This window comes from Epinephelus moara, chromosome 12, assembly GCF_006386435.1.
Source record: "Epinephelus moara isolate mb chromosome 12, YSFRI_EMoa_1.0, whole genome shotgun sequence".
Classification (NCBI taxonomy): Eukaryota; Metazoa; Chordata; class Actinopteri; order Perciformes; family Serranidae; genus Epinephelus; species Epinephelus moara.
This window is the reverse complement of record NC_065517.1, coordinates 3,715,546-3,787,634: the sequence shown is the minus strand read 5'-3', so window position 1 is coordinate 3,787,634 and position 72,089 is coordinate 3,715,546. Positions and strand designations below refer to the sequence as shown.

Genomic DNA, 72,089 nt, shown 5'->3' with positions numbered 1-72,089 from the left:
ACCTTCGGCGAAGCCTTTTGGCACGAAACTGTCACTGCGCCAAGCTGGATCTGTCGACACCTCCCCCTGCTGCGCCGCCACACCCATCTCAGCGCACCTCGGTCTGCCAAACTACCAAACTGAGCGCGCCTCGTGTTGCGCTGCTCGAAACTAGCTCTGCACGGGGTTCGCCACCCTGCGCCACCCTGCGCTGTGCCGGGAAACTAGAGGCCATCATGTTCACTAGAATGAGAAAAATGCGGTCAAATAGACCTTGACCCTTGGCGAACAAAGTCTAATCGGTTTATCGTTGAGTCCAAGTGAACGTTTGTGCCAAATTTGAAGAAATTTCCTCAAGCTGTTCTTGAGATATCACATTTACGAGAATGAGATGGACGCAAGGTTGGCCTTTGACATTTGACCATCAAAAACTAATCAGTTCATAGTTGAGTCTAAGTGGACATTTGTGCCAAATTTGAAAAAAAATCCTTGATGCATTCTTGAGACATCGTGTTCACAAGGATGGGACGTACTGATGTACAGATGGTCAACCCAAAAACATAATGCCCTAGGCCATGGCTATACCCTGTGCAGAGGCATAAAAAATGCTGAGCACTTAACAAAGGATGCCTTATTATCGAGTGGTACTGAGGTTGTGTGTTGATGAGGTGAGACGGACCTGGTCCAGGATCTGTTTGTGGAAGGCTCTGGACTACAGGGCTGCAGGACAGACTGGTCAGAACCATGGCTGCCATGATCTCATCCATCTCCACTGACTCTGGGCTGCGGAAACTGGACCTAGAATACAAGAAATATCCTTAGACTCTAGCGTGACCAAGTCCACCCTCACACACTCATACACAGTTACCTATCTCTCACCTGTATGGTGCCTCTCCAGTTGCTGACACATTGCTGAGCTGCATTGTGGGTCCCACAGTTTGCAGGGGAGCAGCCAGGTTGCTCCAACCTCGCTCAGACTCTACCTGCAACGGCTGAACTGATGTCTTGTTGTTGTGATGTCCGCTCTCCATGAATGCTTTCTCAGCCTGGACCCACCTCTGTGTACACACCTTTAGAAAGAATGAAACAATGAGCTCTTAGTTCAAATCTGCAACAGTTATGGGTTTTGTACATTAATGGAAACCAACATGGGCAGAGTAACCCTGCCTCTGTTAAGGCCTTATGTGGGTTTATATGAGCCTTTCAAACCCTAAAACTGAGCTGTTGTTGCCATGAATAAAGCAGTTAAGAGAATATTTCCTGTCCATCTGTGGTGTCCTGCCTGCAGAAGGCACAATCTGCCAGTATTACAGTATGAAAAGGATGTGGGTGCCAGCCTCTGACCAGGCAGTACATTACCTCTAACATAGGGGGAGGAAATAATGATCCATTTGTGGGAGCTCTTCCTTTTTCACAGAACAGTAGGGCCGTAACGGTACATGTATTTGTGTCGAACCGTTTGGTACGCGACTTTCGGTTCGGCACGACCGAACCGTGACTTGTGTACCGAGGTACGTACCGAACCGAGATTTTTGTGTACCGTTACACCCCTACAGAACAGGGTAAACTTTAGGGGATGTAGCCTTTCTCTTACAGTAATGTATGTCCTGTCAAAATGCAAAGTAAAACCTGAACTGCCTTCTGGTCACTGCTGATGGCTAAATTTATATGTGTCCCATTTTGTGTACCCAAAATGTAAATGAATGAATAGATAGAGGATTAAATGACTGACAAAACAAAATAATGTGATACAAAAATTATAATGAGTGGGAGTCTCGTCCCTGCTCACCACAGTCTGCCGAGTGTCAGGCCCATTGCTGTTGTGCGTTGTCGTAGAGGTGCAGGCCTGTAGTCCCGACAGGCAGACTGCCGTCCCGCCATGCCCTGCTCCAGCTCCAGCTCCAGCTCCAGCTCCAGCTCCAGCTCCAGCTCCAGCTCTGTCCTTAGGTCCCATAGCTGCCATGGTGCTGCTGCACACAATGAGGGGACTCGGCACAGTGTCACACCTCTCTGCAGACAAGACACCAGAGACAATATGTGATTTAAACCAATCAAAATATCTGACTGCATTTTTAAATGTTTCTACAGCAATGCAATATTCATAAAGGGAAACTTAAGCAATCTAGTATCGTACTCACAAAAGAGAAATTTTGAAACAATATTCAAAATCAAAGCAGCAGGGGTTGAGATATCCCGACTTTCAGTCTCTAGTATGGGTCTAGCTTCAAAAACACTGGATCCTACATTTCCCACAACGCAACTCAATAGCAAATTTCATTTGAAACTCCCTGCTTCCTGAAGGCAGATGTAGAGTTGCATTATGCTTGAGCGTAGGGGTGGGAAAAAAATCGAGCATAGTATCATAATATTTTTGTGTGGCAATATTGTATTGTCCCATAGTGTCAAGCATTGATCTTTTATTATGTAAATTATTAATATTACAAATACAAATGAATCTTTAGGTAGCCTACTATAATCAATTGCTTTTTCAATCCACTAAATACATTTTGCTGCTGCAAAAAACAGCTGTAGTGAGATGAATGGACTGAAAAGTTTATATTATTAGATAAAACAGATTTTCTTTGGGGACATAACTTACAGAAAGAAGGTAATAAATTGCAATATATCCAATATATTTCATCGCAATACTCAGCATATTGCAACATATTTAAAATCACAATAATATTGTATCGCAATTTAAGTATCGTGATAATATCATATCATCCATCCTCTGGTGATTCCCGCCCCTACTTGTGCGTGGAGATCCTGCATTGCTCTGCAATTATACCTCAAAGAACTAGCTGGTGATGGGGTTATAATGCCACTGTATGAATTTCTGTGAATTGCAGTTAAGTTTGATTGATTCAGCGACCGCTACTGAAACACATGGGGAACATGACTCATTAGCATTAATATTAAATACAGTACAAAATGTGGCTCCATTATAACTCACAGGGTTCACAGACAAAACACATGCTAACATTATTAGCATAAACCTATGACATTTACATTGCATGTATAAGCCTAGCAACTAGCAGACCTCTCAATAATCCATACAAATCTGGAACAACAGCAACATTTAACAAAGGTTTTGTTACACAATGTGGTTCCATTATAACTCACAAGGCTGACTGATAAAACAATTATCTTTTACTCAATATGTTTTCCCCACATACACAACATGCTAACATTATTAGCATAAACCTATAACATTAAGGGTGCATTTGTAAATCTAATCTGATGCTCTACACTCATTTTTTTCAAAGAAACAGAGCATTCTCTTTTAATGTGAATTAACAAACCATTAAGTTAATCATATATTCATTCCACTTGGTGCCCTGCTGCTCTGACCCTCCAGAAGGAGTGCCCAGAGTATGCTCTGCTGCTCTGAGACGGTACATTCCAACAGCCCTCCGGATATGCAAATTGTCCAGTTGGTGCATTCGCAAATACTCACAGCAGGTGCGTTCCGGCACTCGCAGTGAGTGGTTATTAATGCACCCTTTGTTGCATAAATTTGCCTATCAGTTAGCAGACTTTTCTTCTACATATATAAAGCTATGAACTACAGCAACATTTAACAAAGGTAATGTTACAATATTTGGTTCCATTATAACTCACAAGGTTCACTGGCAATACAATTATCTTCTACTAAACACATTTTATCCACATATACAAGATGCTAACGCTAAAGCCTGAAGCAAAGATAAATCAAAGACAGGACTTCATATGCTGTTTTGTTGGGGCTTTATTGTCTTCACAATTCATTGTTACTTATCTTGAAATAAAAGTAAATAAAAAGCTCAGTTTTTACTTTGGGAAATGGTTTTTAGTTTACAAAAAATTAACAGGCGGTTGGCATCGCCGAAACGTGTTGGCCGAGCTACATTTTTTGTGACAAGCACGTCACAGCATAGGCTCAAGCTCAAGCCAAATATAACCCTGATGACATCATCAGCTACTCCTCCTGACGAGCTAACTAAAATTCATGTGTAAACACAGCGGAATGCCCCTTTAAACTGCTGGTTTAAATCACCTTTATATTAAATGACATTCCCCACAAATTTCTTTTAGAAAGTTTTGTTGCAATATTTGAACAGCTTCTTTCTTAAAGCATTGGGTGATGAGGTCTGATTTCCAACTGGGAAAATTATGCTCGAATTGAACCATGGCATTAAATGACAAATATTAGGCTTTATCTGATAAATAAATATGTTGATCTAAACAGAAAGCAGCTTTGCCGACTAGTGAATGTTGGCAAGCAGTCGTGCAGTCGTTCCATCTTGCATCTCTCTGCCTGACAGTGCAGAGCAAAAACACCACAAAGGATGCAAAAATGATTGCAGGAATTTGAAGTGAACACAGACTTGTGTGGATTTAGATAGTGGCAGAAACAAAATCTTTTTTTTAGTCTATTCTAATAAAGTATGTGGCTGAAAACACGTTCCGAAGATGTAATCTAATGTTTAAGTGCATTCACTGCGGCCTGTCACCCATGAGGTAAAAATGGGGCAATGTTGCATTCAGGGCATGTGGGAATAATGCTGCTGAAATGGTTGAATGGATCAAAGCAGTTATTTTGCAGCACTCAATATCCATGATCTACCAGATTTCATGTAGAATTTTCAGAAGAGACAGATTGATGGTCCTGACCAGCTGCTTCATACTCAAACCACATATTTCAAATCAAATGCACAAAATGACTGACTTCAGCTACATAAGCACATTTGAGCTCACATTACAGCAAAGAAAGAAAGAAAGAAAGAAAGAAAGAAAGAGAATAATAAAAGGAATAATAGAGTGAAAATGATAAATCCATTAGTGGCAAAAAATGTCTCCTACTCTAAGGTGTGAGGCCTTTCTCAGTTTTATATTACTATAAATTAAATATAAAACAAACAATTTTAAGATGTCGCTTTGAACTCTGAAAACTTGTGAAGACATTCCTCACTGCTTTGTGAAATTTTGCAGACTTACTGACAGAACTATTAGTTGAGTTGTAGCCCTTTACAATAATATTAACAATGTTTATTATCGTTATGATAATGAAAGTGATTATCTGTGTTTTTATTATTCAGGCCTTCAAATAGTAAATATTTGTTATTAATATCAACAATGTTGTCAAAATAACCAACATAAAACTAACAAAAGTCAATACAACAGTATAACAAAATATAACCACAAACTGTCAAACAACTCAGTACAGGAACACAACTGTGCTCTGAAATAGACCTTATACCCGTGGACGGATTACTTCATCTGCAAAATGGTACTTAAATTACAGACCAGGAAGAGACTCAAACTACCACAAAGAGACAGACAGACCACAAAGAAATGAAAAATAACTACATAAACAGGCAAAATACTGACAGAAAACACAATATCACTACACAAGCCCCTTTGACGCTGCCTCTTCAAGGAGGGAATTTCATACTGTTATGCCACCTTACCATATTGTATAAAAGGTTCAATCACAAAATGAGGGGGCAGAGTTTTCAGTCAGCATCAGAGACAGTAACAGTGCCAAAATTATGTCTGTATTAATGGGATAGTTCGCAGGATGGGATCATGGGCGGTACGGGTGTGAAGTTTTGATGATGTGTAATGAACCACCACCTGGGGATTTAAAAAGTAGCTGATAGCAGTTAGCAGCTAACTTAAAGAAGAACAGTAGTCGAAAATGTCCGCAAATTTGGCAGACAATGAGGTTTGGGAGCTCCTTACCCTCCAAGCAAAGATCAGCTGTCATATAACAGGGATGGTAAATGATTGCTATTACCATGTTATGCCGTTATTATTATTTAAAAAGCACTGCCTACGTGTATTTTATAGGTCACATTAGAGACAGACACTGCTGAGTTACATGTCACACCCCTCATGCCTCTTTTGATTCCATGATGCCGGCATGCTGTCTAAAAATCACACAATGGAGCGACATGATGCCACGGTTGTTTGGTTCTGTGTAAAAATGCAAAGCTGGCATAAAGAGGGGACTTCATAATGGCTTGATAGTGCAACCTCTTTGTAAAAAGGGCTAAAGAGACACAGAGCGACCAAAAAAGACACCAAATAACTCAAAGACACACAAAACAACAAAAGATGCACTTGCACATGCAAATGATTTTGTCATAAACCTTTGTTAATGTTAATGTGTATCTTTGTTAATTAAAGCCTGTCACAGGTTACAATGTGATGATTAGAGGAGAAATGGCAGAGCATAAAGGTCCAGGTAGAAAAAAGCCCTCAGTCATTTAGGATTTTGCTAAAAGAGAAGGAAATCACCTGTTGATTTATATATACAGATCCCAGGGTACATTTTTTGTATTTGGGAGCTGTTTAAATTTGTAATTTGCTTTAGACTTTATTTTGTTGTACTATTAATATTGTATACAGAATCTGAGTCTTCCTCTGAGTTATTGTTGTTGTTTACAAACTATAGAAATGAAAGATCATTTTTGTCTAGTTTTAATATTTGAAGGCAAACTGTTAGGTTGACACGTACAATTAAATTGCTTATTTTTTCTTACTAATTTGTCATATCGTCAGGAATATCGTTAATCGCAAAAAATCCCTGGAATATGGTAGTATTAATTTAGAGCCATATCGCCCACCCCTCTGCGAAACCACCACAAAGTTTGTGTGTCTTGCTCCTGTGTAGCAGCGGTGGTGGGGCCTTTTGCATGTGTATGCATACAGGCCCATTGTCTAACAGTCTGCACATAATAATAACAACAATAACAACAACAATAATAATAATGCATTTTATTCTGTGGTGCCTTTCATGGCACCAGTGTTATATTGTGTAAAAGATGGCTGTATCATAAAGTGAACAGCTTCCAAAAAATACCTGCAGTTAACTCTGATAAACCTCTATGACAAGAACCCTCGTCTGACAGCTCAACTCTCCCACTCTCTCTCATGCACCCAAACACAGCATAAAGCCTGATTTTCCCCACCTTTGCACCAATCAGCGTCCGGCTCCAGTAGTAAACAAGTGGCACAGTAAGGGCGGGGAGCCGCCGCTCATTGGCTTAGCTCTGGTTTTCAGGTACACACCTCCTTTCTGACAACGTGTTCAGACACGAGTTTCGCCGGGGGACTGAACGGACTGAGGGAATACTGCTGCGAATCAGCTCATTCTCTACGATAAAATCCAATCAAACATATTAAAGCGATAGGCCTACTACACATATGACCCATCATGCAACAGAAAAACGAGATGAACACGAGGATGAAAATGTAGTCGTGCTACAAAAACATAACGTCATCCCTCTCACTGATGGAGTAGAACCAAGGCAATTAAACTCGTGTTTATGGACGCATAGTGAGAGGTTGGACGCATTTTAATACAAGGCAGTAAAATCCCCGTGAGTCCTTCAAAGTCGGTGACTGCAGTGTAGCTGCAAGTTATGCACGATTATAGAGGTTTAAATGAAACAATCGGCACTTCTCCAAACAAACGTTACATTCAGCTTGTTTATAGTGGAGGTTATGATGTGCTTTATAATAATATTAACGGACTAGAAGTCATAGTTCATCATCCTGCAACTACAACACTGATCTCCACCCGGCAACGCAGATTGAGATCAGGAGAAACACCCCCTCCCTCCCTTCCTCCCTCCCCCAGCTCACCCCGCCGAAAGAAAACAAGATTTTTCAGTGCTCGCTGCAACACAAAAACATATTCGCTTACAAATGTACTATATATTTTCTCGTACTCACTCGTTCGGTGGAGACCTCTGTCCTGTCCGGGGCTGCAGCAGCGGGTCGTCGCTGCCTGGCTGTCCCGCCGCTCGCCGGCTCTCCAGTCGGCCAGGGGGGAAAAAGGGGGTTGGTCGGTCGGATACGCGCCTACGTGTGTCTGTATGGTGAACCAATGCCGGCGGTGGCAGCTGGGCAGAGCGAAGAGACGGCAACCTCCAGCGCGCCGTGCACAAAAGGATGATCTAGGTGAGGGGTTACCAGAGCAGCAGCATCCTCACTCTGTCTGCCTGTCTGCCTGTCTGTCTGAAGCACATACAAATATCTCAATCACGAGCATTAGAAATGGCGTTGATGGGTTGGATTCTGTCCTTAGTAAATAAAGAAATAAAAAAGAAACGTGCAAAGTTTGATTTTTCTGCATGAAGTGCATTGAAGTGAAATTACACAGAAGGTTTGAGTATATTTTTTTCCACACAATTTCCCTACATTTTTCAAGATGCAAATAGCAATGCAAGTAAGCATGTATGGAAATGTATGTATAGAGTGGTGTAGTGGAGGGTATACCAGGTATATGGGGTATACCCAGTGCACATTATTAGAATGGGCCCTAGTGCACACTGTCATGCCAGTATGGTCTTCTTGACACAAATAGAGACTTGGCATTGGACAACATAAACATACTTACTACCCAGCAATCTTCATTGCATATATGAAAAAAAATCAAAATATCAAAGAAAGTAATTAATCATTTAGTTGAATAGTTTTATGGTATATGTATAGATTTTATAGCTTATATAGAAAAAGCATATACTTTTCTTATAGATAGCTACTGACTCTTTTAAAAAATAAAAATAAAACCATGATGCAGATGGATTTGTCTTTTTGAGGACATAGCAAATGACACTGCTTTTAAATTAATAATATTAACCACCACTAAACCACTGACTGTATAGTTCATATACATAAACATTATCATGAGGTAACTCACACTACTCACTACTAAAAGCGCCAGTATAGTATCATAATAGTGATCTTTATTGGGGGATATTGCTGGTATGTGCAATGCAGTGCTGCTATTAATCTGATTCGGAGAGAACTGTTGTTTGAGTTGTATTTGAAAACACACAGATCAGTGATCAAACCTCTTCAAGCATCAGGAACAGTTTTAATCCAACAGCTCAAAACTAATAAAACTGCTGACACTGTGGCATACAGCATATCAACCCCCAACATCACATGATAAATTGCCTGCATAGAGATCAAACACAACTTACATGTGTGTTTCCAATGTGTGTGTGTGTGTGTGTTTGTTGCCGAGCCCTAGTCTGTGTGTGTGTGTTTCTGTGTGAGAGACCGGATTAGTGTCGGCTGTCTGCACCCTCTTCACCAGACATCCAGTCAGCAGGGATTTTAGGGTCTGAGCACCGACACAGTCAGAGAGAGGGAGAGAGAATCAGAGAGAGAGAGAGAGAGAGAGAGAGAGAGAGAGAGAGAGAGAGAGGGAGAAACCCAATCCTAGTCCCAATCTGATACCTAAACCAGACAGAATATTTCATTCATTAATGACAGCATGTAAACGCGACAGACCTTCTGGCAACTGCATTGACTGGTTAGACAGACTAACATTCATGTAAGAAACAGATAATGATTTTCCAGGGTTACCAAGTGAACATTTACAGAACATTTTAACAAGACATTCATGTGCTATTGTACAATAATGGTTAGCAGGCAAATGTTGAGCTCAGTTTTGATGGATGGTAGTCTTGTCTACAGTTTGGGTGGAGCCTGGAAATTGGCTGAAGTCCAATTTTAACTCATTACAATTTGAGATAGCTTCTATAATGGCACCTGAACAAAACTAAGAGTCCACACTAGAGGATGACAATGCTAACATGCTGATGCTTAGCAGGTAAAATGTTTTCCATGTTGACCATCAGACACACCAAACCAACATCAAAGTGGAGACTGCCTGTTTCTCGGCCAAAAAGTTGCACTTAACTGCCAAAATCTGCAATTCATTGACTGGTCAGTTGGAGCTGGCTCCAAAACAGAGCAAATTCCCATAACTCCCATGTTAAAATGCCCAACTCTACAGCTAAAATAAACATGTTTACAGCCTGGTATAAAGATGGTTTTGGTCCCAATGGCTTATTCCACCATTTATGACAACTGTACAGGGGCTGAATCTTTTCTATTACTATCCTGTTTAAATGTTATTAAGGCTTAAAGTTCTGCATAATTAAGGGTGTGGCCACTTTGACTGGCTTTCTGCTAGGGCTTACTGCAGGCCACTCAACCCTTAGGAGATTTTTTTGTACAAATATTGGTCAAATAATAAGACTTGCTGTGAAGATAGCTGTACTTACAGACTGTCCAAGATACCAGTGATCCAGTTTTTCAGTGAGTGACATTCTATTATCATTTTATTCATATATTATCATTAATTAGCAGGTATTGTCTGACTTGTTAGCTCGTTATCTCAATATCTAGCCAGCTAACTGGCATGCACGAAAGTCAAATTAGAATTTAGGGTGATAATACTTCTGAAAAACGGACGTCTGTGTGAGGTTGGAAGAAAAAGCTCCACTATATTACCATTAGTTAGCTAAAGTCATGCTATGTAAGCGATACACTTGCCATACGGGCAATGTAATGTTAAGATAACATACTAGACTTGGGTAGGGAACAGTTATGTTAAGTTAAAAAGTTGCAGACTGTGTGCAGTTACAATAACGTGTTTATATGTAACTTGAAAATAATAATGTCACGTTTCAGCATGGTTCCAGAAATAACTTTATTCTAACTAGCTGTTGCATTTTTGGTTAAGCTGGAGTTAGTTATTGATGCTATATGGCAGGTAAACATCAAATTTGACGATCCACAAACCCAAACTTTGTTATCGTTTTTAATATTATTGCTAAAACAGGCAGCTCATTGTGGTCGGCTGTAGGCTGTAACGTTGACATGTAATATTTGCAGATTTTCTGCTGCATTCAGTGTTTTTACATCATCTTTAACACTTACTGAACTTAATCATGTGTTACATAAATGAATGTGGTACTATGCATTCAACTGTCATTTATGAAAAATAAATGTAAATGCAACAGATAGAATATATAGACTGTGATGTTCATCACCGCTTAGGTAAAATAAAGTCAAATGACCTGTTGAACATTAAGAAATTTAAGTTGTGATGTTTTCATGTTAAAAAACATCTGTGACGGAGGTAACATAACACATGTATTCCTTTACATTAATTTTTTTGTGTAATGTTTTCCTCTAGGTGATTTATACAGTCTATGACCAGCGCATATGTTCTGCACGTGCATGAGAGGAAATAATGGTGTGTTCCAGGCAGGCTTTTGAACTCGTAAGTCACGACTTCAAGTCACGAGTTACGACTTTGTAGTGTTCCAGGAAAGTTACGGCACGAGTTACGACTTTGTAGTGTTCCAGGAAAGTTACGGCAAACTGCCAGTTACTTCCTGTTTAACACTGAACATGGCGAACCGTTTGTTTGTGCTTCCCCATTATTTCTGGGTCCATGTCATTGGTCTGACAGCCCATTGGTTCGACATCCCATTAGTCCGACTGTCCGCAGTGCTGAACGGCTCGCGGCGGGTGTATGGTGTGCCGCGACCGGCTCTGGGTCAGCTGGGAAAGGCTTGAGGCGGAGCAGGCTCACGGTTTATGTGTTTGCCACTTTCTTTTTCATTTTAACCCACACCATGATCTTTTCCTGACCCTAACCAAGTGGTTTTTGTGCCTAAACCTAACCAGACCTTAACCACAGGGCATCATGATGATTTCGGAACGGACTTCGGAACAATGGGTTTAATATGGTCGGAATAATGGGATGACGAACCAATGGGCTGTCGGACCAATGGGCAGTTCCCATTATTTCTATCGCCAAAGGTGCCTGCTCCTTGCTCATTTGAGTGAAACGGAGGAGGAGAAATGGCGCATAAGGTCATAGATGCTATTATACTTTTTATTTTACATTATCTGTGTTTAGAAACGTATTTTGTATTGATTTATTCTTGCACTAGAAACCAGCTGTTACAGCGGCTGCCAATAATGCGTTTACATTAGGGTTATTTTATATCTATTTCTCACCATGTATCACCTGCAGCAACACCGCATCTGTAGGGCTGCCATTGTTGTTTAGAGGAGTAAGGTAATTGGTTTAGAGGGCTGTGTGACGTCAGAAACCGTAACTGGGAGTACATCGATCTGGTACGAGTTCACGGGTGGGAAGTTACGGGTTTGACTGCCGTTCCAGTGCATTTTCACGGGTTACAGGGTGTGAAAACACGAGTTACGCGTTGCCTGGAACGCACCATAACTCTTTATACCAATGGGTGGTAGTAGTCTATATTTGTCATTCAAAAAGGGAGACAGATGAGATGGATTCAAGATGCTAGTTAGCCACTTACCATATTAACAACACAACCTGATGTCAAAAGAAAAAAGGATATTCATCATGCCCTAACAAACATTAACTCAAACAATTAGGAACTGTTTGTACTTAAGAGAAGAAGATTGTTTCCATCTCACACCCTCTTGACTTTAGCTGTTTGTTTGCTTTCCTCAGTTCTGTTTCTCTTCTTGTGCATGGAGTTGAATTGCCAAATAGTGTGATTCCAATTACTGATTGGCTCCGACAGCTCTGATGCAAATTCAACATGCCAAAATGGCAGAAAAATGGCAACAAGGGCCAACAAGGGCCGACTTGTGCCAACAGTGCAAAAAGCAAAGGCGATAGAGGCTCACTGACTGCTCAGCATTGACCAGTGACTGACTGGCTTGGTGTGTCAGGGCCTTTAGTTAAGCATATCAGTATACCAATTTGTGCAGCTGTTACTGATTGGAATATCATTAGTTTTAAAGATATTTGCTCATAAGCCTAAATATTGGACACATTAAAAAAATTATATGATGATGGCGCTATAGAGAAAGTCGAGGGATTGAGAGTAATTGCAGTCTAAGGGGAACGTGAATGTCAGGTACCAAACATCATGACAATTTTTCCAGTAGTTTTTGAGATGTTTTAGTCAAACCGTGTATTTCACCCTCATGATGGTAACAGAGGAAAGATGAGGGGATCACCAAAGTCAGTACTATTTTGGGAATCGAGAACATCTGTACCAAATTTTATGGTAATCCATCCAATAGCCAAATTGTTGAGACATTTCACTAAAAAAACACTGTCAACCTCATGGTGGAGCCAGAGGAAAAGGGATCACTATAGACTGAGATTTCCTCAAATCCAGCAGTCTTTTTGTTTTTGTGAAAGTCAGTGTGCTGTGCAGTGTAGGCTACTTCTGGGGTAGTGTTGGTCCTATAGATTTTGCTGCGGAGTGAGCACTCTTGACTTTCACACTACTCTTTGTCAGCTGCGCCATGATCTTTTTAACTATATTACATGAATGCTGCTGTCACACTGAACATCCCGCTGAGCTTCATTCAAACTTTAAAACTTTGTATAGAAAAAAAACAACCCCAATTGTCAAATATTGGTATTAAACGGTTGAATCAGCTGCCATAATTCTGAGTCAGGTACAGTTAAATAGAGTCAGTAGGATTCATCCCCTGGGGAACATGAATGTCTTCAAATTTCACAGCAATCCATCCAATAGTTGTTGAGCGCTCAGCCCAGACCAAAGTGGTGGAGCGACTGACATACCATCCCTTGAAGAAGCACCTGCAGAGCTGGAGAGCCACATTTTTTTCTTTTTTTTCTCAATATCGTTAAAACTTTTCTTTTAGCTAGCACACTAGTGCTTCCCCAGAAAAAAAAAGAGCAGCCTGGCTTTAAGCCAGCCTCCAGAAAACCCTGCTGACCTAGGCTGTGCTCTGCCCCTCTGCTAGAAGGACCAGAGGGAGGGTAGTAGGTCAGCGGGGTGTGTCAGTTTTCCTCTAGGTTTTGCACACCCCTGGATGTGGATAGACTTTGTCATTTTTTGCCCCTGCTCTATTAGACAAAGTATCAACAGATGACAACATTTTGAAGAGGAAACAGTCAACTTTTGAACTAGCTAGCGCGCTAGCTACATTAGCTAACACTGGCAGCTAGAGACAAGCATCTAGACCCATTGTCCATATGATAATCTAAACAAAGAACACATTCTCTTGCACTGGTCCCTCTAAAATGAGCAGTGACTGAAGTTACCACATTTAGTTATGATCAGGGAGTTGATAAGCAGACACTAGCTGGTGCAAGCGTGGCTAGCTAGTTGAAATATTGACTCCTACGATGAAGTGATTGAATTAAAAGCGTAAATTTTTGACTGTCAGGGGTCTGTGGGCCTCAGACTGGACTAATTAAAAAATAATTGACAGTTTCCCCACCCTCTCGGGCTTGTGCACGTGTATGCCTAAAACTGTGAGTTGAACTCGTGAATGCACATGTTTGTAACTGTGGGTCTGACCTTGCGCAGAAACTGTGTGTCTGTGCAGGTTCCTCAGCTCTGCAGGTCAATGATATTCTACCCTTGAGCCATTCCACTACACTGACATTTTCAATGCTTGTTACTGATCTCCTGAAATTTCTTAAAACAGAAAAGTGTCTGAGCGCCTAACAGCTAGGTACTGAATATAATATTTACTGATGACAAAATAGTATATTTTATCCAAAATTATTTTATCCAAAACATTTTGCAAAAAACCCATTTTAGGCCCCAGACACTTTTGTAATAATTGTTGGATTTTGAATCTTACGTATTTGTATATAAGATGAAATATGCCTGTACACAACATTCAGCAACCCAATTGCCAGAATAAATGTTGGCATTGTATGTTTCTGCAAACCACAGAATAGATACGTTGAAAAAAATATTTCTTTGCATAGGCGTTTCTAACCCATTTTTGGGGGTGCACCCCTAAATTGAATCCCAGCATCCCTAAAATTTGAGAGATTTTTTTTTTTTTTTTTTAACTGTATGTCCCTTTTTAACAAGCTAGAAAAGTGTCAAAACCATACAGTATACTTGGTTGCAACGTAATATTTCAACAACAAAAATACAGCACCCCTCCCCGCCATCCCCCATCCCCCTGGATGCACATTAACATTATAACTCCTATTGTGTGTATTTATTATTATTATTTTGTAGATTTCAAGCACTTTTCTTTTTTGAAGTGTATTTTTATTTATGCATTTGTATTATATAATACAGACAAGAAGGAAAAAGGCAGACACAAACATTGAAAAAGTCAATTACTGTTAATGTGTTAATGTTACATGTTGTGCATTGCATTTCAAATAAAAGTTCAAAAAATAAGTCCAAGGTCCATTTTTGGTATTTTTGGTACTCACTATAGGGGGCTGGTTTACTCCAGAAACATACATACTGTTTATGTGTATGTTGAGGAGCTGCTGTATCAAAATGAGTTGTCTTCCCCCAGAAATTAGGGTTACGATATGTTTCTTTTATGATTCCAATCCATTCCTCTTCTGCTGTGGCTCAGCATTTAAATAACCTTTATCAGATTTGATGGTTTAGACACAGACTTTCCCAAAAAGTGTCTGATATGATCCTAGAATCGCCCCTGTTTCTTTGTATTTCAAGACTGCTGTAGTTAATGTTTTGTTAGGTTTAGTCACTTAGTTATGGAGGGAAAAGATCATGTTTTGGCTCAGAAATACCAGGTTTCTGATACCTGGGCACAATCCCTGCTGTAAAAGCAGTGATGTCTTGCTAAAAAGTCGCTGGAAACTCAGGGCCGACTTGCTAAAAAACAACAAGTTTGTTGTTTGTTGGTTTCAAATAGGGTTCTGCAGTGATCTGCAGTTTCTGCATGCATCTCCCTTGATGTCACAACATCCACCATCCCCTCCACCTCTCAATGACAAAGTGAGCTCATAAACTAAGTCACTTAAAAAAAACGCTGATATGATACATATGAAATGTACAAATGTAATGTATCAGTGGCTTGCAGAAAGGTACTATGCAATAATTTTCTTCTGGTAACTGGGCTGCATTCTGTAATTCACAATGATTCAGGCTGTCACATGGTTAGTGTAAAAAATAACACCTTTTTCTAACTGGCCAGCCCACTTTGAACCAGTGATAACCACTGATACACATGGAAATCTCGTGAAATGACTAAAACTGTCACTTAAGCAGAACATGTTGTGTTCATGTAATGGCACGTTGCTTACAGTAGGACACTAAGAAATTATAGAGTGGCAGGAGAAGCAGAATCACTGACATTGGTGTTGTCTGACTAGGGTGTGTTTTATTTGGACAGTTCATCAGATAAATATGGCAAGGCATGGCATGACATCTGGCATTACAAGAATGACAACTCCACCCTGCTTTATGGTTTTGTGAGCCCAGGTGCCACTCCCATCTCATTGGAAGGATAAGGATAGCTTTGAAACTGTCTTTGTTTCCAGGACAAACAGACCCGCGAGTATCATGAATGTCATACATGTTTACAAAAAAAGTAATTCCACACCGTAGACTTACCCTGCGCCAATGTGAGAAACACTGGAACAAAAAGAGAAGAATACAAAAGAACAAAAAGAAACAGAAGGTTGATCCCTTCATTCATAATGAAAGTTCACCAAAAGTTTGAAAATTTCCCTCGACACATACACTGCATAACCAAAAGTCTCTGCCTTCATCATCTTCCATTATCCTATCCAGGATAACAGTGCAACAGTGTAGTTAAAAAGTATGAATAAAGGACCATACCAATGGTTTTGTATGTGTTATCCCAGATACTACAGATCCTATATACCTAACATTTTTGGCAAGCGCTTTGCTAACCGTAGCCTACTGCTGTGTTTAAGAATTTTGGATGCATTTTTCTCACTGTTCCAGCCCTTGGATCCCACTGATTTCCCTACAGCATGAAAATCAGTTGGTAGACTCTTCAAACGGCTTAAGTTGTGTGACATGAATCGATGTTCACTGTGATGGATTACAAACTTCAAGCCACTTTCAAGAATCAGCTCATTGATATTTATGTGATACATGCATGAGTGGAAACCAGTGGCTGTCAAATTTTTAATGAATAATATATCCCATAATATTAAAGGTCCAGTGTTTAAGATTTAGTGGCATCTAGCAGTGAGGTCGCAGAACTCTAAACTGTCATTTCAAACTGATACTAACCTCCTACATGCCCAGCATGTAGGAGAACTTGGGCATGGCCAGAACAACAGGCCATTGTAGCTCTCCGATATGCCTTCATGTAGGAGACCTACTAGTATGTAGGAGAACTACATTGACATGGCCACAACTACAGGCCATTGTACTGCTCCTACTACATGTAGGAGAAATACTAGTATGTAGGAGAACTACATTGACATGGCCACAACTACAGGCCATTGTACTGCTCCTACTACATGTAGGAGAACTACTGGTATGTAGGAGAACTGCAGTGGCTGACGCAAAAACTCCAATGGCCCAATCTAAAGCCAGTTTTTGATTTGTCCACTTTGTGCTACTGTCGGACAACATGGCGGACTCCAATCGAGATAACCTTCTGTGTATGTAGACACAACAGCTCATTTTAAGGTAACGAAAACACAGTTCTTATTTTCAGATCATTATTAACTAGTATAAACATAGTTATGAACATTATTTACCATTTCTGCCAATATATCCCCCTAAATCACAAGCACTGGACCTTTAAACTCCACAGTATAGAGCAGTTTGTGTTTACTGGCTTTCTTGCAGAGACTCATGAGAATATTTATACCAGAATCAGAGTCAGAATCAGTTTTATTGCCAAGTAGGTTTTCACATACAAGGAATTTGGCTTGGTACCACACTTACATATGAGACTGATATTGATCTTCTCATGTAACTTTCAACAAGAAGGCCAATAAGCATATTTCCAACATGTCAAACTAAAAAGTAAACATGATTTGTGGTAAACAAGCCTTATACTGGTGTCTTTGTCTGCATTCTACTCAGGCAAAAGCTTCATGACAATTTCATCATGTCATTAGTTCCCTGAACAAGGTTCACTTACGTTGGAAGTAATAATTTCCTGAATGGAAAAGAATGGTAAAAACAGAATCCAAACTCTCCAAAAAAGCAAAATGTAAAACACTCAGAGAAGTCAGTAGAAAGTCTGTATATGAAAAGTTGTTATCAGATGAATTAAGGATCCATAAATGAGAAAAGAGGTTCTTCCTTTAAGACTTTATCCAGATAAGTAAAGCCTGACATGATGAAGACAAGGTGTGGATGGTGGCTCGAGCTGGCAGAGGACAGGGCCAACTCTTCCTCCTATCACTCCTCTCTTTTTCTGTCCATCTGTCCATTTGGGACAATGTCAAGTGTGGAAAACTGGGGTTCTGTGCAATGTGATGAAGAGCGTGAATTGTCCACTTTCCTGCATCTTGCCTTAGAAATTGAGAACGTATGCTTTCTGTGATGTGTTTATGTGGCTGTGGGGTTAGAGTTCAGGACTGGAACTGGCTGGTTAGTTGGTTGCTGTTCTACTTCTTTCCAGTGTGCTGGCAGGCATTTCATGGGTCCTCCATGATGTCTCTGGTGCTGGAAATGTCAGTGAAAAAAATGTAAGCATAACAAACATTTGTTTAACAAATGATTAAAAATCTAGTTTCCATTTACAAAGAACTCACCGCTGGTTCCTCTTGCCTTTGTGCCAGCAGTCCCGTTGGCTCCATCAGTCTGTTGTAGAGAAGACAAAAAGGGTTTAAAGGATTATATGATGTTTGTATGTACATGATCTGAAGGTAAATATGAAGCTAAAGCCAGCAGACAGTTAGCTTAACTTAGCATAAAGACTGTAAACTGGTAAAATAGCTAACCTGGCCCTGTCCAAAGGAACAAATATATATACTTTCACTTATATGGTCTTACAACACTGTACAATTTAGTTACATTCAGGCATAATGACACCTTAATACTCACCTCACAAGATTGAGTATATTATATTTAAGATATAAAACGGTGAAAGAACCTTCTATAGAATGTTTTGGACATTTTGGAACTTTCTTTTTGCATGACATGTGGTAATGCCCATTACAGCACAAGAAAGTAACAGGAAAAAACGTCTTTTCACAACCAACCAATGGTTTTATCTTTTGGTTTCATAGCAGACTAGCTGTGATCACAGTTTCCTCCTTCCACGCCTGTGATGGTGATCATGGCTGTTGTTTTGATCTTTTGAATTAGATGGCACATCAGAAAGAGTTGCAGGTGTCAAGGTTGGACTTTTTCTTACTGACCCCGCTGGCCACTAACATTGTTAGATGTTGATATTTGGTTGATTTTAGGTTGTGACGTCAGGTGACCAAAGTTCAATGTCAGGACATCTAATGCCAACATCATTTTCATGTAGAATACTGATGACAGATGATGTTGATATATTGTTGGTTTTAAGTTGTGTTAAGGAATCAAAATCCAGCTTCTTCCAAAAGTCTCAATGTCACCTTGACACAGAACAATGTTTCCTATGATATTTTACGAATTAGTGCCCCTACCAGTTAGAAAGCTGGTTTCACACTGGAAATGAACTCTCCTGGTTACTAAACTTTTTTTTTTTCCAAGGATGGCATGATCTGCGCTACTCTTCCTCTGAATGGCTAGTGCTAGTGGTTGGGTTGGTGGAGTTGGTTGGGTTGGTAAGGTTGGTTAGCTTTAGGCAAGAGGAGTGGAATTGGTTAGGGTAAGAATATCAGGGTAAGTCAATCAGAGGCAGAGGAAGGCAGAGTAGGGCAGGACATGCCTTTGCCATCCTAAGACAAAAAAGTACTTGCCACCCAAGTCAAAGTCCTGTGTTTTTTGTCCACCACCTCGTTCACCTCCCATTGTGGACACTGTGGCTCTACAGTGGCCCTACGACACCCTACTGTAGGTCACGTGATCACAGCCTTCTGCCTCAAAATTACACTGAATGAGAACAGCTTGGTCCAGGATGTGTGTAATATGCTGCGACATCATTATTATTATCTTTGATTTTGAAATAGAATATTACAGTATGAAAATGTTAGCATTGATTCTGCACGCCCTACCCAAAACATTTGTCATTTTAAGCTGACATTAATCCTATCCTGATTAATTTCCTTATAACATTTTTGAGCAAAACTTAACATAATTAGATATTTTCATTGATGGCCCAATCTATTTTCATTTGTCCCATGGGTTTGCATGGTTTGAATCTAATGAGGCCAATAGCAGCGACAGTATTTCAGCCTCGACAGTCCTCCTGCTGATTGCTGATAATCACCGCTTAATACTCCTAATTGGCAGCTACTGAAGTGCAATAGATGCTACATTTAGATGTTGAAGATGGTGTTGTATGAATGGAGTGAGCTCTGTAGTGACAGGCTCATAGAGACAGGGGAGGAAAGAACAGGAAACAGAGAGAGAGGAAGATTAAAAAAAACTGTCAGTTCATACCGTTGTGCCGCTCACATCATATGCGTTACCAGAGTTCCTGTGGATAACAAAAAAGAAAAAGAGAGGTTATTTAGTGTTATGATATCCCACATCTGTGTGTACTTAATGTGAATGGGGACAAAAGTGCATGCAGTCCTGCTCACATATGTACGTTCAGTTTATGGCTCAACACCTTTAAAACGCTGTGCGTCTGTCACCTGTTCTGTCTCTGACTTTTTTCTTACAAGTTTGTATCCTTGTTGTCTTTATTATCGTAGTTCACTCAGGTACATACACCCTGGTCAAAGTCCCCTGCTCTTTCTCCAAAAAGTCTTTGTGTCCATAGTGGCCATCATCCTGCCCTGCTTCACTGCACCATTCAACCATCCAGCACAGTATATACTAAATCCCTATTTATACTTAATCTTTGTTGGAGTTGACTAAACCCAACTGGCTCAGCTGAGGCCAGGCTAAATTTCTCATTCTCTTAAACTTAACCAACAGAGCCACTAATGTTGTGTTCTTGACAAAGCTGTTATTTTAGAGACATACAAGATTTGCACTTAATTTGAAATTTGACTTGAATTTTACCCAAAGACTTGAGACTTTATTTAAACTTGCTTTACCAAGACCTAACAATGTACTTGGAATTTGCTTTAACAAGAACTTAGATTTGACTTGTGGCTTGATTTGACAAGACTTGAGACTTCACTTGAGACTTACTTTAAGAGGACTAAAGAATAGACTTTGATCTGCTTTGACAAGACTTGAGACTAGTCTGGGACTTGCATAGACAAGCTTTGAGAGCAGACTTGGACTTGCTTGAATAAAACTTGAGACTAGACTTGAATTGGCCTTGACAAGACTTGAGGATGTGTCTGACTTGCTTTGGTAAGACTTGAGACTAGACTTAATTTTGCTTTGACAAGACTGAGGTCCAACCACCTAAGTGCTGCACACTACATGCCACATTCACCCATTCACACACACTCATATACTGGAAGCCCAGACTATCTTACTAGGTAACACCTGCTATTTGGTTAAACATCCACACACATGCTCACACACTGATGGCTCAGCCATCTGAAACAACTTGGGGTTCAGTATCTTGTCTAAGAACACTTTGACATGTGGACTGGAGGAGCTGGGAATCAAACCTCCATTTAGCAGACGACTCACGCCGGGTGAGTCCTTTCCATGGAGCACTGCCTGTTTACTTTTGGCACCCATGTTAACCAATTGGACTGTTCACACTGGACACGGCACGGTGCCGAGCGCTCAGGCCGGCTCATGATCTGCAGTGATAATTTTGGCGTCTGGTCTGTTTTTTCGGTGAGCGAATCTGGCAGGAAAACACACTGAAAATGTACTGTAAATGATATAAAGTGTATGTTGAATATAATATTAATGATCTGACTGTGATAAATGCGAGAATATATGCTGACCAGTGCAGAGAAATGCACTTCTGGTGTGAACGGCCAGGCCACTGCTGACAGGTGGATGCATGACAATTAACAAATTGGGCGCTTCTGCATCCAGTGTAAACCCGACTAGACTTAGACTTGCTTTGACAAAACTTGAGACAAGAATTGCATTTGCTTTGATGAGACTTGAGACTATTCTTGGACTTGCTTTGGGCTTGGAACTTGCTCTTCAGGACTTGAAACGTGACTCAAACTTGCTTTACTGAGGCTTATGACTTGATAAGGATTTGTCTCGATTGGTACTTGATCTAGACTTACTTAAAAGACATACAAAAGCTCCTGTGAATTTCCCCAAAAGGATACACTTAGTTAAAAACATTTGAAATAATTGATCTCTTTCAGCAAGTGAAAACATAATACACAAAAAAAATGTAATCATCACAAGTCAGACTAATAAAGTCTTCCTTGTGTTTCTCCCTGAAGTATTTCTTGATGCAACATTGCACCACATTTGTTCTTTGTCTTAGCCCAGCCAACACACCAGTGCTTTCCCCTCCTTTAAATATACAAACAATCTTATGAATTATGATTGCAATCTATCACTACAGTTCCGCTCGGGTTTCATTCCTCTGACTGACAAACAAGCTCTGGAATGTACAGAAGCAGACTGCAGGAGATAAGACTGATGTTTCACCTCACAGTTACTCTGTGTCACTGTCACTGGTATGTTTGGCGTGACAACCACAGTAAAGGGTGTGCAAACATACGTGCATGCATAGAATTGTATAAAAAATGTGCGCATGCACACACCCACACACAGATCTGACTGGAAAGACCATTCTTTTGAAGGTTAATGATCCAAGCCCAGCCCATTTGGCTCAACCACCTCAGCCTGACAATGCTATCTGACTGCTCTTTGCTTTCTCCTCTTTAAACAGGCAACACCCTTCATCAAAAATCACCCATCGAGTTGAACAAGTCTCTGTTCTGTGCTGCTCAAAAGTGATCAATAGCAATTAAAGCCTTGCAAGCCCAATGACAGAAAAATGAATCAGCCAACGTATTGTGAACAGGAGACTTGTTTTATACTGGGTGGCAGCATTGGTCATCATTACTCATACATTAGGTGGTACTGCTCTTAATTCCTTTAACTCCTTTTGAGTGACAGCATTGAGGAGAGCAAATGGTCAGAGGCAGCTTATATTTTTTAGTATACTCCAGGAAGACAGACATGACTCCACACAAGAATACTATGAATAATGTCACCTTTTATCCTTCCTCACCTGTTACACCTGGCGCAAAGGGCGACGAGAGTGATGCTGAGGACTAGGAAGACGACGAGGGAGATGATGCCCACCTCTGGGGATGAAAACCCACCCAACATGTCTACCGTCCCTATTGGAGCCATTGTCCTAGTGCTCTGTAAAAACTGGCAAAACCATGCCAAAGGTATCGTCAAAGTAGGCTCATATTGTTACATCCAATTCATTAGCAACCAAAGTGGGTATAATTCTTTACAATTATTTTTCCATTAGATACAATTTAATGTTGTTCAGTTAACACACAGCATCTCACATATTGAAGTCAAGCATTTTCTAGATGAGGACACACAATAAAGCCAAAAAAATAAAAAATACAGAGTTGATAACTTACGTTGTATGCTGCTTGACTCCGCTGTAACTCTGTCACCAACTGCTGTCAGTCATTCAGCTACCTTTGTTTTATGTGGCTCCCAGCAGGCAGGTGACTCAGGGAGGGACTTACTTCATTGGTATCCTGTCTGTTATGAAGGAGGTGCTGACATGAGCACATAAACAGCCCATTGTGTTTTTTGTCATCACTACATCACATCTGCACCTGAATGCCTCAGCACCTGAGATGTCTGCGGCTTCCGGGAATGCTGGAATGTGCGCACAGTAATCTGGAAAGATGGTGGTTGATCAACAGGAAAAACTCAATCAATTAATACAGGGAAAAGTTCATACTTATACTAAAAATCCTCCTGGGGGGAGGGTGAGCTGAGAGCTGAACCAACCCACTGATGTTAATTCATGTGTGTACTGTAGCGGCATAGCAGGGGAAAGCTCATTAGGCAGACACACACACACACACACACACACACACACACACACACACACACGTTCAAACAACACCTCCCCGTGGCAGCAGTTTACATGACTGCAATGGTAGCTCATCGCAGGCCGAGGGCAGCTTCACACTCGTAACTTTACACATTTCAAATATGCAGTCAGCTTTGTAGTGTTGTATTCCTGATTTATGAGTCATGCATAATTTATTACATTCTCTCAAACATAGTTTTTACATAGTTATTCTGTTAATATGCAGGCCATAATATGACTCCATGTTCTTACATAGTCAGTTACAATTCTATTTTTACTTGTGCACTGGCTGGTAGTTGGGTATACACTAAATGCCCAGTAAAAGGCACCAAAAAAACCCACTGCTGTTGCAGTGCACATTAGTTTCTTCTCCTTGGTCTCTGTGCCGAGAGCCGATTGGCTGGAACCACTGAAATCCCACTCACAAGGGAGGTATTACAGAAAAAAGGATCATTGTTCTGACACAGAGCAGGCTTTAGATGGGGGGGCCAGTGTAACTGGATTACCGTGTTTCAGATCACTTTCACTTTGAAAAGATCAGGGCTTGAGGCATGAAACTAAGGGATAATGTATATGATAAAGTCACCACTGTAGTGCTTACATCCACAATTATACAATTAATGTCCCTCCCCCACCTGTTACTTGTTTTGTTTATGTACTCCTTCAGTTTGAAGCTGTATATTTCTCTTTTTAAACGGGAATTATATCCATTTTCAAAATTCATACATGTTATTCCTGTGGTCTAAAACAGTTCAAAATCTATATTAAAAATTAGAATTACCGCCCTGTGTCTGTATGTCTCTGTTTACCTGTCAAGTTTCTGTTACAGTTTACATCCGTGTCTGTGGAAACATGGATGCTTCACACCCATTGTCCCCCAACAGCACAGAAGATCTATACAATTAGCACAGTTTCAAGCTGGGCACCCAAAATTAGTGTCATCAATTTAGTATCTGATCCAAGTATTTCATCTTCTGTTCCTGAGTTATGATGTTGAGTAATGACCAGAAAAGTGTTTTTTGCAGAATATTATGATGTCACTGTATAGAGAGATGGACTACACATTTCCACTTCCTCCTACTGTACAAACATTAAGCCAAAATATCCTGGAAATGTTTCCTGAAATTCAGTTTCACAGTTGATTTTTGGTTTTGGTTTGCCACCCCAAGATTATCAGTGGCTCCACCTGGCCACTCCTCTGAAAAATGTCTTGCGGGGCCACTACAGCTAAGATGACTGGTTAGTGAGCAAATGAATGTAGCAACTGCTGGAAAGCCTACACAAAAATAAATACCAGCATGTATACAAGATATACTTTGTGTTGGTTTCCAGTTACTCCTGCATGAACATGCTGTCAGCCCTGAAGTCGACTGCTTGGTCAGTGGAATTACCACAGTCAGTGCCAAGGGAGCAGACCAATTACGTAATTCTGCAGTCACGCTTTATCGATAATAATTAAACATGTTTCATACAGTTTCCTCCTGCTGTTTCCCCCCACCATAAACAATGTTTTTCCATTTTTAGAAAAGTGTGTAAAATTGCATGTATACTGATTTCTGTTGATTTCTATTAGGTTTCACTAAAGCGAAGACTTTGTTTAGAAAGCTCAGTGTTTTAGTCAGACATTTTGGACATATTTGCCTTCTTGCTGAGAGTTAGATGAGAAGACTGAGATCACCCCCACATCTGTCTGGTAAATTCTAACAGCCAGATATTACAGTGGTATCATCTAACTATCTGCAAAAAGGTGAATAAGCAAAATGGAACTATTTCTTTAATAACCTATTTGCTACGAGATAAAGCTTCACAGCTGCAGACATACATAAAGGTAAAGTAGAAGAAGCATTTCAATGACTTCCCCGAACACACACATCCACATTCACATACCTCACCACCCTTGACTCTTTAAAGATTACACACATACCTCTTTGTTAGTAATGACACTGACACCAAGTAACGCCTATGCCCATTACTTGTTTAACAGCCCCATTCTGTCATAATCATCTCCTGAAGCACTGCAGATCAGGCAATCCATAGCTCTCAACAAATTCATTTGTTCCCTCTCTGAGATCTGTGTGAGATTTGCTCAGCGGCACAAAATCAATAGCCCCACTCTCACTGCAGGGGGAAAGGAAGCCTGCAGGAATCATAGCCAATTTCTAATATTTGTAACATAATCCTGAAAGCACAATTTGCTCATATAGGAATGAACCCAGCCAACAAATAATCTCTATTTGAGGGCAAATTGGAAAAACAATAACCTTCCTGATACTAGCTGAGTTTAACTCTGCAGAGGAAAGTGGGCCTTCGTGCACATACAAACCATATCTCAAATAACAGACTCATTATCCTGTAGCCTTTCTCAAATAGTTTTAAGATTTTAGCTCTTCTGTACTGGCTACCACATTTCAAAACATTTCATCATTCAATATTTAAGGGAAAAAAATCCTCTCCAATTGAGATTTCAGAAAATAGGCTGCAGTCATTTGCTTTATTGCCGAGAGTTAGATGAGAAGCTTGATACCAATCTGGTAAGTTGAAAATGAAGATTCAGCCAGCAGCTGTTTAGCTTAGCTTAACATCTTAACAGTCTGGAAAGAAGAGGAATCAGTTAGTCCGGCTCTGTAGCCTACAAAGGTAAGAAGAAAATATCCACCATAAACTTTAGAGGTGATTTTTAGGCGTGGCATGATCGCATGTCTCTTTGGGCTGTGAGAGCTGAGACAAAGAAGAGTCCAAGCTGAAATTTTGTGCTTTGTGTGTCTGCTTCATAAACAGTGTTGAGGGTAACACATTACAGTAATTTTAGCAACACGTTACCAACAGGATTTCAGCTAATTTATCCACAATGATCCACACTGCTCCACTTCTGCCAATGTGACACCAGAAAAATATCATCCGAAGGTTATTGTGTGTTGTCATGTCATTACAGACTACATTATAGAAGGGTGCCAGTGATCTGCATTTCTGGGTCATGCCTTACAGGTCACTTTGGGTGACAGGCTGTCTCTCGACTGTGTCCTCAATTTAGATCCAGATCCACCCCTTACTCCTCCACAGCCGTTGTCCAGAGATGGTCACTCCTGACTCCAAAAAAGAAACCAAGATGGCAACGGCCAACATGCTGAACATGAGACAAAAATCATGTTCCTCCGCTTCCTCATAGAGCTTCTAATGGCATTATCGCACGTGAATGAAAACAACCAATCAAGCTGAGGAGTCTCCAACGCAGCTGTCAATCATGTCAATCACTTTAAAAAACTAGGCAGTGCTGATCAAATATTAATCAAGATTCTGTTACTGCACTGACTATTTCTCTCCTTAGATGTTTTCAGAAACATATTTTTGTACTGTTTAACTGTAAAATGAGAAAGTTTGCTCTGGCTGGTGGGTGGTGCTTGGTTTTCACACGATGTGTAGGAGTAGGAGGAGGGACATGAATTTCTGTCTTTACAGATTATCTCTCTTGTGCACTGCTGTAAGGATACAGTGACAATATCAGCAAGAAGGTTATTTTCATAAAAGTTATCAACTGTAACTTTAACCTTCATCAAGAAAGCAAAGAGTAACATTTACCTAAATGTATCTGTGAAAACTATCGCTTTAAAAAAAGACTCCTGAGCTCTGACTCACACTGACACTGATATTGGGCCATCCTGAAACTCATCCTGAGGGAATTCATTCTACATATTAGAAACAAAAGGTGTGGCTACCTGCTTAACATGACTGCAATACAATATTTAGCAACTAACAAAGAACAGGCAAAACCACAGAGACACACTGACAACAGCCTTGTTTCCTCCATGTGGACAAACAGGGTCAACAACATATTTTTGTGTTTAACATTAGCATCAAAAGACCCTTGATTTTTTAAATAGCTAGCTCTAAATATTCAGCATTTTCCAAGGATTTGCAACTTTTTCCACTTTGCTTTGGTTTCTGTTTTTGTTGTCTCATGCTCTCCATATGGACTTGCTACATTATGCTGCTCATTATGCTGAGGTAAGCCAGTCTTTCATCTGCTCCCACTTCTTTCTTTCTTTTTTTTTTTTTTTGCTTTTCACCACATCTTAAGGGTTGTAGAGACCATTGGATTGAGCAAAGAAATATATGAAAAACCATGCAGGTGCTGCCTTTTGCCCCTGTGGGTCAGTGTTGTCTTCTGTCATCTTTTCCTACACATGCAGACAGGCACACACACACACACACACACACACACACACATTTTTCTATAACTGGATCTGCTGAGGGATTTTGACCACGTGGAGACCCTCCTGCCAGCTTGTGTCCATGCGCTCTTTCCCCCTGCCTTAGTGTTAAACTAGCCTCTTTGTTCACCCAAATCCCACTATCTGGCTGGGCCACTTCGATGAACACATGGACAGATTACTGAACGGGCCCACCAGGCACAGGCCTAGGGGCCTCAAGTTTGTCACAAAATGACTACAAAGAAACACAAAATGACCCCAAAGAGACACATAATGACCTAAAACAGACACAAATTCAATGACCTCAAATAGACACAAAATGATCTCAAAGAGACACAACATGACCTCAAGGAAGCACAAGATGACTACAAAGATAAACAAAAAAACCACAAAGAAAAACAAAATGACTGCACAGACAGAAAATGGTTTCACAGAGACACAAAATCACCCCAAAGAGGCAAAAAATGACTTCAAAGAGACACAAAACAACCACAAAGAGACTAAATGACTTCAAAGAGACATAACATGACTACATAGAAACAAAATGATTTCACAGACACAAAATTACCCCAAAGAGGCACAAAATGACTTCAAAAAGAAACAAAATGCCCTCAACAAGACACAAAATGACCCCAAAGAGACACAAAATGACTTCAAGCAAACAGAAAATGACTATAAGGACACATAAAATGACCTTAAAGAGACACTAAATGACTATAAAGAGAAACAAAACAACCACTGAGACACAAAATGACCTCAAAGAAGCATGAAATGACATCAAAGAGGCATGACATGACTACAAAGAGACACAAACTGACACAAGTCTGTGTGCCTTGCTGCTTTGTAGGAGAGGTGATGGGGCCTTTTGCATATCTGTGCCCAGGGGCCCATTGTCTCATAATCCGCCAATGAACTCCATAATCCAGATTTGCTCTTTCACTCCGTATTTTAATGCTGACACTGCTATTTACCTCTGAGAGCTAAAGCTGGCAACGTACGTCTGGAGTAGCAGTATGTCTAAAACTAGTTAGCTAATTTTGAATACGCAGTTGCTTTTTTCTGTATACGATTAGGTAAACAGAGCTTGAAAATGCAACTTCTCTACAGTTATTTACAATGTATGTGTTGATAATTCTGATATTTCCTAAAATGACCGATAGAATTACATGTTTGAGACCAATGTCCTTTATTAGTATTGTCCTCAGAACCATCATCAGCAGCAATTAAAAGGAAGGATGATTCACTGTGGAAAACTTTACTGAGCCATAGTTAGCAAAGTATGGAGTCCACTGAGCCAACTATTTCTGCGTTGAATCAGTGACTTAACCCTCTGGAAATGTCAGATGACTTGTTAATTGTATCAGACAAGAAGTTCTTTGACATTTTTATTGTTGGAATACTTTACGCAATCACATTTTTCACAGACAAACTGATAGGTAAACAAAAAATGCAAATATGGCTTTTTTTATTATTATTATCATTGTTATTAATATTTCTGTTAGGTACATTTAAACCCAACCCCTTTCTATCTTTGTCTCTCAGACACACACATTAACAAACTCGTCACTTGTCTTTTTCTTGTTTACCCTGCAGTTGCTTTGTGATGTACTTCATTGTAATGAGTGCCGTCAGGATGCAACACAAGAACAGGGCGGGGAAGGATACACAAGCCCACCACAGCTGCCTCTCTCCAAATAACTCCATCACTGTATCTCTCTGCCTGGCATAGTCCTGGAACAGAGCCTCCAGCTGGAACACGGTGCACAGGGACAGAAACAGGTGGAAGATCTGGTGACCCTGACCCAAAAAGTCACAGCGGCCAGGGAAGAAGCGCTCAGGGATGGGACAGGAGAAGAACAGGGCGGACAGAAGGAAAGAGGCAATCTGGAGAGCATGGAAGGAGAGTGAGGGATCCTGTGTCCAGGAGACAGTGAACAGGCGATGGACTACTGGGCTGATGCCCAGTATGTATGCTAGGGTGGTAGGGATCAGTTGACAGATTTTACGCCGTATTGGATATGGCCGCCGATACCTGGCCTTAGCAAAACAGCAGCCTGCACAGGAGAGCCACCCGAAGAAGGCAGCTCCAGGTAGGAACAGGAGCCCGATGCAGCTTTCTCTCCATGCTGCCTCTGACGTGTAGAAATAATGGCCAAGTGAGCAACCATACTGATACACAGCTACACCAACATAGTCAATGAAGAAGAAGAAGTAGTGTGCATGTTCAGAGTGAGACTGCAAGAGGTGAGCTACCACACTAAAGAACAGATAGGTGAGGGAGGACACCAGGAAGAGGCTCAGAGGTAGAGAGGCTGTGTCCAAGGTGTACCCCAGGGCACCTATGTTGGCCCACCAGCGGAGCAGCAGCACAGGACCTGCCAACAAGTGGGTCCACACGTTTAAGGATTCATTATGTCTTTGAAAGAGGCTGAGGAGGTAGAAGTGCCAGTGCTGCTGGACAGGACGGTAGCCCGACAGGATGTAGGGCTCTCGGAACAGAATAGGGACCTGGGAGGCAGCGACAGTGGGGCTGGGTGACGGAAGGCAGGGAGGAATGAGGTCTGAGAAGTGGGGCAGGCGGCTGAGGTGTTTGATGCTTAGGGTCAAGGTGGTGAGACGCTGCAGAGTGTCTCCCGACATAGCTGGGTGATGGGTGGAGGAGAAGAAGGGGAAGTGGAATACAAACAGAGGACTGATGGACACAACAGCCTGTGGGACACAAAACAGAACTAGAATTACCACCTTGCAGTTGTATGCCTCTGAACCAGTCAGTTGCAGTAGCAGCTTACATCTATGTCTGTCATTAAATGTTTTTGCAGGACATCATGATGAAACAGTGAAGTTGACCAGAGGCATCAAAGGAGATGAAAGAGAGGTGACTTTCTATGAGAGGATGCCAGACAGAATTAAATGAATATTTGAAAACTGCAAAGTTATGTATCACGAAAGACCTCTTAATGGCTCATAACCTGATAAGAGCCTGCAATGTGCTTTGACGTGATGCCAATAAGCACTCTCTAGGGGGAGATTTTCAAGTGATTTTTAGAATGCATCAATCAACATAGTAAATCATAAATTATGAAGACTGAGCTTAATACAATCTGAGGGGGATTCAAATTGGGAGAGAAAGTTAATAAAACTTCACAATTAGCAGCCAAGAGCACATGCTGTGAATATTCGATAGACAGATTAACAAACCAGAGCTGTTTTGGTGAGCCCTGAGATACTGCAATTGCACTTTTTAATTCATATGTGAGGGACCATATTCAGCATAACATAAAATTTTAATGTTTTCATTTGACATATCAGTCTGGACTGAAGTTTTTTTAAACTCATTTTCACTTGCAGTCTCTCCACACAGTTATAAAACAAATACACACAACATGAGAGCATTCCAAAGGTAGGCATTCTTCTCCATGTGTGTTGTGTACTCCGGAAATACAGCTATGTAGTCAAACCTGAAACCATTACCCTCCTGACAAACACATACACACACACAAACACACACACACACACACACACACACACACACACACACTGGATGAGAGAGAGAGGGGGGGAGAGAGAAATGTAAATCACTGTTGTCACCAAGGTAAATCAGCATCTATGGAGGCAACAAAACAAACAACAAGCACCCATCTGAGGATGAACTGCTACTGCAAACAGCTGGGCCTATGGTATGCCCCCCTTTGGGTGTGTCCTGACCAGTTCCCCTTCTATTATTGTCACTAACACTCACTGATAGTGAATACCTGCACCTTATGAGTAACAATGGGAGTTTGAACAAAGTTTATCTTGGAAAAATAAGTTGAAGGCTTCACCTGTGGGTTCATGAAAACATGAACACCTCCTTGCAGAAGTTGTTGGTCCAGACAAACCAGTGCGTTTTTTTTTAGCCCAACAGAAATTACATTGAGAAATGAAACGCTCTTTATCTCTAATCTCCCTTTATTTTGCGGTACTTTCAACAGAGTTAGCCATCTGCAGAGAAAACACGTTTCCCATCATATAACCATTTGTCCACACAAAAGGACTAAAATAAAGCTTCTGATTTGCAGTAGTCGTAGGAAGAAGAAACTTCATCTCACCTGCTGGTGTCGGCACACCTGTTGCCCCTAGCTTGTCTCTGCTAGAAGAAGAAAAGCAGGCTAACTATGCTGCAGTGTCCCCTCCTATAGAGAACACATACCGCTCCTTTTCTATGGCATGTTGAGGTGAAGAGAGAGCCGCAGGCTGCTGCTGCAGGGAGGGAAAGGGTGAAAACACAGCTGACCGGACTGCCCGGAGTGTAACGAGCGTGGGCGGGGTTACAATGACCAGAAAGTGCAGTGATTAACAGTATCGACAAAATACACTGAAGTTTTATAATCAGTGTCAGGGTGTAACTAGTTAGGCTACATGTAACAGTTCTACCTAATTAAATTACAAAAGAAATGCAATGCTATTCAGTTACAGTTAATGAGAAAATTATAACAGTTACTAAACACAGTATTGGTGATTACACGGGTTACATACAAGTACATTGTTTTGGTAAAAAAAAAACAAACAAACAAAAAAAAACAAAACCGCATATGTAGAATATAACATTAATTCTGTTGCTTTGCATCTTTCTGCTGTTCAGGAATGTCTTCTTTGGGCATATTTCCAGACAACACAGGTCAACAAAGACTTTGACACAAATCTGAATTCCATATTTAATGCATTTCTGATTTTGGGACTTTTCAGCTTTACTGTCTAGTATAAAACATTTGAAAGAATGTCACGAATTACATTTTTAACAGAGTAACTAGTAATCTGTGACCTATTACATTTCAAAAGTAACCTTCCTAACACTGCTTTTAATAAATAAATAGGTGCTTGTAGTTTGACAGTCACATTGAATATAAAGTTTGTGTCTAAATTTAAATCCTTAGAATGTATCAATACTACTACTACACTACTACTACTACTACTACTACTACTTAATAATAATAATAACAATAATGATTAAGGGGAGAAAGTACACTAAAACTAACCCTACCTTTACCCTGTTACCACCAATAATAATAATAATAATTATTATTATTATCATTATCATTGTTGTTGTTATTATTGTTATTTTCCTCTTCCCCCATCCTTTCACCTGTCAAAACTGTAGGGTATAGACATACAGATACACAGACACACACACACACACACACACACACACACACACACACACACACACACACACACACACACACCAGAGCCAAAAGAACTTCACCCCCTTATCCCCTGACAACACTTAATTAACTGGCCTGTGTTCACTGTTTTTGTTGTTTTGATATTGTTTTGTTTAAATAAATAAATAAATAAAATCATCAATAATTTCTAAAGGAAACTTGTAGGAGTGAATTGAGGCATTGTTTGCACTGACCAAAATTCTTTATAATATTTGTTTACAGAGGACAGAGGACATTTTGGTAAAACCATAATAAAAACAAAGATACATTGGGCTAAAAATGTACAAAATGTCTGTGACGATGCACAACCAACATAATCAGAACTCTCTAGCTTTTAAATTTGATGTAAAACTCTTTCCCTTCTTTTTAAACGTGTTCTTTCAGTGTATTGCCTATAATCATGTGAGGATCTGTATTTCATGTACTTCCAATTGTCATTAACAAAATCCTTCAGGTCCTTGTTTATGTCGCCATCTCCTGGATAAACTGACTAACGCTTGGCTGGGTTATGCTTTTCCTCCCTTGAAACAGGCCTCCCCTTCCTGCTCCATTTTCGCGCGAGTTCTTTGAGGGGGCGGAGTTATGCGGTGTCACGGTGCATTTTATTGGACGGCGGTACATTTACCCGCCGACTATGCAAAGCGTACGTGCCGAGTTGACCAATCGCATGTTACGCTCTACTTGTAGCCGGCACGCAGTGGCGCGAAAACTCTACAGTGTGTGGTTTGACGGCAGCAGAGTACATACGGTACCAAACTCTGTGCAACCCTTCAAGATTTTTACAGTATAATAAATAATCGCTTATAATGGCAACCGACGTCGTAGACGACCGTGAGATGAGGGAGGCTCAGAGGGATTACCTGGACTTCCTGGACGACGATGTAAGTCTAACTTTAATCCGGTTTGTTGTGGGGTGGAATGAGAAACCATGCGGTCATAACAAAAGAACTGCTCTTCGTTTGGCTAGTTTGTAACAGTAATCGCTGTTGACAGTCAAATGACATTAGTTTGCAAATGCTAACGTTACTGTGAAGCCTGGGGCAACAGTTGAGTGTGTTTTGAGTTTAGCTAATTGTGTGTCAGTCATAAACTGATGCATATTTCCTTTGAGCCCGGTTACATCATATTGTTCTGCGTTAACAATTGAAAAACACCAAGCCCTTCTGCCCGTTCCCTGCAGCAAGACCAGGGGATCTACCAAAGCAAAGTCCGGGACATGATCGGTGAAAATAAAGCTCGACTCATCGTCAACATCAACGACCTGAGGAGACGCAACGAGGCCCGGGCTGCAAAGTAAGGAACCAAACTCTCTCTGTGCATTGGCACTGACACATTACATTTCAGCGTCTTTATAAGGGACCGTTCGTTATTTGTGAGAGGGGAGGGGTGGTGCAAATTGGGGCACATGAAATATTATGTTAAGCACTTTAAATTTTGACTTAGGACAGGGGTACATACAACTTTAAATGGTTAGATGCTGTTTTTATTTTACATTCCCTCTTAACCCCTGGCAGGTTTGTGGGCATGTAAACTGAATAAAAAAAAGAAGCCCAAATTACACTATTTACAGTATCATAGCCAGAAACACATGCAGCACACAGTGTTCTGTAGCATGTTGTAGAGGCCCTGGCTACATAACTGATTTACACCCCGATCACACAGAAAGTGTTTTGCAGGTTGCAGAACATGAGGCACACCGCACTGCCTTTTTATTTTAATTGAATGCCACTAATGCCACTAATACTGCTACAGGTTTCTATTGTTGCCAGGCAACTGTACAATCACATCCTTACCCTAACCTTCCTGTGTAATCAACACATGATCTATTTATTTATTTCACAGTTATTAGTATCTAGTTCCTAAATGTTCAGGCAGAGGAGACTTGCTGTAGCTCTGGTTGAGGGTGAGAGGCTGTCAGCAAATAGCACAGGGAAACAGATCTGTGTGGTTACATGACAAAAAAAGATGGTGGATCACAGGGAGAACCACCAGTTGGTCCAGGAGCTTTACCTTGGTGATGGCAGTTTCACGTACTGCACTTAAATGCTTCCACACCTGCTGTTTTCTAATGAGATGGTGGTAACTGCGGTTTGTTAGGTCATATAGCTCTGGGTATCCAACAACCCAACCACCAGTTTCTCCTCCATTGTTAACCAGCTGTAAACTTGGTGTCCCAACCACCTGTTCCCCCCGTTAAAGGGGGGGAGTTTTTCCTTATCTGCAGTGAGGGTCCTAAGGACAGAGGGATGTCGTACGCTGTAAAGCCCTCTGAGGCAAATTGTGATTTGTGATATTGGGCTTTATAAATAAAATTGATTGATTGACCACAGATGGCCCGCCTCTCAAATCATCCGATTGGACAATGGGACAATAGTGGGGATGACGTAGGGTGCTTTTCTGCTCTGAGTTGAAGATTTTTCCACTCAAGGAGTTCAGAGTACTCCGGCAAATACGCCAGGCACCTAGAGTGGAGAAGCATGAGGCGCATAGCGATGCTGAAACAGCGAGCAAAATGCTTCATTCTCATTAAATCTTCTAGAGTTTCGATGTGTTATTATTTCTGTATATAACAACAAAAAAAGCAAAGTTGCACCGATCGATCGACTGCTGACTAGAATCATGCAATTTTCAGCTTGATTGGCCATGTGCGGTGACTGGCCGGTTAGTCTCGGATAATTTAACAAAGGATGCTGCTAACTGTTTCATGTAAGTGAATGGAAAATGCTAAAACAATTAGGGCCATGGGGGGCAGCTTTGGCATCATGCACGAATCAGCAGGTCTGAGTTTAAAACATTTGGAAATTGAAATCAGCCATGCCCATGACTCAAATGTTTTATCCTCTCTGCCAGACTGATGAGCAATGCCTTTGAGGAGCTGCTGGCATTCCAGCGAGCTCTGAAGGATCTGGTGGCCTCAGTGGACGCCACCTACGCCAAGCAGTATGAGGAGTTCTTCATCGGTCTGGAGGGCAGCTTTGGCAACAAACACGTCACCCCCCGGACCCTGACCTCCCGTCTGCTGGGCAGCATGGTGTGTGTGGAGGGCATCATCACCAAGTGTAAGTAGATGTTAATTTTCCTTGTCTTTGGGGATCACTGCTTGTCTCTTTGACTGCTTTACACTTGATAAAATCTTTGAATGTTTCCCTTTCAAGGTGATATTAAGAACATTTATCATTACTCCCTTCACATTCTTCTTCAGGTTCTCTGGTGCGTCCGAAAGTAGTGCGCAGTGTCCACTACTGCCCAGCCACCAAGAAGACAATGGAAAGGAAGTACACTGACATGACCTCGCTGGACGCCTTCCCCTCCAGTGCTATCTACCCCACCAAGGTAGCTATGCTTTGAAAATGTGTGTACTTACTGTTTGACCAAAACAGATCGTGGTCCTGATTTTTCACACATCTTTACTCCCTCCGTTTCCGTGTCTTTGGACAGGATGAGGAGAACAACCCTCTGGAGACAGAGTTTGGTCTCTCCATCTACAAGGACCACCAGACCATCACAGTGCAGGAGATGCCTGAGAAAGCCCCCGCTGGCCAGCTGCCCCGCTCTGTGGACATCATCCTGGACAACGACCTGGTGGACATGGTCAAACCAGGAGACAGAGTGCAGGTCATCGGAACATATCGCTGCCTGCCTGGCAAGAAGGGTGGATTCACCTCTGGCACATTCAGGTGAGATGGGATAAAGCATGTACTAAAGCTGCTGAGTTAGTCGTTCTCTGTTAGTAATTTTCCATCCGTTTCTCCTCAGGACCATCATGATAGCCTGCCACGTCAAACAGATGAGCAAGGAAGTGTCCCCCCTCTTCTCCGCAGATGATATAGCCAAAATCAGGAAGTTCAGCCAGACTCGCTCCATAGTAAGGCCTCACTTTTCCTGCCTTGTTGCTCACAGCTGCTCAAGCGTATGAAAAGGATCTCACTCTAACTAAAAGAATTCTCCTTTTGTGTTTTTACTTAGGATGTGTTTGATCAGCTGGCTCGCTCCCTGGCTCCCAGCATCCATGGCCACGAGTACATAAAGAAGGCCATCCTTTGCATGTTGCTGGGCGGTGTGGAGAAGGTGCTGGAGAATGGATCGCGCATCAGAGGAGACATCAACATCCTGCTCATCGGTACTGTTGTTTCTTCAATTAATGAATTGAACTCTTAATGTTATGTTATCAGTTCTGTCCTATTAAAGTCTGATTTAGAGTTGCACAAAGGCTCTAAGCAGAGCCTATGCCCCAGCCTCTGCAAGTGGTTGATGGTGTTGTGAACATTTATACTTGTGTGGTGTGTCTGCATCTCTCTGCAACTGCACTGCCAAAATGCTAGGCTTTACATTAGTGTTACGTTACCTGCCGCTCGATGGTAGTTTCATAATGACAACTGGAGTTTATGAATGCCGTAACAAACGGTAGTTGGACTTGGCATTTGTGAACACTGCTTCATGCACTTCTGTTTGTGTCTGTATGCCGTCTTGTATTGAGACAACGATGTTTACACCAGTGAAATGTTAGGAAATAAAGTACCAAAGTTCAGACCGTAACGCATAATATTAGTGTATTACAATACATGAGAACATGACTGATCTATATACTGATGAAGCAAATAATTCAAAAGAGGAACTAATATAATCAAAATAAAGTATAAAAACAGGCTGTCTTAAAAATATCTTGTAAAAGTGTTTTGAGAATCATAAACAGAAATACTTTATTGATCCCTGAGGAGAAATTGTGATTCCGTACAGTCGCTCTGATGTAAAGAATAGAGAATTATCACAAGTAAGATAAGAGTATGAAATGTAAGTATGTGCAAATAAAATAAAATAGAAATAAAAATGTGCATTATGCTCCAATGTTTAACACTAGTAGGTAAGATGTTAGGAATAAAAATATCCTAACTGTGTAAACTGTAAATTGTGTAGATTCTTTTATAAGTGTCCACAAAGAGTGAGCTCAGTTCAGTAGAGTCATGTCCATATTTCTCACAGATATCCTGTGTAAGAGGGCACACAAGTATATGTTCTTCATTGTGTATGCCAGTCTTACAGTAACACACGTTGTTCTGGTGGTGTACAGCTCCACCTCCCAATTTGCACTCGCAATCTGTGAGAGGACAACCGGAACCATGTAAAGGTTATTCTTAGATAGTCGTCAATGTACAGTGTATTGCTGGTATAGAGTGGATGAATATGTATCTGGGTTGGCTTAGTAGGTGTGGTATCTTGGTCCCTCTTTAGATCTTAATTTTTCAATCATCTCTCTACATCACTCTCAATGTGATCTTATTTCTCCTTTATTCTCCGTGATTCTCTTTTCTCGTCATTTCTAGAACATACCACAAGGGGTCATCTGGCATGCTCTGACACTGCTTTTCTCTCACAAAAGCAAGAAGTATCGCACTCAGAAATATTTTGTTATATACCATAATGCTCTCTAAAACCAATACAATAAAAACAACTAACTATGAGAATGAACATAAGAAATTATATGCGTTATATGTTGAATAAATATATACCCTGAAAAGGTGTTGGTGAGAATAAATCACTTTACCAAGAAATATTGCACAGTTGAAGAACTGCAGACTTTTCCTCCACTCATATGAAGCCAGGAACAACAGCAACATTTAATAACGGTACAAAATTCAGCTCCATTATAACTCACAAGGTTCACAGACAAAACTTTGTCTTATACTAGACCTGTTTTACCCACAAAAACAACATGCTAATGTTAAGGTGACTTTAAAATCAGTTGGAGATCAACACTGAAATAACCAAGGGGTCCAGCTTAAGTAAAAAAAAAAAAAAAAAAATCACAATAATTTAAATAGTTACAGTACTAAAAACCTACCAGTGGTGTTGTAAGCAATGAGTTAAAATACCAAAATACTGCATACAAAAAAAAATGTAATGTCATAGAAAAATGATAATATAGCGTTGCGACGCTGTAGCTCTGCTCTTTTGCGTCAGAAGTCCACTCGTTCACAGGCGACCAGCTGGCAGTCACTCATCCACAGCACCATTACCGGCTTACATCCAAGTCGAGTAGGGGGACACTTAATTGGGCAGAGCTCTCAACTCTGCAGGATGGTTGTGATGAGATGTAGTGCTGTGGCTGCTGGTTGCTCCTGCACCGGTTTCTCTGTTTCTCTGCCTGGTCAGACACACCTTGGCCTATTTATTGCCATATTTTTGTTGCTTAAGGCCTTCCTCACTGCCACATCATTGGTTTTAGTCCAAAACAGTCTTGTCTGGTTGGGTGGCCACCTTGTCACACCTTGAGACTTTTCTACCAGATGCAGGTATTTGACAGTGATTGAGTGGGACAACAGCAGGAAGTAAAACTTACTAAAATCACAGCAGCTGTGGCTAACTAAGTAGAGCGGGTAGTCAGATCAGCAGTTCAATCCCTGACTCCTCCAGACTGCATGTCCAAGTATCTCTGGGAAAGATACTGAACCCCAAATTGCTCCTGATGGCTGTTCCATCGAGGTGTGTGTGTTTAAAAAAAACAAAAAACTGTAGCAGGCAGCACAGCAAAGGTAAAACACAATAAAACTAGCACTTCCACATTGTGAGACCTAGTGGAGTTTACCTCTGCTCATATGAAGCCAGGAGAAGACTTTAAATGCTGCTGTCCTTTGTTTCCACTGAGGGAATGGTTCCCAGTTTACAAAAATAAACAGGAGGTCTGCATCACTGTGACATGTGGTTACATTTCTGGGGAGGTGTACATCAGGCTATGGTGTAGGCCACCTAGAGCCTACGCTGTAGATACGGCATTGATTCAACACAGCAGTATAAACCCTGCTCAAGCTGTCTGCTGCTCTCAGATGTGTTTGTGATATAGTGGCTAATGTCACATATCCATTTCTTTACCAGGGGATCCATCGGTAGCAAAGTCCCAGCTGCTGCGTTATGTACTTCACACAGCACCCAGGGCCATCCCGACCACTGGCCGCGGCTCCTCTGGTGTGGGTCTGACTGCTGCGGTCACCACTGACCAGGAGACTGGTATGACAAACAAACACATCCACTGTGCATGAACACACTGGCACACACACAAACTGGCACTAACTGTATCTCACATGTCGATTTTCGGTGTTTTTCTCCCCAAGGTGAGCGTCGTCTGGAGGCAGGTGCCATGGTGCTGGCTGATCGAGGTGTGGTGTGCATCGATGAGTTCGACAAAATGTCCGACATGGACCGCACGGCCATCCACGAGGTGATGGAGCAGGGCCGCGTCACCATCGCCAAGGCTGGCATCCATGCCCGCCTCAACGCCCGCTGCTCTGTGCTGGCAGCTGCCAACCCTGTCTACGGCAGGGTGAGCAACTCATCTCATAACACCTGACATTTCAGTCAGTTACAGGGTTTACTTAACTGTCTTTTTCCTCTCTCTGAAAATGTTAACCCTGCTCTGTCTGTGCAGTACGACCAGTATAAAACCCCCATGGAGAACATTGGCCTCCAGGACTCCCTGCTGTCCCGTTTCGACCTCCTGTTCATCATGCTGGATCAGATGGACCCCGAGCAGGACCGCGAGATCTCAGATCACGTGCTGAGGATGCACCGCTACCGCGACCCCCGTGAGCAGGAGGGAGCAGGTACTGTGCATCAGGACTTCTTAAAACTAATTTAGTGTTTGAGTAAACATATCTAAAATTGTATATGTCCTTGTTTTGTATTTTCAGCCATGGCTCTGGGCGGGACAGTAGACGTCTTGGCTACAGAAGACCCAGACGCAATCGCAGAGGAGCACGAGGAGCTGCAGATCTATGAGAAACACAACAACCTGCTGCATGGGAGCAAGAAAAAGAAGTAAGCACACAGTAACTGTCTCTCTAGGGACTAAAACACCTGTCAAATCTTTCTTCTCATTACCTTACAGATATGTTAGTGTGAAAAGAACAATAAACATCATGGCAACTGGTTCAAGTGTAGAGTAATAAGTAATGTTGTTTTGTTTCAGGGATAAGATTGTAAGTAAGGAGTTCATGAGGAAGTACATCCACATTGCCAAGGCTGTGACACCTGTGCTAACAGAGGAGGCAGCCAATCACATCGCAGAGGAGTACTCGAGGCTGAGGGGACAAGAGCAGATGGGTGCTGATATCGCCAGGGTGAGCAGGAGCATGCACACACCTTCTTATGTACACAAGAGGTTATTAAATATAGACGGAGTGTACTGATTAGACTTAGACTTGCACTATAGGGAGTGTACAGACTGAACTGACTAATATCTTCCTCTCTCTGTTTAGTTACACCTGGTAGGGTGGGACAACTTATGTCTTTATCATACTTATTGGTACGTGTTAGTGACCTCGCATAATTCCCAGCATTATTCTGCCCAGTGTCAACTTGAGCAGGGGTCTTATTTTGACGGGCCACAGTGTGTGAAAGCACAGGTGTCACTGAACACATTAGCAATGACTCTGTTTTATTCCAGTGTCCCAAGAAGTCTCGATAGTGAACAGGCATGCACAAGACCCTGAAATTGAAGCAGCTTAATGGAACTGTCAGCTAACTGCTAAACTGCTAACATCTAACTATTACTTTAGCTTTATTATAACATTATGTTATTTAAATTTATTACAACAGTACTTGATTTAACTTTATTCTAACGGCAGTGAAGTATTTTAGTAGTCTACAGAAGTTTAGAGGAGATTTCAAAATATCGTGTATTGTGTGTCACGATATAGCCTAAAAAATATTGCTTTATTTTTTATAGGCCATATTACCCAGACCTATTTACACATGTGCTTTTACTACTGTACAAGTAGTCAGAATCATGGGAATAATGGGTGAACTGTTTTCATAATTATGTATACTACTCAAAGGATCATTGTCATATCTTGTTGGAAACCATGCAGATACACAGCTCCTAGTAACTGATGGGTAAAGATTGTATTAGTGCGCTCTGACCTCGTTACCTCTCCTTCTCCTCAGACCTCTCCAGTGACCGCCCGTACGCTGGAGACTCTGATCCGTCTGTCCACAGCACACGCCAAGGCTCGAATGAGTAAAGCCGTGGAGCTGGAGGACTCAGAGGTGGCTGTGGAGCTCGTCCAGTTTGCTTACTTTAAAAAGGTCGGTACTGCTCTGTCTGCAGAAGAATGGAATGATGGCTTTGTCCTCAAACACTGGGGCTAAAGTAATGCCAAATAATTCTGCCGTAACACGTCTGGGTTGTGTGGTATATCCTGCAGGTACTGGAGAAAGAGAAGAAACGGTCGAGACAGGAACGGGACTCTGGTTCAGAAGAGGAAGAGGACGAGGAGTCCACTCAGCATTCACAGAGAGCTACAAGGAAGAGGTAAACACTTACTGACACAGTGATTTACAAAGTATATAAAAATAATTTTAAAAAAAAAGCTTCCACTGTCACAGTCATTCCATAAGGAGACTAACTAGTGTGTCCTGCAGGGGGCGCCGTGGCTCTCAGGGCAGTGAGCCCTACAGCCCATATGACTTCAGTGAAGAGCAGGATGTCCCTGACAGTAAGTATCACTTGTATTAACTTCCCACACTGCTGCAGTCTGCTTTCACATTCTCACTGACTCATTCCACACACAACTCAACACTCACAGTCTCTGTTTAGGACATCTACTTTCTCACATGGGGCGGGTTTCGTCTTTTAGTATTTTGTAAAACCATACTGTTCCTTTTTTTTTTTTCCTCTCAAAGAAACAGCAAAATAATAGGTTTGTGAATGATCTTATTGGATAAACCCAACTGAGTCTGACAGAATCCATTAATAGTAGCATTTTCCGTTTGCACTGAATATCCATCAAATATGGTCTTATGTCTCTGGAGCATTGACACTCTTCTCCATTCATGTTCACACGCATATTTACTTTGTGATGGATGTGCACATACAGGCAAGAACAAAACCAAAAAAGGCTTTTGATTGTCAGTTCATATAAACCATCATGTATAGTATAACGTGCATGCAAATATATGGCCCAACTTCTGTTGAGCATCAATAGTGGAAAGCACTTTTCCATTGTACTTGACTTGAGTATTTTCATTTGATGTTACTTTATACGTCTTCTCCATACATTTCTGTACTCGGTTTACCTCAGTTTATAAAAGATAATACATCGTGACGTAAAAGTTTTCTAAGTTCTTAAAATGAGCTTCACCTCGACCAGATAACATTACATAACTACAAAACGCTTTTTCATGTTTATGCATCAGTGATTAATCCTATAATCTACAATACATTTTACACTTTAAAGCTGTAATAGTAACTTTTCTGAAAATAGCTTTTTGGTCATATTTGCTTAAACTGTCACTATGTTGAAACAGCATCTCATAAGACAGAAAAAAATCATGTCCCTCCTGTTCTTTGCACTGCTTCTAATTGCATTTGTGAGAACACTTTGCGGCTAAACGAAAACAACCAATCAGAGCAGAGTCTGTAACGCAGCTGTAAAATGAGAGTTTGCTCTGGCTGGTGGGCGGTGCTTAGTTTCAGCTCGACTGTTTCCAACATAGTGGGTTTTCATATTTTGAATGCAGGCTTTTATGCAAGTAAAGGACCTGAACACTTTTTTCACCTCTGCTGAAAATAGCAATATGCAGTGGCATGCAAAAGTTTTGGCACCCCTGGTCAAAATCTAGTTTACTGTGAATAGGAGTAGAGGATGAACTGATGTCCAAAAGGCATGAAGTGAAAGATGAAAATGCTCTTCAACATTGTAAGCAAGATCAGTGTATTATTTTTGTTTTTAGATTCACAATGTTAGAGTGGAAAAAAGTAAAGAAGCACCATGCAAAAGTTTGGGCACCCCAAGACATCTGAGCCCTCAGACAAATTTTATCAGATTCTCAGACCATAATTGGCTTGCAAATGTCAAAGCTTTATAAATATTCTCACTCCTGAAACCTTGTCCCAACAATCAGCAACCATGGGCTCCTCTAAGCAGCTGCATAGCATTCTGAAAACTAAAATAACTGATGCCCACAAAGCAAGAGAGGACTATAAAAAGGTAAGTTGAGGTCTGGAAGACTAAGAAAACTTTCTGAGAGATTCCTGAGTGGAGGTACACTGTTGTACTGTGCAGTGACACCTGTACAAATATGACGTTCATGGAAAAGTCATGAGAAGAAAAACCTTTCCTGTGTCCTCCACAACAAATTTCAGTGTCACAAGTTTGCAAAGGAATATCTAAACAAGCCTGATGCTTTTTGGAAACAAGTCCTGTGGACTGATGAAATTAAAAAAGAACTTTTAAGACACAATGAGCAAAGGTATGTTTGGAGAAAAACTTTAATGAAAAGAACACCTGTCCAACTGTTAAACTCCGGAGTGGATCAATCATACTTTGGGCTTGTGTTGCAGCCAGTGGCAAGGGGGAACATTTCACAGGTAGAGGGAAGAATGGATTCAGTTAGATTCCAGCAAATTCTGGAAACAACCATCAAACCATCTGTAAAAAAAAAAAAAAGCTGAAGATGAAGAGATTATGGCTTCTACAACAGGGCAATGGCCCTTAACACACCTTGATATGACAATGGACCACCTCAAGAGGTGCAAGCTGAAGGTTTTGCCATGGCCCTCACAGTCCCCAGACCTAAACATCATTAAAAATCTGTGGCTAGACCTCAAAAGCGCAGTGCATGCAAGACGGCCCAAGAATCTGACAGTGCTAGACGCCTTTTGCTGGGAGAATGGGTGAAACCCCCAAACAAGAACTGAAAGACTCTTAGCTGGTTACAAAAAGTGTTTAGAAGCTGTGATACTTGTCAAAAGAGGCGCTACTAAGTACTGACCACGCAGGGTGCCCAAACTTTTCCTTCAGACCCTGTCCCTTTTTTTGTTATTTTGAAACTGTAAAAGATTGAAATTAAAAAGTAATCTCGCTTAAAATATTTAAGAAATGTGTCATCTTTAACTTCATGCCTTTTGGAAATCAGTTCATCTTCTACTTACTTAACAACTCACAGTAAACAAAATTTTGACCAAGGGTGCCCTAGTCTCACCACCAGACAATCAGAGATCTCCGCCTTCTGATAGTCTGGGGACACTCCTTTCTAAAGTGTGTTTAACACACCGGAGAAAACAGCCGGCAACAAAGCAACACCTCTTGCATTTTTTTAAAAGGACACCCCCTCCCGGAAATGTGCGCTCCCCCTTTTCTCGTCCGAGCTTGAAAATGGATGCCGAGAGATTTACCCACGTTTTATCAAACGTGTGCTCAGTCCACAAGATTGTGGAAATGAAGGACTTACAGCGACTTTGTTTAAAACTTTTAATGCAGTCGGACTATGTTTACGAGCACAAGAGCTCAGCGAGCCACCGAAGGACCGCCCTGCAGATTTACTATTGGTTCTGCAACGTAGGGAGTTTTTTTAAACTCTGAAATTGTATCCGCCCATCTAAACACAAAATCAGGGAGAAAGACGTCAGTCTTTAGTTAAGCAAAGCGTCTAAAAGCTGACTTGTGAGTCTAAGGGTGCCCAAACTTTTACATGCCACTGTACATGGCATGCTTGGCGAAGATGTGTAGTAACCAAGCAAAAGAGCGAAGGGTTCAAAGTGTTAAAATCTTCAATAAATGAATAATACTTTGAGATTATTTTTTCCCCCCGATCTCTAATTTATTTAGTAATAAGTATTAAATGTTATGTAGAAAAAAGTTTTGAAGTTTCAGGGGCTTGTGAGGGGTTTATGATAGCGTGAAGGTAAACCTGCTTCTTTGAATGTGTTTGAATTCTCACACTGGTCTCTCTGCTCTTTAGTTCAGGCCCGCTCCCCGAAACCAGCCAAGGCACAGCGGGTGGAGGAGCCCATGGACGCCACATCACAAGCGGAAGACGCTGAACTCTCTGCAGAGAGGTGAGGGATTGATTCACACAGCCTGAAACAGCCAGCTAGTTTCATGATTAGTGTTACCACCTGTTATAAGTTAGAACTGAGACAGGTGCTGACAGTGCGGTAATTTAATGTAATTCAATCTGTTTCCTCCACCAGGCTGAAGGAGTTCAAGTCCTCCCTGTTCTCAGTGTTCCAGTCTGCTCACGCTCAGTCCGTGAAGATGAAGGCGCTGATGGAAGACATCAACAAGGAGCGTCAGAGTCGCTTCACAGAGCCCGAGGTTCGTGCAGCTTTGGCTCGCATGCAGGATGACAACCAGGTCATGGTGGCTGATGACATCATCTTCCTCATCTGAGGGAAGGGGGGAAATTGGTTAAATGGACTTTGAAAGAAACAGTGATTTATATTCAAATGTACATTCATTTTTTCATCCAATACTGGACACTTTGTATGCATGCAGCCTCTGTTTTCTTGTTCTTTCAAAATGCAGTCTCATGCTGAACACATTTAAAAATCAGTCAGACACCTGACCGCCAATCTGCAACTCAAAACACAAAGCACCAATCATTCTGAGATGGGTTGGATCCACTGTGCTGCATGTAGCAATGGCACCTGCTGTGTATTAGTACACCATTATAAGCACAGTATTATCTGGATTTGTATATAGTTGAAGAGACGTTTCAAAACTGTTCATTAACTGTAGTTGTGTATTAAAAAAAATAAAATGTAATGCTTTGGAAATGACTTTAGTTCTTAAATCAATTGACAGTACTACATTACAGCATGCTTCATACCTTTTTCAGGCTTATTTATTCCAACTGTTAGATACATATGGGGTGATGGACATGGATGGAGCCTTCTCTCCATACTTTGCACTCATTTCCTCTCCATTTGTGCACGTTTTCTAAAAGATTATCTGCACCATACCCATGGCATAAGCTCTGCATAGACATGTACCCTACACCAAAAACAATTTCCCACCACTGAGTTGATAAAGTCCTTAAATCAGACTTTCCTAAAGTTGTAAATATTATTCATAGTATACATCCTACAAAAATCACTGCATGCCTTATGCTGGTAAATTTGTGCTGTCATCTCCCAATTTTGGCAGTCAACCAACCCTGGCTGCATTTTATGTTGTGTGATACAATTTCCTGGAAAAATGGTTTGAGATGCTGGGAAACTTTGTGAGCTCTTCTGATTAAACATCTTCCTGCCTCTGTACCAGTGTGTTTACAAGAAGCATTTCATTTGAAACCCCTGTGAGTCCAGACCTCGCTTTGTGTGGGAGGTCCCACAGAGATCATACATCTCTACAGTGTTAAGCTTCTACCTTCCCTCTCAAACTTTACCTCACTTCATAGTTAATCAGGTTTACCCTGAGTCAGATTATATTTCAGGTGGTGGGGGTTCACAGCATTGTTGCACCCACACAGAGTAGACACACAGTATCTGACTTTCAGCCCCACAACTTAGCTGTGGCTCTGATGAGTGTAAAGATAGGGCCATGTGCACCAGCCAACCCCTGACGAGGAGCTAGCAACCACTACACCATCATACAGGACACAGGAGGCTTCGACACCCACGGCTGACTCATATCACGTATGGTATCAAAGGCCACAGCCTGCACCCTCCTTGCATCTATTACCTCAGCTAAGAACAAATAAAGTTTAGTTTTCTTTTAAAGCTGGATGTTAATGGTAACTGGTTCTATGACCCTCTTAAGAAAAGCAGCAGGCAGATCAGCTGTAATTGCTTGTAAGTGTTGGTATTAAAGCTTCAGGAGAAGCTTGAGAAACCTGCATTTTACGGTAATTATTGTACAAGTAGGTCAATGTGTCCCTTAGCTTTATGTCTTAAAGCAGTAGTAGAGAAATAGACTTAGAGACTGCAACAGCGAAACAGCTAGCTTGCTCTGGCCTACCAGCACTTTTAAAGATCACTAAATTAACATGTAATATCTTGTTTGTTTAATTTATACAAAAATCAAAGTGTAAAAACTTAAGTTGCGGTTTTATGAACGATTTTGCTAATTTTGGAAAAAAACAGGCTAATTTTTCCCCTGTCTCCAGTTTTTATGCTAAGCTAACTGGCCTTAGCTTCATATTTAACAAACAGATAAATAACTTGACAAGAAAGTGAATACTGGTAAATATACCTCCCAAACTGTCCCCATGTCACACAACATTTGCTTTAAGATTTCTTTTGTAACTATCAAATTGTCTCCTTAAACACTGAATTAAGGATGGGTTGCACTATGTCCAAACTACTGTATATGGAAGAGTATTAGGGCCAGGCATAAACGGTAAAAAGCAGGGGAGGAAGATGTTTATGCCTCCATGCTGGCAACAGCCATGGCTGAAGGGATTATATTTTTAGGCGGTCTGTCCGTCTGTCTGTCCATCCCATCCTTGTGAACACGATATCTCAAGAACGCCTCAAGGCAGTGTTTGTGAATTTGGCACAAACGCCCACCTGGACTCAGTGATGATCAGTTTTTGGTGACAAAGGTCAAGGTCACTGTGACCTTGCATCTATCTCATTCTCCTGAATGTAATATCTCAATAACAGCTTGAGGGAATTTCTTCAAATTTGGCACACATGTTCACTTGGACTCCATGATGAAATGATTCGATTTTGGTGGTCAAAGGTCAAGGTTACTGTGACCTTATCTCAAAACACTGTGAGGGAATTTCTTCAAATTAACACAAATGTTCACTTGGACTCCGATCAGGCATAAGAGTAATAAACTCAGGGGAAGAAGATTTGGCGACAGCCATGGCCAGAGGGATTATATTTTTAGGTTGTCTGTCTATCCATCTGCCCATCCCATCCTTGTGCAATCTGGAAATCCATCGGTATCCATCTGCGATCGCTCACGCCCTTCACTTCCAGCGGTGCCCCCAGGGAATTGCCGTGTTGTTTACAAATACTTCGGGTAGAAAACCAGCAGAGTTTAACTATATATCACATTTTTCACGTCACTATATCACCGTGTAGACTAATCTGATGTTTGCTAAGTCTATAAACACAATGATTGAACAAACTTTACTATTTCTGTGTGTTTTGTAATTAACATGGTTATCGTAGATTAGCTGGGCTAACCGTTAGCTGTTAACGTTAACGTTAGCCTTTAGTGGTGTCTGTAATAACCATAGACTGTATAAAAATAAGGTAATAACTCAATAAACTGTCCGTGAATAAAATATTTTTTCCAGCGGATATCTTAGTTACATGATTGAGCTAGCAAAGCAGTTTTGTGTTGCTATGTGTGGTATTTACTCAGTTATGGGAAATCATGATGTCTAGAAAGCATCAGTGGCTGCAGCTGACAGGGACAGTTAGAAAAGCTAACATCAGGACGTCATCTGTTAAAAGCCTCCCGTTGTCGGATACGACATGAAACTACTCCAGTTAGCTCAATCATGTTGTAACTAAGACATCCACTGGATAAAATATTTTTTTCCACATTGACGAGACGGCGTTTTGGGTGGAGCGGTCGCTATGGACGCGGAGCTTGCTGTTTCTGTAGGTACACATTTCCTGGGGACACCTGCACGTCTCGGCCACGCCCCCTCCATTGTGATTGGCTTAAGCGCAGCATGTTCAAAGTCAAACTACAATGTAAATTGCAGAATCTGTCTTGAGAGATTAATCCTTGTGAAGACAATATCTCAAGAACACCTTTAGGATATTTTTTTGAATTTGACACAAATGTCCACTTTGACTGAAAAATAAACTCATTAGAATTTTGAGGTCAAGGTCAGTGTGGCCTCACAAAATATGTTTTTGGCCATAACTCAAGAATTTATATGCTAACTATGACAAAACTTCACACAAATGTCTACTATGATAAAATAATGAAGTGATGACATTTTATATTCAAAAGGTTAAAGGTCAGCTTCACTGTGACATCATAATGTTCTGCATAGAAAACTCTTTATTCAGTGTCATATTTCAGGAACAGAAGGGGCGACATTTGGTCAGATACTGAATTGGTGACACTAATTTTGGGTGCCCACCTTGAAACTGTGCTGATTGTATAGATCTTCTGTGCTGTCAGGGTTACGGTGGGTGCAAAGCATCCATGTTTTCACAGAAATTGATGTAAACTGTAAGAGAAACTTGACTTGTGCACGGAGGCACATAGTTTTCCTTTATTTGTTTTTTGAAAATAAAGTGATATTGTAAAGAAGGTTGAACTTTCAGTCTTAGTTTCAGCCATAAGAAAAAATAAAGATTTTTTTTTCTTTTTTTTTACAATTCAAGAATAAAGTCAAAATGCAGATTAAAGTTGAAATTAGAGATTAAAGTTGAAATATCATTTTGAGAATAATGATTAAATATTTAAAATATTTAGAATACACTTGATTAAATGGAACTTTTGAGAATAAATCAAACTACTAGTTTTAGCACATATGGCTGCCTCTACAGAATGCCTAGTGTTGATGAATCGTTGAATTGACAAAATTCAGAAGCAGTTTTAGTAACAAGGCAATGTTTCCTCTTTAAATGCATGAACACAGGTTGGTAATACAGATTAGGACTTTAGAATTGTGCCGATAATTGCATCTGTTAATAAGACGATAGCAAACAAACTTGAAAGAGGTGGCCACATTTTTGCAAACTGAAATGGATTAAACAGATGGAAAGGTATTGATAGATTCGCCTGCATGCAATACAGAGAGAACATGTTGTATCACAAGACACACTTTGATGAAGCAGAGGAGTTGACTTTATCTTGACATTTTGACTGTATTCTCGAAATAGTATTTCAGCTTTATTCTCAACATTTCAACTTTATTCTAAATGTTTTGGCTCTATTCTCAACATTTTGACTTTATTTTCGACATTACGACTTTATTTTCTATATTTTGACTTTATTCTTGACATTTTGACTTGTTCAACATTTTAACTTTCTTCTCAACATTTCGACTATATTCTCAACATTACCACTTTATTTTAAACATTTTAACTTTTTTCTCAACATTTTGACTATATTGTCAAAATGCAAAAAAAAAACAAAAACCCATCCTCCTTTCACTTTCATCATTAGGGTCCGGGCAGCTAAGCTAAATAGAGGACAGTTCTTAGAAAACCTGTTCACATTTACCTTTCCTTTTTTCTTTCCTTGATCACCTTGATTGTACATAAGTTTAGTTAAATTTCAATTTTATTTATAAAGCCCAATATCACAAATCACAATTTGCCTCACAGGGCTTTCCAGCATATGACATCCCTCTGTCCTTAGGACCCTCGCAGCGGATAAGGAAAAACTCCCCAAAAAACCTGTTTAACGGGGAAAAAAATGGTAGAAACCTCAGGAAGAGCAACTGAGGAGGGATCCCTCTTCCAGGACGGACAGACGTGCAATAGATGTCATAAAAGTTAGTGTTTAGTTTAGTGTATCTTCTCGAGTGTCTTGTCTATTGTTATACTGCTTAGTTTTTATTTTTATTTCTATTTTACTTGTATATATTGTTTTTTATTGTATTATTATTATTCCAATTTAGCTTTCTTTTAGCTCTTAATTGTATGGCATTAATACTAGGTGAGAAGGAAACAGCATTTGGATGCTCTGTACGTCATGCACATATAGCATGATCCTTTTCAGCCACAGGTACATAACCTACATAATTAATATTTGTCCCGGACCTTGAATTACAAGCGCAGAGAAGTACACTTCTAAAAAGAACTGTCTGTCAGCAGCAGGTCCTGACTTATCGTACTACTGCTTCCACAGAAACTCTGAAATTGAGGTTTACAGAGTGCACTGATAAATCACAGTTGATGTTTGATCCTCCCATGCATGAGAAGAGGTGAAAGTGTTTTTCTGTCCCGCTGCCAGTTGCCTTCTTTGACTGCTGCTATAACCATGTAGCTGTCAACAAAAGGCAACTGGCAGCGGGACAACTTAGTTTTGACATCCCTATGTTGCTTTTTTTATCTGAGCTACACTGGGGCAAGTCAACTTGGTTAACATATTGGATAATAACTTGAACCATTCAACCAATACCACAGTGCCAAAATTCTGGAAATACAGGAGACTGCGTACAGGGAAGGCTGCAGGCCCGGATAGAGTGTGTCCAAGGCTCCTGTGTAGCCCAGCTAGCGGAGCGTGCAATAGATGTCGTACAGAACAGATCAACATAATAAATTAACAGTAATCAATATGACACAATGAGACAGAGAGAGAAACAGAGACAGAGAGAGATGCAGGACAGACAGTAATGATAATAGCTTACAACAACATTAATCTAAGTAATAATATTATAATAATAATTACGGCTATTGTGATACAATATGTTGAAAGTATATATTAATATCTGATAGTGTATATATGTGACAATAATCATATGTGTATAATAACAGTAGAAGTATGACTAATGACTAATGATAACAGCAGCAGCAGGAGGCATTTGGCAGGACCACGGCAGCAGCACAACCACACACGTCACACTATCCAGGCACCGCAGCGATGTAAGTTAACCTGAGAGACAGTGGAGCACAAAGGCTCCGGAGAAGAAGCCGAGTTAGTGACATGCAGTAACAGGACATAAGAGTTAGCAAAGGNATTCAATTCTGGATTTTACAGGGAGCCAGTGCAGAGAAGCTAAAACAGGAGAAATATGATCTTGTTTCTTAGCTTCTGACAGTACACATGCCGCTGCGTTCTGAATTAGCTGGAGAGTTTTTAAAGACTTAATAGAGCTACCTGATAATAAGGAGTTACAGTAATCCAGCCTAGTAGAGGTATAAAGCAGCATAAAATTGACATACTAAAGTACAGTACAAGTTACAGGTACTTAGTTACTTCCCACCACTGACTTTCATCCTTCTGTACCAAATGACTCATAAATAAACTTTTAATATGTTAGAATCCGTCAGCATATCTCAGCACTGCACCCCAGTGCTTTGATCCCAGGACATTTTATTCATCTGCTCCAAGGATCTAACATCAGTGATCTGCATCAGGCTGTAATCTGTCGTGTGTGGTTTATTTTCTTCTTTCCCTTTTATTTGTTGCACTATCCAACATTATCATTTTGTCTTGTGATTGATTATTGATCAGTTAGACGTAAAGCACTTTGTACCATGCTTGTATTGAGAGGCCATAATTATAAATGAACTTTACTTGACTGTCATTTGGTATCAAGTCAAATTTCACCATTGGGAAATAAATGCTGCTCACTATTATGTAACAGAGCTGACTGAGAACTTAACTGGGAATAAATGGGAACAGAGGAAGTGCTTTTTGGCAAATGATTGTAGAAAATATATTAAAAGATGGAAAGCATGTAACTCTGCTCAAGTTAAGCTGAATTCACAGTAAAACTAAAAACAGGCAGAGTGATTTCTCAGGCTTTTGGTTAGAATGATATAGTAGATGCCTACAACCTGCAAGATGGATGGGCAGCTGTGGAGTCAAAATTGTGCAACTGGTATACCTTTTAGATTTTACCTTTTATTTTTTCACTTACTTATGTGTCTTCATGAGTTAATTGGGTTAGTTTCTAAAAGACAAACTTGAACAGTCTTTGAAAGTGCTGTATGCAACTCTGAAAAAGGATAGTTGATTGTTGAGCCTCATTCCCAGTTTGTCAAATAATGATGCTTTGGGTTAGTGGTTTGGTGGGACTACCAACCCAAAGTGCCTCTATTTGACAAGCTGCTATAATCAGCACTATAATGTATCAGTTAACTATGAGTATTGTGAAAGCAGTGACTCGTAGAGACGAACCCACAGAGTATGTATCATCTGCAAATTGCATCGCTTTACTGGGATTATTACAAGCTAGCGTCAATGATAGATGCACTTTACAGGCCCATCGCCACACTAGATTGTATGTTTTTACAGAATGGAGAAGAACACCGCTTCATCATAACTCCATTAATCAAATTTCTACATTTATGGCAAGTTATCTTGGTTATTCATCAACAATCAGTTTTGTGCATCTATTCGCCTTTATTTTCTGTATGCGAGGAACATATTCTAGAACAGTTTTTAGCAGAGCTCAAAAGTCTCAAAGTGTTTGGGCATCTCATTCTAAACAATTTGTCTTTACTTCACTGTACCTCCGGTTCAGCTGTGCTCTAGTTAGCAGGCTCCTTACTCATATAATGCCTGAAGAGAGAAGATGTTATCACACACTTTTGCAGCTTTACTGACCTACATTGTTTAGACTGGGTTTGCAGTGTGTAGGTGTAAGTGTGCTTTATATGACTCGGATAAATAAATCAAAGTTTAGGCTGTTCACAGTTATGAGTTTCAGCTCGTTCCCTAAAGGTATAATGTAAAGATAATAGGTAATAGGTCCCAGTGCGACCCTATTTCAAACTGAGATCGGAGACAGATTTTCTCAAAGGACATCACAAATTATTGTTGATAAAAATCCCCTTTGGTCTGGTTTGTACACTGAAAGAAAATGTCCCTGTTTGAGTCGTAGGTTTTCACAACAATTTTTTTTCTATTAACTAAAAACTTTTTTTTGCCATAAAAGCAAAAAGTAGAGTATCATTTTCACAGCCACATCAGAAAGGTTCATAGGTGAACTAACATTTTCACACCTTTTGACAGGATGCAACAGGTCACACATATGTAGCTTATATGGCTTTTCACACTTTAAAATTTCCACACAGGGGACCTATTGCTTTTTCTATGCACTGTGACTTAACCCTTTGAATTCTGCAATAGAAATTGTTCACCTGGGTCTACATTGTTGTTGTTTTTTTTGCTTATTGTGAAGTAATTTCTTGGAGTATCTTTAAATGTTTCATATCCCTAAAATCAGTATAACCTTAAAAGGCTACGTAAGTCTATAAACCATACTAATTGAATTTACTAAAAAGTCTTGAAATTGTGTCATAAAAAGATGCAACAATTGGACATTTTTTCATCAGATTTTATAAAATAAATACACAAAACATATTGATCCAAAAGATTTATAAATGTAGAAACATAAACAAAATATTTTATAACACTCCACACTTAATTGAACTATTAGCATTATTTTGTTTTTGAGATATGCTCATTCTTATGAGGAGAGTGAAAAGGTGTTCCTGCATCTTCTGGCACCACATTGCGTGTGGTGCAAAACCATGTGAAACAACACAGTTTTGCACCACATGCAAGGTGGTGCAGTGATGTCATTAAGATTGTACAATGTGACGACATGAAGGACAGAAGCCTTTTGTGGTTTTTATTTTATATATATATATATATATATATATATACACACATGCACACACACACACACACACACACACACACACAAGAGTATGCAAACAATGATCTCCCTTGGCCATTACAGAGAAATACCAGCATAATTACCGCAAAACACTATGTTTGCACGGCAGGTAAGGTGAGGTCATGACGCGATGACAGGGAAGAAAGTAGGCCTAGCTGTCTAATGCTAAAAGAATGAATGTTCCAGCTATTACAGTTATAGTTACATTTAAACAGGATCATGCAAACAACCATCTCCTGTGGCCACCTGCAGGAGGTCCATTTTTCAAAAGGTTAATTATGACAGATCAAAATGAGGGCAAGTAAAGAGAACAATGCACAGTACAAAAAAAAACAAAAACAAAACAAAAAACAACCAACCAAACAAAAAAGATCAGCATAAGCTGTTGTCATTTGCATTTATAAAAAAGCTTTCTTTTCGAATGTCTGAAATGTATGTTGTCATTTATTGTAATGACAGAGGATTGAGATCATGAACTACATACATAGATAGAGAGTAAAAAGTGATGGGGATGTTGATAGGCATAGACAATAAAGAAATGCTGACCCCAAAGAGACAAAGCTTTATATCCAGATCAAAATGTGTATCTTTAAAATCAGTGACAGTCATAACGGAAATGCACTGCGGATCTTGCCAACACACACCAGCACACTCTGCCTGCATATAAACACAGAGAGAATGTAGACATAACAAGACAGCAGAGCAGCACTCCACAGACTAAGCTGGGCTCTGCAGGGGATACGACACAATCATGCTGCTGGTGAGTGCTTATCTTTAGTCGTATCATCATGAGATTACTTTTATTTTTTATATGACATATTGTGACATGTTCTGCTGGATGTGAGCACATTTTATAAAAAGTTACTGTACCATTTGACTTTTGACTCCAAACTTAATGTTGGTCATAACATTGTATAGCAAATCATATAAGACTCTTCTGTCCTTGAGAACTGTGTGTTCTATATCACCCAAGCATTCACACAGTAATCTCATTTTCTTTTCAGCTGCCGTTGATTTCTCAGGTCTTCTAACAGATAAAGCACTTACTGGTGTTCTTGTGTTCAGGTGTTGAGAACTCTCCTGGTGCTGGGCCTTGCCACGCTGTTGCACGCTGCAAGGAAAGGCCAGGCACTTTCCTTGAAGTCGGGTAAGGGTATCAAATTGAAGGGCAAGACAGTGAGACTGGTCCTGGATTCCTCAGTGCAGTCCCAGATTGCCAGCATTTCTGCCTCTACCATCGCTAATATGTCTCTGTCACCATGGACGTACAGGTGAGGGATCGCGGATGTCTGAGAGCCCTTCAATTTTCTTGCTTTACTGCATTGCTTTACTCCAATTAGTGCCAAAACCACTTGTTTCATCCAGTTAACAGCTTTGAAACTCATAAAGCCAGGAATCCCAAATATAAATACTGGTTTTCTCCCTCTCCAGAGACTCCTATGTGGAATCTCGGTTGCCTCGGCAGATTTCTCATGCTCAGTGCCTGACCTCTGGCTGTCTTAGCCTGCAGGGGGGAGGTGAGGATGTAGCCCTGCAGGCCAAACCTATCTACTACCAGGTGCTGGTCCTCCACAGGTGAGCTACTGCAGTCTTCATTTTGGCTTCTGCTTTTGTTTCTAATGCAAGTTACAGTGCTGTAATTATTCTTATGCTTTAAGAATACACAAGTTCATTGAGTGGGCTCAGGTCAACCAGGTCAAGTGAATGTAATTTGGAGAGCATTTTCTCTTTTAATCTGATGCATTTCCTGTTGAATCAAGCTGCTGGGCAGGAGGATATTTTAAACTGATGCAGAGGCACTACATAAACAGTAATCAGTTTTTATTGCCGGGATTTTAATACATACCAGTGCAAACTTAGGTATAAATGTACTGTTTTCCAAGTGGAATATTATTGATGTACATGTACAGTTAACAGTAAAATAAATTATTTGATCTATATTTCAATTACCTGTAAAAATTCCATTGATATGAGTCAAGTATTTTTAACATAAACCAGATAAGTACCATTTATATAATTAAATCAAATAAAACTAAGATGAATTGACTATGGGATTCATTATCTATTGCTCATAGAATTTACCTAATTCACTTTAATAAAGTTTATGTAAGTACTGTTAATAAATTTTGTGTGTTTCAAATATGATGAATTTCAATCAAAGAATTAATTGACAGTTGTTACATTAACTTTATTAAAATGAACTTGGTAAATTCTATAGGCTATAGTTAAATAAATCCTCACATTTTCTGCATCTCAGTTTTAATTATATAAATTGTATTTTTTTTGGCTTATGTTAGAATTACTTAACTTAAGTAACTGAAATACATAACCTGACAAAAAAACTAAAACTTTTTCTTTGTAAGAACAGAGAAAATAGTATTTTTAGGTATTCCTTATTGAGTAAAGCTACATACTAGGATGAATAGTTGATAGATCAGTTGGAAAATGTCACTTTTATTGTGGCTTGAAGTGGTGGAATGTGAAAACTAAAAGTAATCTGGAGTTAATCATCCACTGTCAAACACTGAGGTTACACTCTGCACTGCCTTAAGACTTCAAACTGAAATGCTCTGGAATGCTATGCATGGCTAAAATCCCCAGCCCCTTCTAAATGTTTATTTCAAAGACAGTAATGGCTTTCTGTTTTCTCTTTCTGACTGACCTGCCATTGCTCTATACAGAGTGAAAACTGTATAAATAATTTGATATTTTTAACAGATGTTGCATTTATTGTGTTGTACTGAACAGAAACTCACTGAGCTGTGTTAGACTGACTTCCCTGTAACACTTGCTAATGTCATTTCCCTGTCTTTTGTAGTCACATCCACTATAGTCCAGTTTGATTTCATTTAACACTGTAAGATTATAATGATCTCATCTGTATATATGTAGAGTCCAAAGACAACAGCCCGCTAAGAAAGGAGGGAGGAAGAGGAGGATGAAGTATGACTTCAGACTGGGGACAGAGTTGATCACAGTGGGCTGTACCTGTGTGCTGCCCAGTGTTGTCCCACAGCAGTAACACACAGGACACTTCTCATGTTAGCAGCTGTGTCACCATTCTATACATGTTGCTTTTATCACTTTATTACTCAAACGTGTGAAGCAATATTGTCTTAAGTTATCACTGAATCAAATAACTGTGTAATGTATTCTACACACATATATTGCTGTGCCACAGCAAACTGCAAAGACCTGTGTTTCTTTCTGACCCCTAGTGGTGGAAAATTCTTACTGCAGTTTTAACCTGTCCGGTGTTTGGCAGACACATTAACCATGTGTCATTTTCTCAGGGCAACTGAGTCATGAAAGGCCTGTTGATGGAAATGCATATTTTTACATGCTGAAATTTTTTATTTTTTAATATATATATTTGTCTTATCTTATTTCTCTTATGTATCATGGTTAATTTGAATCACATTTTACTCTGTTCTTAGTTTATTGTAAACAATATGAAAATGCTTTATTAAAGTTTTTAACCCAATATTGATGTGTAGTTGGGCTGTGAATAATTATTGTATATTTTGTACAATGGGGCATAGATTTCTAGATTGTGTAGTTTATTTCTTAAAAGATATTTATGTTATGATATTTACATGCAGTGACTAAAGTTATATGTCCCATATTAACTCATTAGCTTCCAGTAAAAGTTAACTCCATATATTCATGTGTTTAACTTTATATCATGCTTATGCATATTTGTGGAATGTATTATGATTATATTATAATGTTTCATGGCTTTGATTTATGGAGCAAAGAAAAGTAATCTCATACAGGGGTGCATAATGCCTACAGGTTTAGGGGTTAGGGGTTTGGGTTAGGGAAAACCCACGATAGTTTAAGGTCAAAGACTCTTAGTCAAAACTTTGTACAGACTAGTGATAGCCAAATCAAGCCAGATGAACCTTTTTAAGAACCTTTTTTAGATTTTTCTGAGCCCACGAGATGGCGCTCTTGGTTTATAGCAAAAGGCTCAAGGAATAGCAATTCAGTGTGACTCAACCCTTTGATAAAAAGAGCACACCTGAAATGCAAGACCCAGGGTAAGGTTTAATACTACAGGTTACAGAGTTCTGTTTTGGGGCCAGCCAAACAAATTATTGTCATTTTAAAGAGCAGCCATGAACTGGGATCTGAGGAAATGTTGCGTTTGCATTAGCAGTAACTTATACAGCATTAATTTCTGTGAATGTCACCCTTGAAACCCTGTTCTTCATTCTGCAAATATATAAATATTGCAGTACTTTCATCAGTGGGCCTTAGGCTCAAGCACCATTGTGTTACTTCATGTGGTGTTAGTAAGTTAACTAACATTTATTTAGCCTAAATGAAAGTCTTTGAGATATTTACTTAAAGTTTACGTTACTGTTACATTTACATAACGTAATGTACTTACATCAAATCAAAAAAATCAAAGTATACATAAATTATTTTTGTCTCAAATATTTTTTGTCATTTTAGGTAGTTCTTATCCAATGATTTGTGTTCAAGCGTTCGTTTTTCTGATAAGTTTGGTTTTAACAAAATACTTACAAAGTCTGATGTCATGATTGGCAAATATGCGCCACTCAGTGTGCTCATAATCAATGGTGCTTCTCACAGTTAGTCATACGGGTGTATGGGCAGGAATTTAATACTGCAGAGATTGCTACTGGAAGACTTTGGCTCCAAATGTCATCACCAGCACAACTCTGCTATGGCTTCATTTTTGTTCAGTGGGAGGAGGTGGAGACCTGTCATCCATCTTTTTAACAGTCTATAGTTGTATTAGAGGTTAGACACATAGGATGTGTTTGGTCATACGGGTTGAAGGAGTTACTGTTGGTATGTGTGTGATTATAAGTGCAGGCAAAACACTGCGCTATCAGTGAACAAATGATAAATAATGAGAACAAGAGCAAAGTGTGAGTTCAGCCAAGCTGTTTTTACTGACCATGCCAAATAGATACAATCGATCCAGCCTTGAAGATTTACAGCGACACACAGCTACAGCAAGTACAAACCCCATATAACGACTCCCCGCTTACAGTGCAAACATTTTTGACATTTCAATCAAGTCAGTATGACTCAACAAATCAAGCAAATTTCATCTTTCTGTTTAATCATTTAGGTTTACATTCCCTCGTAATAATCATAAATTGACAATCAGAGCACAGTGACACATGCCAAAGCAAAGTGAGACCGCTGGTTAGCCACAAAGCCCAAACTCATCCCTTCAAAACCAAATTTCTCCTAATTCTGAACTGCTGTCACTCACTACCTTGCCTCCTTGTGATGTTATTGTTGTTATATTGTATATATCCACTGTCTTTCATGTGTGCATATGTGCTTTTGAGTTGTGCTTAATGAAATAAGAGTGCAATCGGTGCTCTAAATCTAAACGCATGTCACTGATCTACAACTACACTACAGTTTAAGTTTCACAAAGAGCCTGAAAACGGCACAATCCAGTAGAGCTTCATTGCATTTCAAGCTTTTTTTTCTCTTTTACTCCCCTAGAGCACTGTAGAAGGAAACAAGAGCCTGATTCTTCATTTTATATTCAGACTGTGAGATTCACTGAGTTCACGCAGACGTCCCCAGACAGACCCAACAATCCCAAAAAATGGTGCTGCGAAGAATTAACTTGAGAGCAGTGAATCTAGGGAAATGAGTTTTTATTTGTAATCCGGAAACAGCAGAAGCTCATGTGTTGTGTCCTGTTTATGCGTACTGACTGGTAAGTATCCTGTAAATCAGAGATTGAATAAGCCTGGGAGTCTTAGCTTTGAATTGTTGTTGGTTGTGACTAACTATACAGCTGCTTAACTGCATCGTGCCCATTTTTTTTAAACCACATCTCACATTTTTTATGTTTGACTTGGTAACAATTTAGGTTACAACTCCCTTTTCCATAGTTTCAGTCTAATTGGATATAAACGGTGTAATTGGCTGTGTTACTGCATTCAACTTCTGATTATCCAGAAAAGCACAGCTTGCTCAACAATGCAAAAATATGCAGGCAGTTATAATTTCCTGTTTCCTGACTGAAGTAACTGCAGTAATGAGAGCTGTGATTTAAATTGTTACCTCCTCCTGCTTTGGCGCAGCTTTCATTCCTCACCAAACACCCATTGCTGCCCCTCTTTGAAAAATGTGAAATGTTTGTTTTGATGCCACCCCACCCCCACCCACTTTCCTTTAGAAAAAAAAAGAAAGATTTCTTTTTAAATTTCAACACCAAGAGTTGGCTAAACTTTGTACAGCTTGTTCAGAATCGTTACAGCATACATCAAATATGAAAACTCGGCTTTTCCTTTTGTTCGATTTGCTTTTGAGTTCTTTTTTTCTTCCCTGCACTGTTTCATTCCTTTTTTTTTTTTTACCGACTCAAAAAACTCTAGTCCTGCTCTTTCTCGCTCTTCTTCTTCTCCGCTCATCTACCGGCAGGCTTCCTCCTTCAACTCCTTGTTCTTCCTCACTTCTTCTGCATGTTTGTCCTGCCAGACAAACACAGAGACATAGCAACATCAGAGTCATTAGCATTCATGAATATATTAGCATTAATGAGGGAGATGCCAGCAGAACAAGGCAGCGACTGCTCCTACAGATTTGAACAGGGGAATGATTGGGAGTTGGGAGAGCGAAAAACTCTTTTCCACCTCATTTAATATTCATGATTACTGATCAAGCTTGTGAACAATATTAAAATAGAAATGCAAAGCCAGTTGATGTGACACTGATGGCTTGCCTCATTTGCACACAACAAAACATACAATGCAAAACAGTGCTGGTTACAGGAAAGGTTGGAATGTAGCTAGTGAGTTTTAGAGTTGCTGGTAGGCAGATTTTTAAGCAGTTAGCCTAGCTAAGCCTAAGGATTGGAGACTGAGAAAACAGATAGCCTGGCTGTCTCGCAAATAAAAAAAACAACAACAACTACCTAAACCTCTTAAACAGACTAATAAATGCCTGGTTCAGACTACACAACAATTTTGTCTGTTCCAACCGTCACTATGTCACGGCAGTTGTGGACTCACAAAGTCTTGCCGTGACAACACACTTGTGATAAGTAAAAGCCCCGCCACTATTTTTTTTAATTTTATTTCTTTATATCCTCCATTATGAAGAAACAAAATTCTTTGCAAGCTTGATGGCAGTTTCTCTGCTGTTTCACGCCATGATTTTCCCCTTTTTACTCTGTCGTGGTAACATCCCTAGAGGAAATATCAAAAAGGCTGGGGTGTTGTTGCCACACAGTTGTCCACAGCAGCAGATTGCTCTGTGCTTCTACTGGTCAAAGTGATGGCTGTGATAGGAGAAGTCATGGGGGACAAAAAAGAAAATCAACCATGCTAGACTTTCTGTCAGGACATCATGAGGCATCCCAGATGCAGCGTTGGTTGTTGTCTACTATGACACACTACACAAGATAAAACGATGGTTTATCGCATATAACACTCATTGTTGTTCAAAATCTGAGCTGACGCCTTTACGACGCCGTGTCGTTATTAGTTATAATCATGCTGATATTGTACAGTCTGAACCCAGCATAAGACACTGGAACATGTTTGTTTAAACACAGACACAGAAATAGAAAATTGATGCTACGCTAAGCTAAAGTAATTGTCTTTCGGCTCTAGCTCCATACTTACTGCACAGACATGAAAGTGGTATCAATCATTTCATCTAACTGTTGTACAGACCTGCAATAAGCATATTTCTTAAATTGTTGGGCTATTTCTTTAATAGCACCTCGATTGCACTGCTAGTGCACAACAATCAATTTTGCACATCCCAGTTCGCAGAAGAAATGTTGGTATTGTACGTTTTTGCAAACCACGGATACGTTACATTTGTACATTATTATCACTCCTTATAGGATTTTGCGAACTGTTTTTGGCATTGTTGTGGCCTGATGCCTGATTTCACAGCAGCTTTTCTTAAAGTTGTGATAAATATTGCGATGTTTATGCAGGGCAAGTGAAAAATTGCAAAAATTGTTGGGATGCTGTCACGGATTCCATGTCTATGATTATTATGAGCTTTCACTGTTTCCCACTTAATTAGAATCTATGCATCTATGGTATGAGGTTGGTGGGGGGGCCAGCAGCTGACACTGACGAAAAAGCCATCCTTTCACGCTGGCATGATACATGACCGGTTGCCTTGTGTAATGGCGCCTGGTGGCGTCAGGGGGAAACACAGTGGGACAACAAAGGGGGTGAAAATCCAGGTAGGGTGGGTGGGACGGGTGGTGGATAGGTCCAACAACCCCCGACATTCACTCGGGAGGTTGGTGTTCACTTCCCATGAGTTTGTAAAGCCAAACCTTGTTCTTTTTTTACTAAACCCAACCACGTGCATGAGTTGGCTAAACAGAACCATGTGCGTTGTTGGTGAATGAAAAAAAATGTCAGTTTGCTGTGAAAATGGAAGTGTATTTTGATAACAGACAGAGAGGCTGAAGTTGACACAGCGTCCCAGAACGTCCACAACCAACGTACCCAGGGTACCTTGCACGTCATATCCCAATGTGGATAGTCCATGACCAAACGTCAATATGTGAAGAGGTCGGAAAGAGAATGTGTTGGATCGCTGTGGATCAGCTGTCAACCAGAATTGTTTTTAGTGTATATGGTTAGATTATTTTAAAGTGTGAGACCTTGAGTTCGAGAACAAAACCCCCTTACAAGCTCTCTCTATTAGAAATAATCCTTTGAGCTGAACAGTACCTTCTCCTGCAGCCTCTCCAGCATGGCAGCCAGCAGGGCCTCCCTGTTCTCCTTGTTGGCCTCCATCTTCTGCTCAAGTTTCTCCTTGGCGTTCTTGATGAAGTTATTGTTCTCCTCGAAGGCCTTTTGGATCACTTCGCGCTCGTGCTCCCTTTTCTCTGCCAGGTGCTTCAGCAGCTCCGCCTCCTGGCACTAGAGGGAGACAATGGGCACTGAAGGTAAGTTAACTGTAAATGAGAGAGAGGAGGTATTAAGGAAGAAGACACATAAACGTAACGTGCACCCAGCACGGCGCAGCAAATCTGTCATTAGTAGTTTCAGACCAGTGCAGTTGTCATATTAATGGCCAGCGCCCACATTGTGTAAGTAGCAAATGTACTTTGGACGCAAGTATAGGCTTAAAATGAGGTGTGGTCAGGGACATTGTTGGCCTGTTGCTATTTTGAGTCAGCATAAAGTGATTGTGCCATTGACCAACAAAAGCCTGGTCCAAATCCAGAATGGTGCAGTATTTTCCTTGCAATCTAAAGGTACATTATTCAGTTAGTAAGATGCACCTACATAGGTGGGTTCACAACATGCTTACACTCTGCTTGTTACACACAGGAACAAGCTGATGGGTTGTAGGTGGGTGAAATAATACATCATTAATGAGGAAAATATGAATGGCGCATAAAATGTGAACGTAGGCAGAGGTCAGAGCAGAGTTGCAGAGCTGCTGTCTGACTCCACATTAAGAGAGATGCTGTGCGTATTTACACACAAGGAGCAGTGTAACTTCACTGATTATATCAGGAGACAAAAGTTAAGTTCTGTTTGCTCTGTCAAGATTGTAACTATGTAGATGTAACTTTTTTTTTTTTTTTTTTTTAACTTTTTTTCAGTTACAAGGCTTTCAAAATGTTACTGAATGATCTATAAATGCATTTCCAGCAAATATTGAAATAATAAAGGGTCTCAATGAAATATGTGCTGCGTCAGATGTTTCGTGTGAATTGTCTCATGACTAGAGCTGTTTACTTCCTGGTTGGACGATGAGAAGAGGATTGCCACATAAAAGCTCCCAATCAAAAGGTTAGTAAAGTGTGTTAGCATAAAGATAGGACAGAGATTTTTGGTATGCATTATTTTTAAAGTGTCTAGTATTGATATATGCATTTGCCGTTACCCAACTTTGTTCAGTGGGGGCATAGAACTAGTGAACATGTTGACCGCAACAATAGTGACCTTCTAAATGTACATGTCTTTATCCATTGTTCTTGTTGTACCTAACTTTCTACTCTTCTTTTCTTTATTTCAGGTTCACTTTGAGTGATGTTTTGGATATGTGGGATCTTGGTGATGGCCCAGACAATGCATACAACCTTACAGTTGTCCCTCAAAATAAAAAAAAGATGCTGTCTTCAGTGATTATGATAGTGATAGATATAGACTTTGAGGGGGACACAGGCCATTTGCCAGCCAGGCTTTTGAATACATATGCTAAACATATGCAAACAGTTCATGTGAGGAACAACTTCATCAGAGATTATGACCTCCCCCTCCAGCATGTTCTCATTCCAAAGTTGTCGAATACCACTACTTTGTCAATGATTTCAGCATCAGACATGACACCTGATGCCAAAGCCACCTATCATGTCAGTATGATGCGCTGCCTGGCAGTATCAGTATGTAACATGGTTGGCTGTAACCTTTGGTGTTTTAATGATACACCGCTGGTCAGCCAGATGGCACCTGTCTGGGCGGTATGATAGGCTGCTGGATGGGGTCAGGTTGAAACGCTGCTGGTAACGGCGTAATAAAAGGAGCAGGAAAGTCCGTACAGGGTGGGTAGGAGGGGAGGTGGATGGGTCCAACAAACCCTGGACTCTCACCCAGGACCTTAAGCTGCGTTTCCATCGAGCAGTACGGCTTGGTTCAGTTCGGTACGCTTTTTTTCCGTTTCCACAGCGAAAAGTTGTGGATGGTACCAATGGAACCGTTCCGTACCTTTACCGTTTTTGGTACCCCTTCTGTTGGGGTATATAGTACACAGATCTGGTACTAAAAGGTGGAGCTGTGAACACTGCAATCCGTTGATTGATCAGTAGAGGACGGTCACTCTGGTCAGGGCTGAGCTGTGGCTGGTTTTGAGGCAGAAGCCACTGTTAATATATCATGGAGAGTTTTATTAGTAGATTATAACTATAAAATTATAGGATGTTTTGCTGCCTCTCACTAGGCCGACTGCCGTGATTTTTAAGGTGGAACATTAACTTGTAATGTTTCTCAATGCACAAGCTGACAACATGACACAATCAACGCACCTTAAATATTCCATATGACAACTTTGACCATTACTTAAGTTTTTATATGACATACACTTTTAGAAATGAGTGGATCTTCAAGCGTTTATTTGTATTCATTTTGGCCGGATTATGTGAACAGCATATATTCTAATCCTCACTCTGAAAAAAAAAAAAAAGGGTCACGTAGCATCGAGCTACGGCAACACTAAACCCCGGAGCTTGCCTGAGAAGGACTAAGTGCACAAACCCGCTATTTTTTAACTTCCCATTTCCCTCACATTTAAGAGTACTGTTTTAGCTTCTCTGCACTGGTTCCCTGTAAAATCCAGAATTGAATTTAAAATCCTACTCCTAACTTACAAAGCTTTAAATGGTCAGACTCCTTCATATCTTAGAGAGCTCATAGTGCCCTAATATCCCACCAGAACACTGAGAATGCAGGGTTACTCGTGGTCCCTTAATTAAGTCACCAAAAGTAGATCAGGAGCCAGAGCCTAGGCCCTAGTTAGGCTGACTTAGGCCTAGTCTGCTGGGGGACCTACTATAATACACCGAGCAACTTCTCTCCTTCTCTCTCTCTCTCTCTCTCTCTCTCTCTCTCTCTCCTTTGCTAACGCACATGTCCTGTTACTGCATCTTGCTAACTCGGCTGTACTGCATGTCACTAACTCGGCTTCTTCTCCGGAGCCTTTTCTGGATCACTGTCTCGCAGGTTAACTTCTATCACAGCGGTGCCTGGATAGTGTGACTCGTGTGGTTGTGCTGCTGCCGTGGTCCTGCCAGATGCCTCCTGCTGCTGCTGTTATCATTAGTCATACTTCTACTGTTATTATACACATATGATTATTGTCACATATGTATACTATCAGATATTAATATATACTTTCAACATATTGTACCACAATAGCCGTAATTACAATTATAATATTATTACTATAATTGATATTGTTGTAAGCTACTGTCATTACCGTCTGTCCTGCATCTCTCTCTGTCTCTGTCTCTGTCTCTCTCTCTCTCTCTCTCCCTCTCTCTGTCTCTCTCTCTGTCTCATTGTGTCATACGGATTACTGTTACTGTATTTTGTTGATCTGTTCTGTACGACATCTATTGCACGTCTGTCCGTCCTGGAAGAGGGATCCCTCCTCAGTTGCTCTTCCTGAGGTTTCTACCATTTTTTTCCCCCGTTAAAGGTTTCTTTGGGGAGTTTTTCCTTATCCGCTGTGAGGGTCCAAAGGACAGAGGGATGTTGTAAGTTGTAAGGCCTTGTGAGGCAAATTGTGATTTGTGATATTGGGCTTTATCAATGAAATTGATTGATTGACTGATTGATTGATTGTTTGCAGTGTCTAGGGTCTAGGTACTAGTGATGGCCAAATGAAGCTTCATGAAGCATTTTCTTTATTTTTTGAGCCCATTAGATGGCATCAGGTTTAAAGACTTGGTTTAAAGAGAGAGGCTCAAAGAATGGCAATTCAGTGTGCTTTCAACCTTTTGTTGAACAAAAAGCACCATCTAGTAGGCTCATAAAATAAAGAAAATGCTTCATGAGGCTTCATTTGGCCATCACTACTAGGTACAATGTCTGAAGGGTTACTTTTGGTTCCAAAGGTACCATACGTAAAGTGTTTGGTGGAAACGCGGCTTTAGTGTTCACTTCCCGTGTGCCAAACCAAGATGTTTTTTTCTAAACCCAATCGAGTTTTTGTTGACATCCCGGGGTTGGAAGTGCATCCTGAGTCGTCACAGCATATGCAGAAGGATACCTAGCACGTCATATGTGAATGTAAAAGGCGACTGACAAAGCGATGATATATGTATAAGAGTTTTTGATATGTAAAATAGTCACTCTAGAATGTGATAGAGCATTCTAATAGCAATGTTGGGGACTGCCAGTGACAGAGTTTTTATTGTATGTGTTCATAACTGAGCTGGGATATACTGTATATAAGAATTTAGATGACTGCATTGGAGATGATGTTAATTTGGTCAACAAATGGTAGATACAACACATTATCCCACTCGTCACAATTGTGACCGAACATTAAACACAAGTTTTCACCTACTTTTCCATGAGAATTAAAAAAAGAAAATGATTATTTTAAAGGGTTACCAGTGACAAATGATTTTGATACTTTGTCTGAGAAAAATTTGGAATGAAATGGGTTAAATTTGGGGCGGCAGTAGCTCAGTCCATAGGGACTTGGGTTGGGAACCGGAGGGTCGCCTGTTCAAGTCCCTGTCCGGACCAAAATATGGAGCGTGGACTGATAGCTGGAGAGGTGCCAGTGCACCTCCTGGGCACTGCCGAGGTGCCCCTGAGCAAGGCACCAAACCCCCCAACCGCTCAGAGCGCCTGTCATGGCCAGCCCACTCTGACATCTCTCCACTTAGTGCATGTATAGGTCCAGTTTGTGCATGTGTGTGTTCCGATCTGTGTGTAACTGACAAACAGAGTGAAAAATTGAATTTCCCCTCGGGGATTAATAAAGTATATAAAATTAAAATTAAATTAAATAAAAAAAAATGACCCATGATATTTGCTGCAGTAACATTACTGTTTAAAATGCACTTGCACCATACACCTTAGACAATGAGCTACATATCGTTTAAATAACAGCCATAAACTTTGCTACTCTGGATCATCAGGATTATCATAGTGTGATTTCATTGACATAACCTATTTCAAACGAAGCCCCGCCCACAGCAAACTAGTGAAAATCGTACAGAGAAAAGAAGAAATATATAAATCTGTTATGTGAAAGAGCCATACCTGTTTTGACTATAGAATAAAGTGTTGTTATGGGGAAGCCTCCGACTTATAGTAGGAAGCAGATTGAGAAAATCTGTTTCCAGGATCTTTAAGGCACTTAATAAACAAATGATTATTAATGACACCATGTGATGTTGCAGGTGTTGTGTGACCGTTGTGTTGCAGGACATATTCTCCTCGTGGCCATAATTCCTCTCTTCTCACCCCCTCCCCCCTCTCTCTCTCTCCACCATCCTCTTTGCTTGATGAATATGAGCCATTGTGAGTGTGTCCTTTCATGATTGCCCTTGTACTTTCATGTCCCTCTTTTCATCTTCCCACCCTCCCTCTGCTTGTGCTTCCTCCCTTCCTGTCCATCAACTCCAACACTCCCTCCCTCTTTCCTTTTATCCATTTCCACCCTTTTTTCCTCCTGAGTGTATAAATCACACTGCCCACAAAGAGTGTTGTCAGATGTTTGACAATGCCTGAATGAGCCACAAATAGCTAAGTTTAGGGTTACACTTTAGGGTTAGGGGCTGTCTGGTTGGTTTTTTTTTGGGTATGATGATATAAAAACCCCACCCCTTCTCCCCTTCCCTCACCTTTCGCCTCTCCTCAGCAGCCTCCAGCTTCTTCTGGATCTCCTCCAGGGACGGGTCGCGGCGCTGCGGCATGGATGCATTGAGCTCTGGCACTCCGTCAAAGGACGGGGGTTTGAGGATGACCTCGAAGGCCTGGCCAGATGTCCGCTTGTTCAGCTCAATTACCTCCACATCTTTGATGACGCACCATCCCAGGTCCACTGCATCTGTGGTGTTGGATCATGAACATATCTATTTTATTCATTCACAACGAATTTTTAATACAGGAAAAGACTTTAACACATAATCAGTGTTTACCTCCCTTCTACACATCTCTGCTTTAGAAAAACTGTTTCCTAAAATGACTAGTACTTATATTGGCTATAGTACTGCATATTTCTCCTTGTATGATTGTTAGCAGACGTGTGACTGTGATTTGTTTTTACCTTCTGCCTTGTATGTGGGTTTGTCTGCAGTCTGCGGGTTCAGGCAGGCACAGAACAGAGACACCAGGGGGAGCTCTTTGACCTTCTCTTTGTAGGCTGAGGGCACACACACACACACACACACACACACACACACACACACACACACACACGTTCTGTTATGCTTGACATTGTGTTGACTCAAACTAAATGTTGAACAAGTAAGACTGATGATGTAATTCTCATTCTCAGTCACTAGTCATTCTTATTATGTTATTATGATAGTCATAATAATGACAAGATACATGATTCAGATCATAAAAGTGCACTCTTGTTTTCATTCCCACAGTGAAATCATGAGCAGTATATTCAGTAAAGGAGGGGAGCTGCAAGGTGAATGACTTTGTGCTGCGACTGCATTTACCTGCCAGAGTCATCATCTCACTGTGTGTTTCACTCTCCAGGGATGGTAAAGATCCTTCTCAGTCTGTCACAGAGACACATGCAGACACATGCAGACACAAAGGGGAAGGCCTGAATGAACATTCAAAGGTCATATAATGAATGTGAGAAGAAGTAGCTAAGAAGAGAATTTACAGGACAGCAAGCTGCAGAACACAGGTGTAAGCACCTCCCATTGAAACAATGAGAGAGAGCAGCCCTGTACCACAGAATAAATGTGGGCCCAAACAGAGGATAAGTCTTGCCAAGGACAGTTTGTCGGTCTGAATACATTGATGGGCTGGGAAAACCAAACCAGAAAAATAAACAACTAATAAATAACAAGAAATCATCAAGCACATGGTAAGCCGAGGTCCATTAGACATCATCAAGTTGTTCACATGTGCACAAAAATAGCCCATGCTTCCATTAATAGGAGATTTCAACCAACAAAGTTGACACAGTGCTTTAAATGTCCTTCAAGTGGAACATTGCAACACTTTCTGTGACTCGCGTTTTTGAAAAAAACAAGTTAAATCAGCACATCATCGAAAAAAATGTTTAAAATTACATCTTTTGCATATCCCTCATTGAACAATTTAGAATCTATGGAAACGCAAATATCATTCATTTAAAAGTTTAATACTATACACAAAAATGTCTCCTACTTCAAAGTTTCCAATGAATGTGCATTTCTATCCACTACTGTTATATGAATAGTGTTTTGTTTCACGTAGTAAATTGGGTGTGTTGTGTATTAATGTGGGTGTTTTGTGTGGTGAATTGTCTGTGTCTTGTAATGAAATGGGTGTGTCTCATAAGCCCCTTTTACACTGCCAGATTTTCAGTGAATGTTGGGCCGTTCTGCCGGCAAGCTGCGAGCGTTTAGACACACAGAGCCGGATTGCCGAGTTGATCCGAGGTGCCCAATTTTCTGCCTCGTAGGGNGGCTTCCCTCCCACGTCACTGTTTATGTCACACGCTGAGCTACACGTTTTGTTACTTGCTCACGCCCCCCATTGCCCAGAAAAAGGCGCATTCTGTATAAGCAAAAGTAGGTAGGCGGCATTTTGCTGCACTCCCCGATTTTGCTTTTATACTGCCAATGCTGAAAGAAGACTGATTGGGCTTTCTTGCAAATTTGCACAATTCCTGTTTAAAAAGGGCTATAATAAAGTAAATATTTTGTGTAGTGAAGTGGGTGTGTCTTGTAGTGCAGTAGGTGTATCCTGTAGTAAAGTGAATGTTTTGTGTAGTGAAGTAAGTATTTCATCTGGTTAAGTCAGTGTAAAGTGGGTATGTCGTATAATGAAGTGACTGTGTCGTGTAGTGAAGTGTAGTGAAGTGTAGTGAAGTGGGTGTGTCATGTAGTGAAGTGGGTTCAAAAGGCTTGCGGAAGGCAATTCAGTGTTCTTTCAAACTTGTGAAAAAAAACAAAACCCGCAATCTAGAGGGTCCAGAAAATAAAGAAAATGGATCATGAAGCTTCATTCTGGCCTTCACTAGTTATTAAGTCATGTGAGTCACATTAGTGCGCTACGGATCTATGTAAATTACACATTAGTTTAAATAATGTTGACTTTTGGTGAAACACGGGATACCGATTGTGCATTTAAATTGCATTTTTTGCCTTTTGAGTGGGTTTTTGCCATATTTAGACTTTTTTTCGAGTTACAAGAGTTTACAATTAGTTTTTTATGCATTATTGAAAATATGCATTAATAAAGTTGATGAAAAGGCACTTACTAAAAGGTCCCATGTCACTGTATGTGCACAGGATTTTTCAAGTTTCCACATGACACTTGTTTCATAGTGGGCCATGGTA

General features: G+C 40.5%; 5 protein-coding genes across 8 annotated transcripts in view; 2 read left to right on the top strand and 3 right to left on the bottom strand.

Annotated features, from left to right (window-relative positions):
- Positions 1–7,953, bottom strand: part of znf395b (zinc finger protein 395b) — a 30,122-nt gene extending 22,169 nt beyond the window's left edge. Inside the window, exons 1-4 of one of the 3 annotated variants that reach the window (XM_050058864.1) lie at positions 7,702–7,953; positions 1,769–1,989; positions 859–1,049; positions 659–777 (exon numbers count right to left, since the gene is read on the bottom strand). In XM_050058864.1, the coding sequence (XP_049914821.1) occupies positions 659–777; positions 859–1,049; positions 1,769–1,942 (484 nt within the window). In that variant the 5' untranslated portion in view covers positions 1,943–1,989; positions 7,702–7,953. The remainder of the gene's footprint in view (positions 1–658; positions 778–858; positions 1,050–1,768; positions 1,990–7,701) is intronic. The other 2 variants (XM_050058862.1, XM_050058863.1) reach the window with 2 other exon arrangements.
- Positions 7,954–26,781: 18,828 nt separating this feature from the next.
- Positions 26,782–32,028, bottom strand: paqr8 (progestin and adipoQ receptor family member VIII). 2 transcript variants are annotated; one of them, XM_050058872.1, is made up of 2 exons: positions 31,184–31,568; positions 26,782–30,512 (listed from the first exon to the last, which is right to left on the bottom strand). In XM_050058872.1, the coding sequence occupies exon 2, from the start codon at positions 30,441–30,443 to the stop codon at positions 29,367–29,369; it is 1,077 nt and encodes a 358-aa protein (XP_049914829.1). In that variant the 5' UTR covers positions 30,444–30,512; positions 31,184–31,568; the 3' UTR covers positions 26,782–29,366. The 2 variants fall into 2 exon arrangements, with proteins under 2 accessions (XP_049914829.1, XP_049914828.1); XM_050058871.1 differs by lacking the exon at positions 31,184–31,568 and adding an exon at positions 31,892–32,028 and having other exon boundaries at positions 26,783–30,512.
- A 1,670-nt stretch (positions 32,029–33,698) lies between these two features.
- On the top strand, positions 33,699–47,034 carry mcm3 (minichromosome maintenance complex component 3). Its single transcript, XM_050058855.1, has 17 exons — positions 33,699–33,885; positions 34,185–34,297; positions 35,855–36,063; positions 36,207–36,337; positions 36,443–36,681; positions 36,761–36,869; positions 36,971–37,124; positions 39,875–40,006; positions 40,111–40,319; positions 40,425–40,599; positions 40,687–40,813; positions 40,965–41,115; positions 41,942–42,082; positions 42,202–42,308; positions 42,419–42,492; positions 45,740–45,836; positions 45,972–47,034. Exons 1-17 carry the CDS (start codon positions 33,811–33,813, stop codon positions 46,168–46,170), a joined length of 2,442 nt encoding a protein of 813 aa, XP_049914812.1. The 5' UTR covers positions 33,699–33,810; the 3' UTR covers positions 46,171–47,034.
- Positions 47,035–55,758: 8,724 nt separating this feature from the next.
- Positions 55,759–58,480, top strand: il17a/f3 (interleukin 17a/f3). The gene is made up of 4 exons (XM_050058894.1): positions 55,759–55,823; positions 56,129–56,334; positions 56,495–56,638; positions 57,956–58,480. Exons 1-4 carry the CDS (start codon positions 55,815–55,817, stop codon positions 58,083–58,085), a joined length of 489 nt encoding a protein of 162 aa, XP_049914851.1. The 5' UTR covers positions 55,759–55,814; the 3' UTR covers positions 58,086–58,480.
- Positions 58,481–59,969: 1,489 nt separating this feature from the next.
- The window catches only part of stmn4 (stathmin-like 4), a 21,272-nt gene continuing 9,152 nt past the window's right edge, over positions 59,970–72,089 (bottom strand). The window contains exons 2-6 of the mRNA XM_050058892.1: positions 70,248–70,310; positions 69,845–69,940; positions 69,420–69,625; positions 63,778–63,969; positions 59,970–61,542 (exon numbers count right to left, since the gene is read on the bottom strand). Of these exons, the coding sequence (XP_049914849.1) occupies positions 61,483–61,542; positions 63,778–63,969; positions 69,420–69,625; positions 69,845–69,940; positions 70,248–70,263 (570 nt within the window). The 5' untranslated portion in view covers positions 70,264–70,310 and the 3' untranslated portion in view covers positions 59,970–61,482. The remainder of the gene's footprint in view (positions 61,543–63,777; positions 63,970–69,419; positions 69,626–69,844; positions 69,941–70,247; positions 70,311–72,089) is intronic.

Coding starts and splice junctions, on each gene's coding strand:
- paqr8 (XM_050058871.1), bottom strand. CDS start 30,443: ATGTCGGGAGACACTCTGCAGCGTCTCACCACCTTGACCCTAAGCATC.
- mcm3 (XM_050058855.1), top strand. CDS start 33,811: ATGGCAACCGACGTCGTAGACGACCGTGAGATGAGGGAGGCTCAGAGG. Junction 36,338..36,442: donor GTGCTATCTACCCCACCAAG/GTAGCTATGCTT, acceptor GTCTTTGGACAG/GATGAGGAGAACAACCCTCT. Junction 37,125..39,874: donor CATCAACATCCTGCTCATCG/GTACTGTTGTTT, acceptor TTTCTTTACCAG/GGGATCCATCGGTAGCAAAG.
- il17a/f3 (XM_050058894.1), top strand. Junction 56,335..56,494: donor CTGTCACCATGGACGTACAG/GTGAGGGATCGC, acceptor CTCCCTCTCCAG/AGACTCCTATGTGGAATCTC. Junction 56,639..57,955: donor CAGGTGCTGGTCCTCCACAG/GTGAGCTACTGC, acceptor GTATATATGTAG/AGTCCAAAGACAACAGCCCG.